Here is a 61,457-nt window from a genome sequence, read left to right as displayed (position 1 = left end):
ATACATAATATATATATACATGACATGAAACACAAACGCTTCATGTCCATAATACAAGCCATATGTGACAAATATGTCCCAGTGTGCAGGGCCAGCACACAAAAACCTGGTTTACAATGCGGGTGACTAGGCCATAGCCCACATAACCAGCTGTTTTAAGCATCTCAGCAGTGATTCCTGATGGGCGTGGGGCTTTACCTGGTTTCATACCCCTAATTGCCTTAACTACAAGGGAGCTGTCTATTCGGATAGCTGGTCCCTCTGCTGGGTCACCTTATCGTTTCACGCTTCTCCCATAGATTAGGCAAAATTTAGGTATTTATAGCTACTAATAACTATTTCTCTCCCAAGGAAGGAAGAATGGCTGCCGGCCGATTCTTGGCGGGCCACGCCCCCCCCCTCGTTCCTCTTCAATTGTCTTATATCTCTTTCGATTGCCATTCGGCCCCCTTCTCCGCAACCCTATATGCATATAAACCAGCGACTGTTTTTAACGGCCTCACTTGAATTCAAACTGTTATCCGACTCCCTACGAAAAATACGAAATACGAAATACGAAAAATGAATCCAAGCTAAGCAATCTATATTTAATTTCAACCCGTGTACCTACTTAACTATCTGCAACTGATCTGATCTTTTAGTTAGCCCTGTTTTATCTCTATTAGTATTATTGTTATGACTTGTGAAATTTAGCCTCACGCCTTGTGTCTTTTTATATGTACATATAATTCTATAGTTCATCTTAATTATATATAGTTGTCTCATGTCTTGTGTTAAATATATATTTAATCTTAAAGCTTGCCCCTAATTTTATTTTAGCGATCAGTCTCACGCCTCGTAGATATAGAATAAACGTATTTATAATTTATAGCTCCTTATCGTTCACGCTTCTCCCATAGATTAGGCAAAATTTAGGTATTTATAGCTACTAATAACTATTTCTCTCCTAAGAAGGGAATGGCTGCCGGCCGATTCTTGGCGGGCCACGCCCCCCCCCTCGTTCCTCTTCAATTGTCTTATATCTCTTTTGATCGCCATTCGGCCCCCTTCTCCGCCACCCTATATGCATATAAACCAGCGACTGTTTTTAACGGCATCACTTGAATTCAAACTGTTATCCGACTCCCTACGAAAAATACGAGATACGAAAAATGAATCCAAGCTAAGCAATCTATATTTAATTTCAACCCGTGTACCTACTTAACTATCTGCAACTGATCTGATCTTTTAGTTAGCCCTGTTTTATCTCTATTAGTATTATTGTTATGACTTGTGAAATTTAGCCTCACGCCTTGTGTCTTTTTATATGTACATATAATTCTATAGTTCATCTTAATTATATATCGTTGTCTCATGTCTTGTGTTAAATATATATTTAATCTTAAAGCTTGCCCCTAATTTTATTTTATTGATCAGTCTCACGCCTCGTAGATATAGAATAAACGTATTATAATTTATAGCTCTTTATCGTTCACGCTTCTCCCATAGATTAGGCAAAATTTAGGTATTTATAGCTACTAATAACTATTTCTCTCCTAAGAAGGGAATGGCTGCGCCCGTTCGCCCGGTTTTCGCGCCGCACCACCTCCCACCCCCCCCACCACCGGTACAGGAAGTCCTAAATTTTCTCATCCTTGTCTCCCTTATACACTTCAAAGTCTTACCCCACCCCCACCTCCTTCCATAAAAGGTAGTGGTCAGTCATTGCAAGATATGTTTAGTGTTGTGTACGAGGTTTGAACTTAAGTCTATTGTTTGTCTATGAATACTGCCAAACGCGAGTTTTCTTTTCAGGTCCACGACGCTATTAAGGACCAATACCACTTCCACCCCCACCCACAGCCTCAGGGTTGGCACCCTCAACGTTGGCACACTGAAAGGCAGATCTGGCGAGATAGTTGAATTGCTTGAACGGAGGTGGGTTGATATATGCTGCATTCAAGAAGTGAGGTGGAGAGGAGGTTCTGCTAGGTTCCTCACAGGCAAAGGACAGAGGTACAAGATTTTCTGGGCTGGGAATACTGACGGAGTCGGGGGTGTGGGCATGCTTATCGCCGAAAAATGGGTAGATAAGGTAATCGAGGTGTAGTCGAGTAAGTGACAGAATAATTAAGATTAGATTAGTGCCCCACCATAGTTTAGCAACTATTATATCGGCCTATGCCCTCAGCCAGGGCTACCTGATGGACAGACAGAAAGACTGTTTCTATGACACCCTACTGCAGACCACATCATTGACGAACGACAGGGACCTTCTCTTTGTGGCTGGTGACTTCAATGGGCATGTTGGACGATGTGCTGGGGGCTTCCATGGCGTGCATGGAGGCTACGGTTATGGTTCCCGCAACGAGGAGGGAACCAGGCTGCTGGAGAGTTCTGCGATGCGAATAGTCTTATGATTTGCAACACTAACTTCAGGAAACCGACAAGCCACCTGGTCACCTACCGATCGGGCCGGCATACTAGCCAAATCGACTACATCCTTGCCAGAAAAAGGGAAAGATGGCTGCTTATAAATGCCAAAACCTTCCCAGGTGAAGAATGCACCCCACAACATAGACTGGTAGTTAGTGACTTTAGGATCAGACTAAGAGGGCGACTAGAAGACGAACACATGGAGAAGAAGGGTCTGGAAGCTTAAAGACCCTGCGAATGGACAGAGATTTAGAGATATGTTATTTGAAGCCTTAGACGAAATGGAAGGGAGTATAGCTACGCATGGGGTAGAAGACAACTGGACGCTTCTGAGGGACAACCTGCTGAAAGCCGCTGACCAGATCTGTGGCTGGTGCAAAGTCCCCTTAAGACCCAAAATAACGTGGTGGTGGAACAATATTGTTGACAGGGCTATTAGACAAAAGAAACAGGCTTGGAAGGCCTGGAAGAACGGTGGTAGCAGGGAAGTGTATCAGTCTGCCAGAAGGGAAGCCAGGAGACAGGTCTATCTAGCCAGAGGGGAGGCAGATAAGGAAAAATTTGCCAATGTCCTGCGTCGTGAGGATGAAAGACTTGAGGTATTTCGTGTTGCAAGACAGTGACAGGTGTGAGAGAGAATCGTGACGTGGTAGGAGAGAAATGTGTTCGCAAGGATGACGGTTCACTTGCGCTTAATGAGGATGCAAAGAGAGAGGCTTGGAGACGCCACTATGATAGGTTGCTGAATGAAGAAAATGAATGGGATAAAGAGAGTCTGCCGAATGTCGACCCAACAGAGGGACCAGCAATCCGAGTTAACAGTTCCTTAGTAGATAAGGCAATTAGAAGCATGAAAACAGGGAAAGCCCCAGGCCCATCAGGAATTACTGCAGAGATGCTCAAAATATCTGGTGGTGTCGGCTATAGCTTAGTCACCGTATAGTTAACCAGGTGATACACGAGGGGTCATACCCAATGACTGGTGTAGCAGCATAATAGTCAACTGCTACAAAGGTAAAGGCGACGCCCTAGAGACAAATAACTACAGGGGCATCAAGCTGCTGGATCAGGTAATGAAGGTTACGGAGAGGGTTATAGCCCCACTAATTAGAGAGAGAGTTAGCTTAGATGATATGCAGTTTGGGTTCGTGCCAGGGAAAAGTACTACTGATGCTATATTCCTGGTAAGACAGCTGCAGGAGAAATACCTAGCCAAAGATAAGCCCTTGTACCTGGCTTTTGTTGACTTGGAGAAAGCCTTTGACAGGGTCCCCCGATCCCTTATCTGGTGGTCAATGAGAAACTAGGGATAGAAGAATGGTTGGTGAGAGCTGTGCAAGCTATGTACAGAGACGCTGCTAGTAAGGTGAGGGTTGGCAACGAGTACAGTGAAGAATTCCGGGTAGAGGTTGGGTGTCCACCAAGGTTCAGTCCTCAGTCCCCCCCTATTTATCATAGTCCTCCAGGCAATAACGGAGGAATTCAAGACAGGTTGCCCCTGGGAGCTCCTCTATGCTGATGACCTTGCTCTAATTGCTGAGTCACTATCAGAACTGGAGGAGAAGTTTCAGGTGTGGAAACAAGGATTAGAATCGAAGGGCCTTAGAATCAACCTAGCCAAACCAAAGTCCTAATAAGTAGGAAGGTAGATCAATCACAAACGCCTTCAGGTAGATGGCCCTGCTCGATCTGTAAAAAAGGTGTAGGTAAAACTCTATAAGATGCACCAAGTGTAAGCTATGGACACATAAGAGGTGCAGCAATGTCAAAGGAAGGCTAACTAGGAAAATAGTTTTTGTCTGTGGCAAATTCTCAGGAGCAATAAACACTGGAAATGTGCAGAGACCAACTTCTGCCACGTTCCAGGGAGACAAACTAGAAGTAGTTGATAGCTTCCGCTACCTAGGAGACCAAGTCAGTAGCGGGGTGGGGGTGTGCTGAAAGTGTAACTGCTAGAGTAAGAATAGCCTGGGCAAAGTTTAGAGAGCTCTTACCCCTGCTGGTGACAAAAGGCCTCTCGCTCAGAGTAAAAGGCAGACTGTATGATGCATGTGTACGTACAGCCATGCTACATGGTAGTGAAACATGGGCCGTGACTGCTGAGGATATGCGTAAGCTCGCAAGAAATGAAGCCAGTATGCTCCGATGGATGTGTAATGTCAGTGTTCATAATCGTCAGAGTGTAAGTTCCTTGAGAGAAAAGTTGAACCTAAGAAGCGTCAGTTGTGGTGTGCAAGAGAGACGGCTGCGCTGTATGGTCATGTGACGAGAAAGGCTGAAGATAGTTGTGTGCAAAAGTGCTACACCCTAGCAGTTGAGGGAACCTGTGAAGAGGTAGACCCAGGAAAACCTGGGACGAGGTGGTGAAGCACGACCTTCGAACTTTAGGTCTCACTAAGGAAATGTCTAGAGACCGAGACCTATGGAAGTATGCTGTGCGTGAGAAGACCCGGCAAGACTAGTCAGGCCATAACCCGTGGCCCCTACCTGGGACGTAGTCAGTCCTCCTGTGCATACCTTCCTTCTTGTGACACTTATGAAGACCTGTTGAGGCAAGTGAAAATCAAATCAAAACAAATCAAAATAGATGAACGTCAGTGGAATTGTACTCTTTGTGGTACCAGTGCCGGTGGCACACAAGAAAACCACCCAAACGTGGCCGTAGCCAGTACCGCATCGACTGGCCTCCGTGCTGTGGGCACAACAAACACCATCCGATCATGGCCGTTCGCCAGCCTCATCTGGCACCTGTGTCGGTGGCACATAAAGACACCATCTGAAGACCCGGCGACGTAGTCAGTCCACCTGTGCATACCTTCCCTCTTATGACACTTGTGAAGACCTGTTGAGGCAAGTGTGTGACACTTGTGAAGACCTGTTGAGGCAGAGGCAAGTGTGTGTGACACTTGTGGAGACCTGTTGAGGCAAGTGTGTGACCTTGTGAAGACCTGTTGAGGCAAGTGAAAATAAATCAAACCAAATCAAAATAGATGAACATCAATGGAATTTGTATCTTTGTGGTTCCAGTACCGGTGGCACACAAGAAAACCATCCGAACGTGGCCATAGCCAGTACCGCATCGACTGGCCTCCGTGCTGTGGGCACAACAAACACCATCTGATCGTGGCCGTTCGCCAGCCTCATCTGGCACCTGTGTCGGTGGCACATAAAAACACCATCCGAAGACCCGGCGACGTAGTCAGTCCACCTGTGCATACCTTCCCTCTTATGACACTTGTGAAGACCTGTTGAGGCAAGTGTGTGACACTTGTGAAGACCTGTTGAGGCAGAGGCAAGTGTGTGACACTTTGTGAAGACCTGTTGAGGCAGAGGCAAGTGTGTGACACTTGTGGAGACCTGTTGAAGCAAGTGTGTGAGTGAAAACCTGTTGAGGCAGAGGCAAGTGTGTGACACTTGTGGAGACCTGTTGAGGCAAGTGTGTGACACGTGTGACACTTGTGAAGACCTGTTGAGGCAAGTGAAAATCAAACCAAATCAAAATAGATGAACATCAATGGAATTTGTATCTTTGTGGTTCCAGTACCGGTGGCACACAAGAAAACCATCCGATCGTGGCCGTTCGCCAGCCTCATCTGGCACCTGTGTCGGTGGCACATAAAAACACCATCCGAAGACCCGGCGACGTAGTCAGTCCACCTGTGCATACCTTCCTACTTATGACACTTGTGAAGACCTGTTGAGGCAAGTGTGTGACACTTGTGTAGACCTGTTGAGGCAAGTGAAAATCAAAAAAAAATCAAAATCAAAATCAAATCAAATCAAATCAAACCAAATCAAAATAGATGAACATCAATGGAATTTGTATCTTTGTGATACCAGTATGGTGGCACACAAGAAAACCATCCGAACATGGCCGTAGCCAGTACCGCATCGACTGGCCTCTGTGATGTGGGCACATAACAAACACCATCCGATCGTGGCCGTCCGCCAGCCTCATCTGGCACCTGTGTCAGTGGCACATAAAAACACCAACCGAAGACCCGGCAAGACTAGTCAGGCCATAACCCATGGCCCCTACTTGGGACGTAGTCAGTCCACCTGTGCATACCTTCCTTCCTTCTTGTGACACTTGTGAAGACCTGTTGAGGCAAGTGAAAATCAAATCAAATCAAATCAAAATAGATGAACATCAATGGAATTTGTATCTTGTGGTTACAGTGCCGGTGGCACACAAAAAAACCATCCGAACGTGGCCGTAGCCAGTACCGCATCGACTGGCCTCCGTGCTGTGGGCACGCAACAAACACCATCCGATCGTGGCCGTTCGCCAGCCTCATCTGGCACCTGTGTCGGTGGCACATAAAAACACCATCCGAAGACCCGGCAAGACTAGTCAGGCCATAACCCGTGGCCCCTACCTGGGACGTAGTCAGTCCACCTGTGCATACCTTCCTTCTTGTGACACTTGTGAAAACCTGTTGAGGCAAGTGAAAATCAAATCAAATCAAATCAAATCAAAATAGATGAACATCAATGGAATTTGTATCTTGTGGTACCAGTGCCGGTGGCACACAAGAAAATCCTCCGAACGTGGCCGTAGCCAGTACCGCATAGACTGGCCTCCGTGCTTTGGGGACGTAACAAACACCATCCGATCGTGGCCGTCTGCCAGCCTCGTCTGGCACCTGTGTCGGTGGCACATAAAAACACCATCCGAGCGTGGCCGTTCGCCAGCCTCGTCTGGCACCTGTGTCGGTGGCACATAAAATCACCCACTACACTCTCGGAGTGGTTGGCGTTAGGAAGGGCATCCAGCTGTAGAAACACTGCCAGATCTGACTGGCCTGGTGCAGCCTTCGGGCTCCCCAGACCCCAGTTGAACCGTCCAACCCATGCTAGCATGGAAAACGGACGCTAAATGATGATGATGATGATGATGATGTATATATATCCTTAAAAATGTTTTAGCCCGATGGCTGTGGCTATGCTGGGGCACCACCGTTGAATGAGCTACACTAATATGTGAATCCACCTCTGATACGTGGCACTTGGTCAACAAGGGAGTTCAATGCCGCTGCCCGCATCTGTGTCTCCTGCCGAGAGGTAGTTTCATCTGGGACCCTCGACAAGAAGAGATCCAGTTTAGTTTTAAAGAAACCCACATCCACACCATGCAAGTCTCTCAGTCATTTAGGGAGGATGTTGAAGAGCTGTGGTCCTCTGAAACCCAAGCTGTTGCAGTATCTGGTCCTGTACTTTGATGGTGATGTTGGAATATATGATGACGAGGGTCCTAGCTGATACTAAGCCACACGTCCAAGGCATGTGGCTTAGTGGTTAGGGCATTCTGCTCACGATTGTAAGGTCATGAGTTCGATTCTCAGCAACGCATTGTGTCCTAGAGCAAGACACTTTACTTCACGTTGCTCCAGTCCACTCAGCTGGCAAAAATGAGTTGTACCTGTATTTCAAAGGTTCAGCCTTGATACACTCTGTGTCACGCTGAATCTTCCTGAGAACTACATTAGGGGTATACGTGTCTGTGGATTGCTCAGTCACTTGCATGTTAATTTCATGAGCAGGCTGTTCCGTTGATCGTATCAGCTGGGACCCTCATCATCATACCTGACAGAGTGCTCCTTTTATACATATATATACACACATATATACATATATATATACATGCATATATATATACATACATAAAAACACCATCCAAGCGTGGCCGTTCGCCAGTGTCGTCTGGCACCTGTGTCGGTGGCACATAAAAAGCACCCACTACACTCACGGAGTGGTTGGCGTTAGGAAGGGCATCCAGCTGTAGAAACACCGTCAGATCTGACTGGCCTGGTGCAGCCTTCGGGCTTCCCAGACTCCAGTTGAACCGTCCAACCCATGCTAGCATGGAAAGCGGACGTTAAACGATGATGATGATATACATATAAGTATACATACATACACATATACGGCACCATGATTGACAGCTAAATCCACAAGTTTTTTTTATTCCCTCTCTCTGATTAGTACCTCACGTTCCTTTCTGATGAAGAGCGTAGGCTTGAAACATAAAAGACTTTCTAACCTTCCCAAGCATCAAGCTAATACCTGTCTTCATCTTTTGTTTTTCTATAAATTTCAACTATATATATACACACACACACACATACATATACATATATATATATAGTACTCAAATACCAGTGGTAGAGTAATATGCTTTATTTAAAGCAGCAGAAAATTCAACAAAACCTGTTACTCTGAGTTTCCCGTTTCCGTTCGTCGGACAGTTTTTGCTACGAACGGAAACGGGAAACTCAGAGTAACAGGTTTTGTTGAATTTTCTGCTGCTTTAAATAAAGTATATATATATATATATATAGGTACAGGCATGACTGTCTGATAAAAAGCTTGCTTCCCAACCACAAGGTTCCGGGTTCAGTCCCACTGTATGGCACCTATGGAAAGTGTCTTCTACTACAGCCTCAGGTTGACCAAAGCCTTGTGAGTGGATTTGGTAAACAGAAACCAAAAGAAACTCATTGTATATTTATGAGTGAGTATTTGTCCCTGCTTAACAACTGGTGCTGGTGTGTTTACATTCCTGTACATTAGCAGTTTGGTGAAAGAGATTAATAGAATAAGTACCAGTCTTTAAAAAACAAGTACTGGGTTTGATTCATTTGACTGAAAATTCTCCAAGGAGGTACCCCAGCATGGCTGCAGTCTAATGCACACCCATAATGTTTTGCAGTCGCTAAGATTATGTATAAGATAACAAAAGAGTTATACAAAAAAAAAATAGCAGCAGTTACAATTTTGATAACTATGTTGAGAATACTTTTTGTTCTATTTTTAGATGAGGAGACTACAAATTGTTACAGAATAGGCCAAAATTTATGATTAAAATGCAATAATTGGTAAAAATGAACTTTGATGAAAAAAAGAAACATGCATAATTAAAGAAGATTTGGTGATTGCTTTTAATTCATGATTTTGTACAGACAAAAAAATATCTATATTTCAGTGTATATACATATAGGTTTTGTAGATGGAAAGTTGTATCATTGGTTTTTCAAATAATTATCTACCCAGTTTCGTCAATGAAACAGGAAATCCAGTAGATGTTTTGTTAGCTATTATGTTTTGAGTTAAAAATCATTTTTTTTGTACAGTAGAGTATTGCCTCAATTTTTGGTAATAACAAAATGGTAACTGATTTGTTAAGGAGCTTGAAACTTGTATATCAGTCCTATTTTAAATTTTAAGATAATCAGTTATTAATGACTAATAGATACATACTTAAATGAACACTTCATGTAAAGTTGAAGTTTTATGAGTTGACAGCAATTATATGGATACTGGCTAAAACCTCTGCATGTGCTGAACAGTTTCATGGAGATAACAGAACAAAAAGAAGAAAATGAGGAATAAAATAAGAATTAAGTGAATACTGACAGTTAAGTAGAAACCTGATGAAACATAATTTTGAAGAACTGCATGTGTAATTTCACCAATATTTAGAAAATATCTTAACCTAGAAAAGGTAATTATTCATTACTGCTCAAATCATTTAAAGAATTGCATATCTTATTGCTTCCATTGTTTAATAAGGCTCTCATAAAAATTTCTAGTTAGCCTCAATAATTAGCATACAATATGTCTGGTTAATACAAATCACTAAACTAAGAGGATATAATTATAACATAATTACTATCAGTAATCTTTCAGGAATTAATTACTTCACCAGTAAGATTTCTTTTACATTAAACTTTTCATATATTTCTTATATAACCTACCTTTTAGACAACCTACTGTACATTCCATGTCTTGTCCATTAAATCATACCTTATTTGTTGTTCACAACTTTTTTCTTATTTTTAAGTGAACAAGATTAATATTTGGCAATCCCCTACCAAATATTCAAGATTACTCTCAGCAAATTATACATACTAAAACCAATCCCCAAAGAGCTGATAGTTTAATCCTAGGGAAGCATAAGTTTTTAGGGTTACCTTCCTAGCTACAAAATAACATAGCACTCGGGGCTTGAAGTTGATGAAATAAGTGTAGTTAAGGCAGTTAATCACTTTAAAAACAAGTAGTATTTTCTGTCAGAAATATAGGGAAAACTGTGATAAAATTCATGAGTTCAATGTAGTAGAATAATTTTCTAACATATTTGCAACAAAAATGATTTTATAATGGAATCTGATGATTCTAGCTAAAAAAGAACAAAATATATAGAATACCAACCACAATGTTATTGTTATTAATGATGATGATGATGATGATTAATAACAACACCAAAAGGCAGGAACAAAATATCTTATAACATAATATAAAAAATTATCTGTGCCTAATATACTATCTATTGCAAGAGGTTATAATAATAATAGACTTATACAGACAAAAAGTTTGAGAGAAAAACTTTAATCACCGATTATCTATCCCACTGATAAGAGTATTAACCTGAATCTTCAGTTCCCTCAGCTGTATAAAACTCATTCAAGATATCCAAACCAAGAGCAATATTGCTTTTACTAGATGTTTCAAAAGGAAGTCCAGGGCCTAGTACATCAACATTTGATATTTTTGGAGGTGTTTCAGGCTCACCATTCTCTAAGAAAACATCAGGAAAAGCAAACTTACAATCAGTTACATCAAACATGTTACTTATCATTGACTGATTGTCAATAGATGGAAGTGAATCTGCAGTCACTCTTCCAGTAGCACTAGTACCACAAGGACCTATGCTAAATAAAGTAGAACTCTCATTTGTCAACTGTGTGTTATAGCTAGAGGACGGTATAGAAGGTTTTGTAGGTCTGTTCAGAAACATGTATGGATCAAATGTTTCTAAAGTTTTTGAAGGTGACTCAATTTCAAGCTGGCGTTGTGACTCAAACGACTTCTTTGGTGATTCAAATTTTACATCACTGTCAGAATCATCATTTTCAGAATCAAAGATTGGAATGTTCTCTATAGATGAAGGAATAGTTGCCATTGGAGATAAATCCTTACCCATTGTGTATTTAATATCATGAAGGACTACTGTAGGCATGAACATTTTGGGTAGTGTTTCTGCCTTTTTAGCAGCTGCTTCTAGTAATGAGCTATCAGCAGTTTCAGTTTCAGAGATTTCTGTAAAGTTTGAACCAGAAGATGAAGTAGTTGCAACTGATGAAGATGAGAGACCTGATGTGGTATAGCTTGCTGTTGATGTTGCTGGTGTCAGGCTTATCACAGGTACACCTTCTGATGTGCGTGATGTAACTTTTACAATGATTTTTTCTTGATCTACCTTATCTACTTTTAAAAGTTTCACATCATTTTGTTTTGATTGAGATTTTCGGGATGTACGTAGATGGCGAGAAGGAATATTTTGCACTGGCTTTTTCAAAAGAACCACTTTTTTAATACTTTTTACATTCCTGTCATTAGAAGAATATGTCTTAGATGTGTGATTGATAGAGTTAGCTTGACTCCTAATAACTGAATCTAAGTTAAGAATTGACATGTTATTCAGCAATGATGTGTTGTCAATAGACAATGTGTTTGGTGTAGTAAATAAAGTTTTACTCTCACAAGGTGGATTGCAAACCAGAGTTACTGGTATCACAGATGATGTGGAACATGGCAGTGAGACACTAGGTGAGAGACAGGGTACTTCAGCAGTAAGGGGCGGAGGTGAGTCATTGTTGCTTAAATCCTCATTAGGAATTAGACAGCTTTGTCTTCCTTCTGCTTCTAGAACTGGTGGAGAAATGGTATCATTACTCTCTGAAGACTGAGAACACTGCTGAGGAAGGGAATTGTTAGAGTCATTTTCTGATGAGATACTCAGTTGACTTGTCTCTCCTTCATCATCAGACTGGCTATGTGATAAATATGCTTGGGCCACAAAAGACTGTGCTTTCCAGCTGTTATTACTTATATCGTTGTTGCTATCATCACTATCAACATTTTTATCATCATGTTGCAATGGAGCTCTTTTCACAGGGTGCAAAACACCATCTGAATTTTCCATAAGTCTGATAGCATAATTGTGTTCAGATTCTCGAATTAATACACCATGGGTTGGGGGTTGACACTCAGATTGTAGATTAGAAGGGAGAGGAATATCCCATATATTAGCTAAAGAACTGCTCATAGAAGTTGGTAAAGGAATCAAAGAAATATTTTGCTCAACTGTACTGGAATCAACTGTTCTCATATCAGACCTAGTACTATTGCTTAACAATGTTACCAAACTGTCTTTGTTTTCCATAAAATTGCTTTTTGCATCTGATTTTGAAGAGACAGCAGAATGATCAGATTTTATTTCCCCCGTGTTGATTGCAGAGAGGTTTGAAGGTGCTGTCTCCATAGCAGAATATTTTCTTGGCAGTTCAAAGTTATCAGACAACTGGAGTTTGCTAGGAACAGATGACAATTCAGAATGTAAAGCAGAGATGCTATAACAACTTTTAGAGTTTATCTCATCAAATAAGGTAGAAGTACTGCTTGCTAAAGGGTCAGAGACATTATTACTGCATATTTTTGGGAAGTTTTCTTTGTTTACAAGCAGAGATGTCTCTTGGATAACAGGGGGACTGCCATTGCTTGGATTTCCTTCAAGAGTGACAGAAGAATGCAAGGTGATGTTTTCTTTATCAGTCTGATATAAACTAGCATCATTAGTCTCTGTAATCTGGAAAACAGATGGAGGAGAATGGTGTATTTTTCCCATAGAAACCTGAGAAGTAGAATCAACCCCTAGGAGCCTCTTATCAAGATCTCTTGTGAAGAACTTGGCACCAGTGGATACTGGCAACTGTATTGTACCTTTATGTTGGCTCAACAAAGTTCTTGCTCCATTTTTGCTTTCAGAAATAACCTTAGTTTCACTCTCTTTATCTGATTCATGCACATTACTTGATTTTTGGTCAACTGCTAGAGAAATACACAAATCAGAGCTATCGGTACCCTCAAAAACATTACTGGAATTCCTACAAGTACTTTCAGGTGGGGAAGGTGGAAAAGGTGTTGTTGCTAAAACACCGATCGGGAGAAGACAGCTACCAGACACTTGGGAAACAGAGACAGGCATTGTTGTAGACATGTGTGAATCTGGTAAGAATTCCTGAGACTTTTTATTTTCACTATCATCAATAGATTCTTGTAGAATGGAAGTATCAGCTGATTGTCTACAAGTGCTTAGATTAGATATTTTAATGTTAGTTTTTTCTTCATCAATCTCTATATCTGAAGCAACTGGGTCACTACCATGATTGTTTGAACATGTCAAGAAATCATCAAGAGATAATTGGCTTTCAACTTCTTTAGTTGACCACATTTTTTTGTCAGAACTTACTTTAGCTGATTGGGCTTTATTTGGACCAGGCATTTTACTTGTAGACATCCAAGGTGATAACACAGGATACTGAAGTGGCTTTATGCCTGTTTTACCAGTAAGTTTAATTGTAATCTTTGACCTTTGAACGGTTGGTTTTGCTTGATCCAAAATCTTGTCTTTAACAAAACTCTCTGCTATAACTGTTACTTTTGTGTCATTTATTTTCTCTTCACAAATCGGAGATACTCCAGCCTTTTTATCACTGTTATTTTCAAAGTTTTCTTTCTGAATTTCTTCAAACATTTCAGGAGATGTTTCAGAGTCAGTCTTTGTATCTTTTATCAAATCTTTTAACAAGACCTTTGTCACTTTATTCTCTTCTAAAATTTTTTCTTTAGAATCAAATTGAATTTGCTTACAGTTATTCTTCTTTTCTTCATTATCACTGTCTTTATTGTTTTCCTTTCTTTGTCTTTGGTCAGAGGTGAAAAACTGAAGATTTGCTTGATCATGTCTTGACTTGTCTTCAAAAGTATGTTGCTGAAAAATAGAACACAAAAATTATAACAATGTACTAAATAAAGTGTCTCCTTAGTTATGTAGCATAATACTGCTAAAAAAAGAAAAAATGTTTAAATACATAATTTATAGACACAACACCAATTACTTTCTCCTTTCTAATGTATATTTTTATAAATGCATTCAATTTTCTGAGTATAAAATACTGACAGTGAAATATAGAGGTTCTAATTAAATCACTTATTTTCATATAAAATATCTTCAACAGCAATTTTCATTTATCAGCATTTTAAATTATCATGTCATTAATTTGGAAAACTTTTTTCAATTAAACACTCACAGAATGCAGTATTAGAGAACACCATCAGTTATTTCAGAAGTTTTATTACATAAAAAAATGGGTATCAGAATTGCTCTCAAACAAGATGGATGGATATATTGCACTTGGCTGTAAATGAATGCACATATATAGTGTAGAGCATTAAAACTCCCCAATTTTCTAAATATCTTGGTATTTCTGAACATGCTTCAAGATGAACATCCCATCATATATTAAAATATTGCTCTTACTTTAAACATCTCATATGTGACAGGAACATACACCTCCTCCATTACTTTGAATATTATCCCCTTTTTCCTCACACACATACACACACACATGCTCAGAGCATCAGCACAATTCAGCTCAACTTGAGGTCCATATAATCAATTTATACTCTTGAGACTGCTAGTCTAATGACAAACCAGTAAAAAGAAAAAAGACTATATCATATACATATCAAATATATATGTCAGTGAGGAATTTTGTATAGAGGTATGGTATGTACATATGCATATGATTTATTTAAATGTATATTATTTATGTAGGAGTGAATGGTAGAAAAATTTTTTCCAGAATTGCAACAGGTTTGATTTCACTACGTAGCATCATGAGTGATTGTATTTGTCATGACCTCAATTTAATCCAAGTATTGTGAATTAAATTGTGTACACAGAGAAACTGTTTAGAGATCTGTCACAGATTATACTTGTAATTCAAAGATATGATCTTTCACACATACTGATTGTGATTGAGAATTATGTTAAGAGTACACATATCTGTGCAATATGTGGTCATTTCACATGTCAATTCAAAGACGAGGTCACTCAGTTGTCAAACAACTGAAAACTCTCACTGTCAAGATTGATGAAGATTCCATTTTATATGTAAATGTGTGTGTTTGTATGCAGGTGTGTGCATATGCACGCACATATGCATGTGTGTATACACATACATGTACACACATATAGGATGTTCAGGCTTAAATTTGAAATTTTTCTTGTTTCCTTTTTCCAGGAATAGCTTGGTGTATTGGTGAACAGTTGACAGTGTTGGAAAGCATTGAAATTAAAATTGTAGTTGAGAAAAAGTCAGCTGACATAGAAGACTAGAAGCCATCTTGATATTGGAAAAGTGTTATCTGTATGATGATGATTCACATTGAGTATCAAAACACCAGCATCAAGACTGCTGCTCAATGCTCTATCAACACTATAAAGGTTCTAAGACAAAATATTTAGCTCTGTTCAACTTTGATGACATAGCTCATAAGCAACAAGTGACCAACTGCTGTACTTTGATTTATTAATGAGGCTGGTCATATTGTTTTTGCAGTTTGAAAAAAACACTTCCATAAACACTGATGATATGTATATGAGATATAGTGATAGTCATGTGTGTGTGTGTGAGTGCATATATATATCATCATCATCATTTAACACCCATTGTCCATGCTTGCATGGGTTAGAAAGTTTGACAAGGCTGGCACGCTGGAAGGCTGCCTCCCCTTCCTAACATCAACCACTCTGAGAGTGTAATGACTGCTTTTACGTGCCACCAGCACAGATGCCATTTGTGTCACACCAGTATCTGCCACAACTGTGATTTTGCTTGGCTTGATGGGTCTTCTTCTCAAGCACAACATAGTGCCAACGGCCTTGGGTATTGCCTCTGTGAGGCCCAACACTTGAAAGGAACTCGGCCACTTTGCCTCCATGGGGCCCAATGCTCAAAAGGAACTCAGCCACTTTGCCTCTGTGAGGCCTGCTCGAAAGGATCTCCACCACCTCACTTCCATGAGGCCCAACATTCAAAAGGAACACTTTGCATCTGTGAGGTTCAACTATCAAAGTTTGATTCTTTACAGGATCTTCCAGATTTATATTGGTTATATATCTTTCCTACTTTTCTTCCAGAAAGTAAAGTCTAAGCCTCTTGAATTTTGCAGCTAATTTGTTGCATTGAAGCTGTCTTCGTCGTATAGCTTCACCGGACTACTTTGAATTCTATTAATTTCACACTGTGTGGTGACTATAGTTGGGAACAATGTCAAGATAGCTTAAGACAAATGTCTTCCAGAGAGACCATCGTGGTTTCTTGCTCTCTTGTTCTGAAAGTTCTAAGAATCCAACCACTTAGCTGCCTGCATTTCATTGCCAACTAAGTAATATCCACACAGGTCACACACTGATTGTGATTCTGGAACTGCAATCGCTCAAGGTTCAGTTTATTTTGTTTGCATTGCATTTAATTTTGTCTGTTGATAGAGTAGGGCTTGGAACTTTCCAGCATTAAACTGCATATTATTGTTGTCGCCCCGTTTGTAAATTGCATTTAACTCCTGTTGCAAGTGCATGCCATCTTCAGTTACCTGTGAAACTTTTGTGTCATCTGCATAGCCTGAGAAGGTGGCTCTGTGTTGATGAGGGCCACTATGAATAGTAGTGGCACCAAGACAGAGCCCTGTGGGTCACCACTCATTATTTGCATTTACTTGTAGGTGACCCCGTTGTTACTACTAATTGATTTCTATCTTTCAAAAAGTCATGTAGACATTCTCCTAGTTTACCAACCATGCAGAAGTCACACAATTTGTGACATATAATACCATGATCGACTTTATAGAAAGCCTTCAGAAAGTCAAGATATATCACATTCACATCTAAGTATCTGAGTGGTTAAGCTGCTGTTTCAAGACCCAGTCATAGTGTTGCAAGAGCTGTGTCAGATGGCTTCTTCCTGATTAGAAACCATGCTGTGTGACAGTCATCAAGTTATTTTCTTCTAAGAATATGATTAGTTTCCTTCAGACTACCTTTCCATGACTTTGCGAGGTTTAAGATCGGCTTCTATCTATCTATCTATCCGTTCAGTCGAAGTCGACTCTCGGTTACTCGATGGATCAGTGTCCTCCAGCCAGTTCTATCCTGGGCCGCTATGTCCATTCCGGTATCACTCTTGATGGTGTCAAGCCAGCAGGTTCTTGGTCAGCCTCTTCCTCTCTTGCCACTGACCATTCCGAGCATGATGTCCTTCTCCAGGGATTTTCTCTGCATAATATGACCAAAAATAGGCTTATAGATTTTTAAATCAGCTCTGTGGCATCTTTTATGAATAGGCCATATTATTGTTTCCTTCAACTTGCCTGAAAGCTTGCTACTTGCAAGGAAACTCTGGAAGGAAGATTGCAGTAGTTTTTCTAGGGCTCACTTGCACAATTTTAGAAGGATTGCTGGGAAACCAAGAGGGCCAGCAATTGAGTTCAAGTTTATTTTATCTATGGCCAGTATTACATCTTTTATATCAATGTAAGCAATTGTTACTGTCTCCCTTTTAACATTTGTAGTGGTAAAGAACTCTACATGTTTTCTGACTTGCATGTACTGTAAGGATGGGTGAATTGTTCATTTGTTGTTTCGCTTATCTTCATTAGGCTTACTGCGAGGGAGCCATTGTTTTTGGAGGGGTGACTCTACCCGGCAATGTGCTTTGACAGTTTCTTTGGCAAACTTAAAGGCAGCTTTAGGATTTGATTTTATATTTTCTATAACTCAGGCTTCTTTGTCTGTTCTCTCTCTTTTTCATGGGAGTATTTCAAATTTTTCTCAAAATAATGTTTTTAGGTAGGTTTTTTTTACTTCCGTTGAGTTCTCTGTTTAGAAAGTTAGCAATCTTTGCATGCCATCTCATTAGAAATTACCTCTTCTTGGAAATTTTGTTCTTATGTAGTGGCCAATCTCTCCTGGACAAACTTGTAGCATATGGCTTGCATTATGGACATGAATTCTTTAAGTTTTATGTCAATATCCAGTGCAGAGAGACATTGAAGTCAATCCTGTTTGAAGCTCTCTATCTCAATCAGTTCCCAGTTTACTTTATAGAACTGCTGATTGGATTGATTTCCATAGGCTGCATGTCTGCGGATTCCTTTGGTCTATACATGGTCAGCTCATCTGAGATTAGCATCAGTGTCACTTTCACATTATGGATAAAATCCAAATTGTTTATGAAGCAGATATCAAGTATAATATTTGCCCTGGGTGGTAGGAGTACTACATGCTCCACGTACAATGTGCTGGTGAGGCTGAGCAAGGATTCCACCTGTTTTTGTCAGCACTACAACATTCTTGGGAGGAAAAAGCCCTTGGACCATTGCACATTGGGTAGGTTGAAGACTATGAGAAGTACACTGATTAGAACTTCTATTTTAGTAAGGCAGCTTTCAAATATGCCTGTGTGATTTGGAGCAATAAATAATATATATAATGATAACGATCTGTCATATGTACAATTAGCATGATGCACACTGAGTTTGAGTATGACAAAAGGATCTGTGGTGTGAGGTCTTCACAGATGTATATTGCATCACCACCATGGTTCCCATCTTTTCTATCAGTTTGCAATGCACACATACACACATCATATTCATCATTGAACATCTGCCATCCATGCTGGCACGGGTGGGATGGTCTGACAGGAGCTGGTCAGGCAGGAGCCTGCACCAGACTTCTGTGTCTGATTTGGCAGGGTTTTTATGGTTGGATACCCTTCCTAAAGCCAACCACCCAGCAGAGTGGACCGAGTACTTTTTGCATGGCACAAGTACAGGCGAAGTCAGCTTTGGCAAGGCTTTTACAGCTGGATGCCCTTCCAAAAAAAAGCCAACCACTTTACAGTGTGGACTGATGCTTTTTATGTGAAATCAGAACTGGCAGGGTTACTAAGTAACTTACAAGACAAAGATCCTTTGAGAGGGGAGGAGGCGGTCTTGTGTCAAATGATGTAAGGCTGTAGTGAGACAGAGAGGCAGAAACTAATCAGGAATGAGGACAGAAACAAGTGTGTTGCTGTAAAGGAGATAGATGTTACTCAGCTTGAGGAAAGAGCAGAAGGAGATAGTGGGAGACAGCATGAGAGCAGGAGAGAGATGGTGGCAGAGTGCTGGGCATACCCACAAGTGACAGGACTCAGAATATGAATAAAAGAAGAGAGAGATGGTAGCAAGTGCCAGGGCATAACCTTGAGGTATGGAGATAATAATATAAGTGGCAGGATATTGCCAAGAAAGCATGAGTAGAGAGTGGGGGAGGATGCACTGAGTGGTGAAAACCTGGGTGTATAGATGGGGTGGATGTCTACTGGATAGCAATGATAAAGTAAACAGGGCCACGAGGACAAGATTGGAGAATGAGAGGTAAGCATGGTGTGTGTGAAAGAAGAGATATAGTTTGGTTTGTTGGAGCAGGGTGTGTGAAAATTCTTCTTGTTACATATGGGTGGAACACAAACACTTGTGGAACCCACAGCACTTCTAGAACTCAGTGCACTGACATGGGTGGATCTTCTCAAGAACCTCATGTCATTAGACAGTTCAGTCCATTGCCATTTCTCCTGTGAGATCCAACATCCTGAGATCAGTCCTCACCACTTCATCCCATGTCTTTTTGGGTCTCCCTCTTCCACAGGTACCATCCACTTTCAGTGATCGGTACTTCTTTATGCAGCTGTCTTCATACATATGCACCAGATGTCCAAACCAACATAGTCCGCTCTTTTACATGCTGCATTTGATTTCACTTATGCCCAACTTTTCTCTCAACACATTTGCACTTTGTCGTACATGCACACTGATGTTGCACATCCAATGAGGCATACTGCCTTCATTTCTCTACAGTCTATGCATGTTTTCTGCATTCAGAGCCCATGTTTCACTACCATGGAGTATAGCTATTCATACACAAGCATCATATAATCTACCCTTCACTCTGAGAGAAAGTCTTTTTGTTGCCAACAGAGGTTGGCAACTCTCTGAACTTCCTCCATCCTACTTTTATTCTGGAAACAATACTTTCAGAGCATCCTTCACCATTGCTAATTTGATCCATTATTAATTTGGTCACCTATGTAACAGAAACTATCTACAACCTCAAAAGAACCTCCTGGGTATTTGAGAGAGGCTAAGTCCCATGTGCTCTTCGTGCTTATTGTTCCTACACATCTGCCTTATACAAAGACAACTATATCCATTAATCTACTTGTGTTTCCACTGCACCTCTTATGTGTTCATAGCTTACACTGGGTGCAGCAAATGGAATTACTTCCAACTCCTTTCCTACATATTGCACAGGGCCACATACCTGACGGAAAGTCTTATCTTCTTTCTAGTTAACAACTTTGGTCTTTGCTAGGTTAACTTTAAGGCCCTTTGATTCCAGGTTTTGCTTCCATAGCTGGAATTTCTTTTCCAACTGTTTCAGATTCTGCAATAAGAGTGAGCTCATCAGCATACAATAATTCCCATAGGTATCCATTTTAGAATTCCCCTGTTATGGCTTGGAGGATGATATTAATAAGAGTGAGCTGAGAACTGAACCTTGGTGAACCCCAACTTCTACGCTAAATTCATCACTGTATTTGTGGTGAATCTCACCTTACAGCACCACTGTACATGGTTTGTATAGCTCTAACAAGCTACTCCTCTGTCCCTAACTTCCTTAGAGATCACCACATAACAGGGTTGGGGACGCAGTTAAAAGCTTTCTCTAGGTTGATGAAAACTAAATACAATGGCTTATTTTTGGCCAAATACTTTTCCTGCAGCTGTCTCACTAGGAAGATGGCATCTGTGGTACTCCTCCCAGGTACAAAACCAAACTGCATCTCATCTAGTTAAATTCTATTTCCTAATCAATTGAGCTATAACCCTCTCAGTAACTTTCATGACCTGGTCTAACAGTTTGATATCTCTGTAATTGTTTCTATCAAAGCCTGTGCAAGAAGATTTTTTTTAAAGTGAGGAAAGGCTGTGCGCTGTGCACTGAGTCGATCCCACTCACTAAGCAACAGCAGCCATAATCCGAAAAGAAGAACAAGTCAACATCATCGGTAACCACTGAGCTGCAGGTTTTATGTCGGAGTTATCCCAGTTACCTGAGTTACCTTCTCTTAGAAGGATGCCCTAACAAAGGCTAGGAGTCCTTCACTCCCAATGGTTTAACCGCGCGATCGAGTATTCAGTCCGATTATTTCTATGTGCCCGCACATGATACAGCCTTAAGACATTTATTGGATGGCCGTTGACTCTCAAGAGTTCCTCCGCCCTTTGACAGGATTTGTTTTTCATCCCGCAGGGTGTCCAATAAACACCCTCCTCACCAAGCAAGCTTGGTGGGGTTGCCAGTTTAGTCGCCAACGACCCAACCATGCAACAGGTTGTACTGGGTTACATGTTACCAGTAGCACTCGAAAGTGACCTGACCATAACATAGGTCAAAGGTGCATTGCTCAGTGATTAGAGCGTCAAGCTTACAATCAGGAGGTTGTGAGTTCGATTTCTGGACCGGGCTGCCTGTTGTGTTCTTGAGCAAGACACTTTATTTCACGTTGCTCCAGTTCACTCAGCTGTAGAAATGAGTCGCGACATCACTGGTGCCATGCTGTATCGGCCTTTGCCTTTCCCTTGAACAACATCAGTGGTGTGGAGAGGGAAATCTGGTATGCATGGGCGACTTCTGGCCTTCAATAAACAACCTTGCACGAACTTGTACCTCGGAGGGTAACTTTCTAGGTGAAACAAACAAACATACACACACACACACACATATATACAAGGTGCAGTGAATAAACTGCCTAAATTACACAAAAATGAAAATAACACCATCTCATTTTAACAGATATATTTACCAAAATTACATAAAAATATCTTGAAATACAAAAGAGTAAATTTATTCAGTAAAATCACTACTGACTTCAACCACAGTCTCCTGGTGAATGCTGCCATAATCCTTACCTTCAGTTCATCTTTGGTGTTACAAGGAGTTTTGTTGGTCTCTCCCTCAATTATGCCCCACATACAATAATGAAGATGGTTGCAGCCTGGGGTGTTAGGTAGATAGATGTTAGGAGTGATGTGGTTGCAGAAATTGTCTGACAGCCATGACTGGGTTCTCCTGCTTGTGTGGCATGGTGCAGAGTCCTGTTGCCAAACATAGGGTCTTCCAGCAGCCACCCACTTCACCCAGGACAGCACTACCTCCTCCGGGCACTTGATGTAGGCTTCTGTGTTGAATCTGAGGCCATGTGGGAAGATAAATAGATGCATAACATCGCTATCACTAGTGATCACTCCAAACACCATGATGTTGACTGGATGTTTGATTTTTTATCACTCTTGGTACATGCACTGTCCAAGAGTGATAAAAATTTACTGTTTTGTATTTCAAGATATTTTTATGATACAGCCTTAAGACATTTATTGGATGGCCGTTGACTCTCAAGAGTTCCTCCGCCCTTTGACAGGATTTGTTTTTCATCCCGCAGGGTGTCCAATAAACACCCTCCTCACCAAGCAAGCTTGGTGGGGTTGCCAGTTTAGTCGCCAACGACCCAACCATGCAACAGGTTGTACTGGGTTACATGTTACCAGTAGCACTCGAAAGTGACCTGACCATAACATAGGTCAAAGGTGCATTGCTCAGTGATTAGAGCGTCAAGCTTACAATCAGGAGGTTGTGAGTTCGATTTCTGGACCGGGCTGCGTGTTGTGTTCTTGAGCAAGACACTTTATTTCACGTTGCTCCAGTTCACTCAGCTGTAGAAATGAGTCGCGACATCACTGGTGCCATGCTGTATCGGCCTTTGCCTTTCCCTTGAACAACATCAGTGGTGTGGAGAGGGAAATCTGGTATGCATGGGCGACTTCTGGCCTTCAATAAACAACCTTGCACGAACTTGTACCTCGGAGGGTAACTTTCTAGGTGAAACAAACAAACATACACACACACACACACATATATATACAAGGTGCAGTGAATAAACTGCCTAAATTACACAAAAATGAAAATAACACCATCTCATTTTAACAGATATATTTACCAAAATTACATAAAAATATCTTGAAATACAAAAGAGTAAATTTATTCAGTAAAATCACTACTGACTTCAACCACAGTCTCCTGGTGAATGCTGCCATAATCCTTACCTTCAGTTCATCTTTGGTGTTACAAGGAGTTTTGTTGGTCTCTCCCTCAATTATGCCCCACATACAATAATGAAGATGGTTGCAGCCTGGGGTGTTAGGTAGATAGATGTTAGGAGTGATGTGGTTGCAGAAATTGTCTGACAGCCATGACTGGGTTCTCCTGCTTGTGTGGCATGGTGCAGAGTCCTGTTGCCAAACATAGGGTCTTCCAGCAGCCACCCACTTCACCCAGGACAGCACTACCTCCTCCGGGCACTTGATGTAGGCTTCTGTGTTGAATCTGAGGCCATGTGGGAAGATAAATAGATGCATAACATCGCTATCACTAGTGATCACTCCAAACACCATGATGTTGACTGGATGTTTGATTTTTTATCACTCTTGGTACATGCACTGTCCTCAGATTGACACTCAAATACTCTGAAATGTTCACATTGGAACTTTCGGCATGACTGCCAAACAGTACAGCATATTGTTTCCAAATTTCTGACAGAGTGAATTTTGTCACAGATGGCAACTGACCCTACTATACTGTGTAGTCAACAAAATCAGAAACAATGCACATGTGCAAAATTGAAAATATAAACTGGTGATAACTTACCCATTGCACCCTAAATATATATATATATATATCATCATCATCATTATCATTATCATTTAATGTCCATTTTCCATACTGATATGGGTTGGACAGCTTGACAGCAACTGGTAAGACCAGGAACTGCACCAGGTTCCATTGTCTGTTTTGGTTTGTTTCTACATCTGGATGCCCTTCCTAACTCCACCTACACCAATGCTTTTTATTACACCTTGGTTTCAGGATGACAATTCCGTTGTGGTGGGTGGGTCTTCTTGAGTACAGCAATGTGCCACATATCTTAGTCCTTTGTCATCTCCTTCATAAGACTCAGCTTTTTGAGAACAGCCTTCAGCACTTTGCCCCATGTCTTCCTGGGTCTCCCTCTTCTACAACTTCCCTCAACTTCAAGTGATCAGCACTTTATGCAACTGTCCTTATCCAGCTGTATCACATGACCAAACTAGCACACTGCATATAATTCCTCTTATGCCCAACTATGCCTCTTATGCTCTGTCACTCATGTACACTGCACATTGCACACCCAAGGAGTATATCAGCTTTGTTGTTCTAGTTTTTGTCTGCCCTCTGAATCCAGGGCCTATGTCTCACTAACATGTAGCATTGCAGTTTGCATACATGCATCATACAATTTTCTTTTCACTCAGAGAGAATCTTATTGTAGCAATTACATTTTCTGTACAACTTCCTCCACTGTTAATTAGGTCCCCTAAGTAGCAGAAACTAACTACAACTTCCCAATATCCACTGGCACATTTGAGGAAATCAGTTTCCTGTGTATCCGTGGTCTTTATGGCTCCTGTACGTCTTCCTACTATTCCACTGCACCTCTTGTGTGTCCATAGCTTGCACTGGCTACACTGAATGGAATTTCTACCTACACCTTCCCTACATATTGAACAGGGCCATTTACCAGAAGAGTGAAGGGTCCTGTCCGATTTCTTGCTTACTTTAGTTTTTGCTAAATTAACCTTGGTTCCAGGTTCTGTTTCCAAACTTGGAATTCTTTTTCTAGTTCTGTTACACAGATTCTGCCATGAGGGCAAGGGGCTTCCAGTATTAAATTAAGGCAGTGAGCTGGCAGAATCATTAGCACGCCGGGCGAAATGCTTTGCAGTATTTCGTCCGCCGCTACGTTCTGGGTTCAAATTCCGCCGATGTTGACTTTGCCTTTCATCCTTTCGGGGTCGATAAATTAAGTACCAGTTACGCACTGGGTCGATGTAATCGACTTAATCCATTTGTCTGTCCTTGTTTGTCCTCTCTGTGTTTAGTCCCTTGTGGGTAGTAAAGAAATAAGTATTAAATTCCGCTGTTATGGCCTGGTATTGTACATCTGTGAGGATGTCACACCACTAAACCTATTGTCACATTTGAACCTGGTCTGTGACACACACATAGGGCACTTAAAGCAACTTGATTTGGTAATAAGCACATTATATCACCCACCCAATGCCTCAAATCATGATGGTAAATTTGAGGAAAGCTTTATATATAAGAGAAATACCAGATCAATGCATTAATGTACTTCTGATGAGTGACTTCAACTTCCTGAACATCAGATGGTCAGAAGGTGACATAATCTCGAGAATGACATACACAAAGAGTGCAATCAAGCAGAATCTCTGGCTGATCTCATGAAAATGATGTTCATGAAGCAAACCATTCTCTCTCCAACCAGAAACAAAAACATCTTAGACCTCTGCTTCACCAACAATGTGGAACTTATCCACAATGAGAAGATATCACCAACAATTTTCTCAGACCACATCATAACAGAACTGAAAATGTATTAACCTGTGGCACAATGATTTGCCCCTAGAATTGTTTCCCTTATCATTGCTTTTTTTCTTTTTCTTTTTTTGAGGGAGCAAAACAAATATGAATACCTACTGCTTTGAAATGCATTATATTCTACAAGTATGTTTTGTCAATGAAAAAAAAAAACAACAAACAAATGTGCTGACATACTTTTATCATATCTTGATCACTGTTTATGGAGTTCTGGGGTACAGTCTACCTTGTAATCCATCAGAATGTTGTACCTCTGGAAGCAGGGGTATGGAAAGAGTACTACATCACATTTTCTGCACATGAACTGGGTCTGGTGGTGCTTCTCTCAGTTTGAAAAATAGCACAATCTGGACTAAAAGGCCAGCCAGGTTTCAGACACTTGAGGTTAATAACAAGGCGGTGTTCTTATATTACCAGCCTTTCTAGGGTAGGGGCTTCTGATTGTTTACCTCTTCTGTGAGGCACACCTGACTTGGCAGCCTTCCAGTAGAGAATGCACATTTCTCAGCCTGAACTTTCTAACACTAACCTGGCAAACATATTTCGAAAAGGTAAAATTAAACTTTCTTCCATCACTTCATACATCTGTGCAGCATTATGTAATACATCATCTGCTTGCCCACTCTGTCTATCTGCCCCATGTATTGAGACTAGGACTGCACAGCACACAGTTTGTACACAGTCCTGCTATGATCTTCATGATGCTTTGAATAAACTTCTTTTCTGAAGATCTTGGCAGAGAGAGTAGTCATCAGAAGATTCACTGTCCTTTTATTATACCTGAAAGTGTACAAAATGTGTCCATCTCTATGTCTGATGGGGAACTTGCCTGCTCGAGGTCTTGCTGTATTGATTTCTTCAAGCATACCTTGGTGGTTTACATGTAATGTGCCACATGTTCCTGTTCTGTGTTGGGCTAGTGAGGAAAAAAGTTGTAAATGACATATCCCTTATTTTACACATTCTCTGAGAGGGAAGAAACCATTTTATGTGCAACACAACTGCTCTTGGTGCCTGGCTCAAGTGCAACTTCCACGTCAGCCAGCCTCCAAGCTTTTAGGCCCAACTTGGTTGGTTTTGCTGGCATGTAGATTAGTAGGCCTGTTCTTCCTTTGAAAAGAATCATACTTACATCCACTGGAAGTTCTTTTCCAGGATAAAAGCATTTCTGCCAAAGTGGCACAAGCTTTTTAAAAAGCAGTCAGATCTCATGCTCAAGGTGGTTCCTTGGTTTCATTTTGGAGTTGCCCAGAAGTTGGAAAATGGACAGGATTCTCATAAATTTGTCTCTTGCCATGATCTTAATAAAGTCATCTGTTGACCAGTATAAATCAAATGATGAGTGTTTAGTAAACCCAATCACAGAAGTGAAATTGCTACAAATGCTTTCATTTCTTCGAAGATGGTGCATTTCGATTTGTTGCTGCACAAGTGAGCACCAGTATTTGTCCCTCTCTTTTCCTTCACCTGACTAGCATATGTATTTGTTTTATTGACAAAGTAATAATTTTGTCATTAAGGAATAGACAAAAAAGTTGCCTCAGAAATGCCATCAGGTACCTCCTCAGAGCTGAGCCAATATGTTTTTTAAAATCAGCCAGCCATGGATGGTACATCATTCTCGCTGTCATTATAAACACTACCATCATCCTCATCATCACCTCCAACCACTTCATCATTAATATCTGCCTTAGTGACTCCTTCAAAATCATCATCTGAATCAAAAAAGATTTCTCCCAGAAAAGCTTCATTAAATGCAAAAAAATTTTAAAAACTACAATCAATTTAAAAGCTTGTGTACCTTGTGGTGAATGAATAACAATGAAAATGGTGTTGGAAAATAGAAATTGAGCCTTGTTCTGAATTGAAAATAGGCCATTTTCAGCTAAAAAATACCAGAAATAAACCTTGCAAAGTGTTTCTTTTAAGCACTCCTCACAAGGTGACACAATGTGTCTGCTGCTACAAGGGAGAAAACTCATGAGCAACAAATTGTGACACCAGTGTGTTAAAGATGTATTCCACACAGATGGCGCCCAAACCCTATCCAGTCCAAACTTCTACAAGGCTGACTGGAAACCAATTGAAAAGTCAGATACTCCAACAAAATTGGCTGAAAAGTCTCTCTATGCAAGACATCGATATAAAACTTAAGAATTCATGTCAATAATGCAAGCCATATGTACTACATTTGTCCCAGAGAAGAGAGCCAATATTCATACAAAAATATTCTGAGACAGGAGTTCTAATGAAATGGTCAGATACCAATTGATCCAAACAGAATTGACATTCATGGTAATGCCTCCTGTGTGATAAGTAAATCGAAAGATTGCTTAGGATAATAAACACATATGTAATTTCAAAAACAGTCTTGTGTGTCCTTTTGGAATTCTTCAGAGAGATTCTCCATCTGAAGAATTTCTAATAGGGAATATCTTACGTGTTCCTCCTACATGTAAAATTTAGTAATTCATATTAGCAAGTGAAATGTATAATAGTGATTAAATAATACCCATAATATTATCCAACCGCGTGCGTGCGTGTGTGTGTGTGTGTTTCTGTATGTCATTCAGCATAGTCAACAATGCAACACTGCTTCAAATGCACACATGCACTTGCTTCACTATGTCTGTCAACATAGAGATGACATAATACAAACTTTAACAAAAGACTTTCACTATAATGGCAAGTTGTTGTTGAGAGAAATTCAGCGAGTGAGAGAGAGAGAGAGAGAGAAAGAGAGAGTGTATGAAAGATAGAAAACGTGTTTATATACACATATTAACTTATATATGAATAAACACATATATATATCTATATATGTATAAACATTACATACATACGTACATATTTCATCATACACTCAGACAGACATGAACATTTTACATCAACATAAAATGTGACAATGATGAAAGCTGAAAATAACATAAAAAAAAGACAAATTTTGTTTCATACACAATGGATACAACGAGCATATTTTTTTCTTGTTTGTATAAACGGACACACATACAAATACTGTCTCTTACACATAGACACAAGCATAGGTAAATATGCAACAATGTATTTATTATGTATACTTAAAATTATCATCATCATCATCATCGTTTAACGTCCGCTTTCCATGCTAGCATGGGTTGAAGGGTTCAACTGGGGTCTGGGAAGCCCGAAGGCTGCACCAGGCCAGTCAGATCTGGCAGTGCTTCTACAGCTGGATGCCCTTCCTAACGCCAACTACTCCGTAGACAAATCACAAATGCCTTCAGGTAGATGGCACACTCCGGGTGCTTTTTATGTGCCACCGACACAGGTGCCAGACAAGGCTGGCGAATGGCCACGCTCAGATAGTGCTTTTTACATGCCACCGGCATGGAGGCCAGGCGAGGCTGGCAACGGCCACGATCGGATGGTGTTTGTTACGTGCCACCAGCATGGAGGCCAGTTGATGCGGTGCTGGCTACGGCCACGTTCGGATGGTTCTCGTTATGTGTCACCGGCACTGGTACCACAACTACAAATTCCATTGATGTTGATCGATTTCGATTTTGATTTGATTTTTTGATTTTTTTGATTTTCACTTGCTTCAACAGGTCTTCACAAGTAGAGTTATGTGTCCCAAGAAGGAAGGTATGCATAGGTGGACTGACTACGTCCCAGGTAGGGGCCACGGGTTATGGCCTCACTTGTCCTACCAGGTCTTCTCATGCACAGCATACTTCCAAAGGTCTCGGTCTCTGGTCATTTCCTCAGTGAGACCTAAAGAGCAAAGGTTGTGCTTCACCACCTCGTCCCAGGTTTTCCTGGGTTTACCTCTTCCACAGGTTCCCTCAACCGCTAGGGATTGGCACTTTTTCACACAACTATCTTCATCCATTCTTACCACGTGTCCATACCAGCGTAGACGTCTCTCTTGCACACCACAACTGATGCTTCTTAGGTCCAACTTTTCTCTCAAGGCACTTACACTCTGTCGGGTATGAACACTGACATTACACATCCATCGGAGCATACTGGCTTCATTTCTTGCAAGCTTACACATATCCTCAGCTCTCTGAACTTTGCCCAGGCTATTCTTACTCTAGCAGTTACACTTTTGGCACAACCGCACCCGCTACTGACTTGATCACCTAGGTAACGGAAACTATCAACTATTTTTAGTTTTTCTCCCTGGAATGTGGCGGAAGATGGTCTCTGCGCATTTTCAGTGTTTATTGCACCAGAGCATCTGCCACATACAAAAACTATATTCCTAGTTAGCTTTCCTTTGACATTGCTGCACCTTATAGAGTTCCTACCTACACCTTTTCTACAGATCAAGCAGGGCCATCTACCTGAAGGCGTTTGTGATTTGTCTACCTTCCTACTTATTAGGACTTTGGTTTTAGATAGGTTGACTCTAAGGCCCTTCGATTCTAATCCTTTCTTCCACGCCTGAAACTTCTCCTCCAGTTCTGATAGTGACTCAGCAATTAGAGCAAGGTCATCAGCATAGAGGAGCTCCCAGGGGCATCCTGTCTTGAATTCCTCCGTTATTGCCTGGAGGACTATGATAAATAGGAGGGGACTGAGGACTGAACCTTGGTGGACCCCAACTTCTACCCGGAATTCTTCACTGTACTCGTTACCAACCCTCACCTTACTAACAGCGTCCCTGTACATGGCTCGCACAGCTCTCACTAACCATTCATCTATCCCTTGTTATGTTAAATTTGAAAGATTCACACGGATACAAAGAAACAGGAAAGATGAGAGATGAGAAAGGAAAAGAAAGAAAAGGAAGAAAGGGGGGGAGTGTAAAATAGCAGAAGATGAAGTGGGGCAATGGGCCACATATCCCAGAACAAGTGGGGTGCTCAGCTGTACCCTGCAGTAATGACTGTGATGGCATTGCTGTAGAGAATGGCCAGTGACACTTGCTGCAGTAGCCACTCCACCTTTCAGGGCTTATTTCTCTGATGGCTGCCGTTATCCCTATTTTGCAGGGGAAATCAGAAATACAGCATCCTAGAACACCTGACTTCTCGACAGTGACCAGCAAAGACTAACAGCTGCTAGCCAGACACCTATTTTTATTGACTTTTCTCTCTTTTACATTACAGGAAGCAACACCAAGGTTTACAGTAGATGCTACAAGGTTGGAGCCAGTGAACATGCCACTGCATATCAAGTCCCAGACTAGAGATCTGCCTCCTTTGAATGGAAACAGGGTTATCCTATTGGGGCACTTACTATCCTCATGGTCAAGTTGAGGCTAGCTCAAGTTGAGATGGAAAACCAGCCATGTCAAGACCCCTTCTGATTGTGTCACTCAGAGCAGCATGTCAGGGCAATCAGCCCACACTAAGACTGCAGGATAAAGGTTGCAAGCCAAGTTTGTATGGCTTGAACACCCAGAGACCTAGATATTGGGCCACCCTGATATGGGTGCACTCTAGAAGAGTGATAGAAAAGTTCTGATAGATGAGGAGGGCACTGAATTGAGCCATGCACCACTATTTGGTTGTGAGGGAGAACGGAGACAGGCAAGGCAGTGCTGGTCTAGTGAAGTCTATACTCAGCCCAGTTGTGTTGGGCATCCATATCTGAAGTAGTAATTAAAATTGTTTTTCAATGTACAATGTGATTAAAGGAGTATTTTATCAAAAAAATATTAAGTCTAACGATAATAGTGATAATAATAAGCAAAACAATAACAACCACAATGGAAATTACAATAAAAATAATATTATATAATTTGAATTTTATGTACAATTTCAGAAGAAAGGGAGAGGAGACAAAGGAATTACCATGTCACCTCTATTAATTATACAACAGTAGAATCAATGGCATGCAGAGACAATACAGACAAAGTAAATGTTTTATGAAGTTACTGCTACTTTGTCAGCTCATCAATTTTATTGTTAGAAGTAATAGAAGTAGCAACTAGATTGACACACTTATACTAGTAACAATACTATTAAGTTAATCTTATATCAATTATATTAACTAGCAGAGATACCCAGCCTTGCTCAGGATTAAAGTTGCATAGATTTTCATTGCTTCACTTGTTTCAGTGATGTGCCTGAGGCTATGCTGGAGCACCGCCATTGGTCAAAGAAATCAACCACAGAATTTATTCTTTGTAAGCCTAGTACTCATTCAGTCAGTGTCTTTTACCAAACCGCTATGTTACTGGAATGTAAACACAGCAACATCAGTTCTCAAGCAATGGTGGGAGTAGAAGCACGAGACACATGCACACACATACACAAATATATGACAGTCTTCTTTCAGTTTCCAAATACGAAATCCACTCACAAGGTTTTAGTCGCCCTGAGGCTATAATAAGCATATATATATATATATATATGTATGTATATATGCTTTCAGTATGAATAGTTTTATTATACGGTGCCATTTTAAAATATGGCACGGTATAATAAAACTATTCGCACCGAAAACATATATATATAGTACAAAGTAAGATAGGGGTTATGAGGGTAACCCACTATGGGATATCAGTTATCCAATATACTGCTGGTGAAGTGCCCAAATACTAAATACATAAATGCTTATAATTGCAATGCAATTAATTCATTTATTGTATTGGATGGGTGAAGGTAAAATATTTTACCGTAAATTCATAATACAAAGAAGGAAATGGAGAAACAAATTCATTTCGATCATCAACTTACAGATATTACAATTTCATATTATTTATTAATTATATAAATAGAAACATGAAAATCGAACAAAACAATATACATCAATATGCAAATTAATAATACAATAAAAATAATACAAATAAACTGCTCCTTACAGCTGTTTCAGCCTATGGTCAAGAGGCAATCCACCTTAAATTGCTCATAAATGCCATTATAGTATAGTCTTAGGCATTACTTTGATACTTTGATAGGTTTCGGCCATTATTGGCCCAGGCCATGTCTAACTTAATAGCACCACCTGGTAAAGATTATATTTATCTGTTTAAATAACCAAAGGCCTCATCAGAGGATATACATAATTACAAAGTTAAAATAATATAATAATAATAATAATATTCAATAATAAATCTCAGAGCGAGTTATAAACAGTAGCTACAACACATTGTGACGTATATTTGCCATTTAAATATAGGGCACAGAAAGTGTGTCTATAGCCAGCTGGAGAGGGTGTCCTCCTGGGGCTACAAACTACAGTAGCATCCACCCTTAGGGGTTAGCCATATTTAAATGGCAAATATACGTCACAATAATAATATTGATATATAAGAAAAACCTGCTTCCCATACTATCCTATAAGAACAGGAAGATAAATGGTAAAACAGATACTCAAAATACCCATATATATATACACACATATATATATATATACATACATAAACACATATATACATATAAAATATACAAATATAGATACGTATACACACACATGCAAAATGTACATATTAATCACGTGTGCGAAAAACATGAAGAAGAACATTGAACAGTATATCACATTACTTTGGATTGTCATGCTTCTTATAGATCAGTAAGTGCATCCTAACGTAATATATTACCATTTTTAACAAGACCAACAGTAGTGTTATTTTAACACTAAGCAACGTAACAAAATTCATGAAGCAAGGTACCAAGTATAAAAGTTCACACTTGCACTTTATATATATATCATCATCATCATCATCATCATCATCATCATCATCATTTAGCGTCCGCTTTCCATGCTAGCATGGGTTGGACAGTTCAACTGGGGTCTGTGAAGCCAGAAGGCTGCATCAGGCCCAGTCTGATCTGGCAGTGTTTCTACGGCTGGATGCCCTTCCTAACGCCAACCACTCCGTGAGTGTAGTGGGTGCTTTTTACGTGCCACCCGCACAGGTGCCAGACGGAGCTGGCAAACGGCCACGGACGGATAGTGCTTTTTACGTGCCACCGGCACGGGGGCCAAGCGAGGATTGCAACGGCCACAATCAGATAGTGTTTGCTACGTGCCACCGGCACGGGGGCAAGACGAGGCTGGCAACGGCCACAATCGGATGGTGCTTTTTACGTTACACTGGCACGGCGGCCAGGTGAGGCTGGCATCGGCCACAAACGGATGGTGCTATGTGCCACCAGCACGGGGGCCAGGCGAGGCTGGCAACGGACATGAACGGATGGTGCTTTTACGTGCCATCGGCACGGAGGCCAGTCGGGGCGTTATGTATATTGTTATGTATATATATATATCGTTAATGGTAAATGTTTTTGAATTTCACTCTCTCCATGAATTTATCCCTCTTTGTGTCTCTAGCACTAAGCTTCCTTATTTGGGAGCCTTTTATTATATTTCTATATGAATAATATTTTTCTATATGAATAATATTTTGTCTAATGACTAATTCGTCTTTTGTGCTAGGCCACTGGTAATATTAATCTATGTTATTACCCTTTTTGATTATGTTCACATATTACTTGATAAATTTGTTCGTAAAATTTTTTACCGGCATGCCCTATGTCGCCGGGTATATTTTGCGTCTGCGCAGAGATTTGAAAAGTTAAGATATACAAATTGTTAGATCGACACGGGCTCTAACGCTCTGTGCATGTAGATTTAGGAAGGCGTCCCGCTGACGAACCTTGCCTTGGCAAACATATTCTGTCTGTTTTGCTAGAAAGAGGTTGAAACTGATCAGTCCGGGATATATTGTTAATGGTAAATGTTTTTGAATTTCAGCACAAACAAGATATTTGTGTATGAATATATTATACAAACAGAATCTGAATAGTACTTAGCGCATCCGCCAACACGCAAAGGCTAAATCCAAGTATCCAGAACATTCAGTTCGAATTACAAATCCAGGTAAGGTCCATTCCACAAATTATAAGCCCCGTTATATGTATATTAGATTTCACAGTGTTTACATTCCTATCGTATGGATATTAAAGTATATATCTGCAAAATCTAATAAATTTAGTTTTTTTTTTTTAAATAGTAGCAACTAAGCTCTGTGTCCCAGTTAAGTTAAGTCCAAGGCTAGCGTTGAAGTACGGATATTAAATCATCATCATCATCGTTTAACGTCCGCTTTCCATGCTAGCATGGGTTGGACAGTTCAACTGGGGTCTGGCAAGCCCGAAGGCTGCACCAGGCCAGTCAGATCTGGCAGTGTTTCTACAGCTGGATGCCCTTCCTAACGCCAACCACTCCGAGAGTGTAGTGGGTGATTTTATGTGCCACCGACACAGGTGCCAGATGAGGCTGGCAGACGGTCACGCTTGAATGGTGTTTTTTATGTGCCACCGGCACTGGTACCACAAGGATACAAATTCCCTTGATGTTCATCTATTTGATTTGATTTGACTTTCACTTGCCTCAACAGGTCTTCACAAGTATCACAAGCAGGAAGGTATGCACAGGTGGACTGACTACGTCCCAGGTAGGGGCCATGGGTTATAGCTTCACTAGTCTTGCCGGGTCTTCTCACGCACAGCATACTTCCATAGGTCTCGGTCTCTAGTCATTTCCATGGTGAGACCTAACGTTCAAAGGTCGTGCTTCACCACCTCGTCCCAGGTTTTCCTGGGTCTACCTCTTCCACGGGTTCCCTCAACTGCTAGGGATTGGCACTTTCTCACACACCTATCTTCATCCATTCTCACCACATGACCATACCAGCGCAATCGTCTCTCTTGCACACAACAACTGATGCTTCTTAGGTACAACATTTCTCTCAAGGAACTAACGCTCTGTCGAGTAAGTACACTGACATTACACATCCATCGGAGCATACTGGCTTCATTCCTCATGAGCTTACGCATGTCCTCAGCAGTCACGGCCCATGTTTCACTGCCATGTAGCATGGCAGTTCGTACACATGCATCATACAGTCTGCCCTTTACTCTGAGCGAGAGGCCTTTAGTCGCCAGCAGAGGTAAGAGCTCCCTAAACTTTGCCCAGGCTATTCTTATTCTAGCAGTTACACTCTCAGCGCACCCACCCCCACTACTGACTTGGTCACCAAGATAACGGAAGCTATCAACTACTTCTAATTTTTCCCCTTGCAAAGTGACGGAAGTTGTTTTCTGCAGATCTTCGGAGGTCAATGCTCCCGAGCATCTGCCACATACAAAAACTATCTTCCCAGTTAGCCTACCTTTGACATTGCTGCACCTCTTATGAGTCCATAGCTTACACTGGGTACATCTTATAGAGTTTCTACCTACACCTTTTCTACAGATCGAGCAGGGCCATCTTCCTGAGGACATTTCTAGATTGTCTACCTTTCTACTTATTAGTACTTTGGTTTTAGCTAGGTTGACTCTAAGGCCCCTCGATTCTAAACCCTCCTTCCACATCTGGAACTTCTCCTCCAGTTCTGATAGTGACTCAGCAATTAGAGCGAGGTCGTCAGCATAGAGGAGCTCCCAGGGGCAACCCGTCTTGAATACCTCCACAATTGCCTGGAGGACTATGATAAACAGGAGGGGGCGGAGTACTGAACCCTGGTGGACCCCAACCTCTACTTTGAATTTCTCTGTGTACATATTGCCAACCCTAACCTTACTTACGGCATCTCTGTACATGGCTTGCACAGCCCTCACCAGCCATTCATCTATTCCTAGTTTCCTCATTGACCACCAGATGAGGGATCGGGGGACCCTATCAAAGGCTTTCTCCATGTCAACGAAAGCCAGGTACAGGGGCTTATCTTTGGCTAGGTATTTCTCCTGCAGCTGCCTTACCAGGAATATAGCATCAGTGGTGCTTTTCCCTGGCACGAACCCAAACTGCATCTCATCTAAACTAACTCTCTCTCTAATTAGTTGGGCTATGACCCTCTCCGTAACCTTCATTACCTGATCCAACAGCTTGATACCTCTGTAATTATTTGTATCTAGGGCATCACCTTTACCTTTGTAGCAGTTGACTAGTATGCTGCTACACCAGTCATTGGGTATGACTCCTTCGTGTATCACCTGGTTGACTATACGGGTGACTAGGTTATAGCCGACACTGCCAGATATTTTGAGCATCTCTGCAGTAATTCCTGATGGGCCTGGGGCTTTCCCTGTCTTCATGCTTCTAATTGCCTTAGCCACCACGGAACTATCAACTCAGATAGCTGGTCCCTCTGTTGGGTCAACATTCGGCAGACTCTCTTTATCCCATTCATTTTCTTTATTCAGCAACCTTTCATAGTGGCATCTCCAAACCTCTCTCTTTGCATCCTCATTTAGCGCAAGTGAACCATCATCCATGCGAACACACTTCTCTCCTACCACATCACGATTCTCTCTCACACACTGTCTTGCAACACGAAATACCTCAAGTCTTTCATCCTCACGGTGCAGAACATTGGCAAATTTTTTCTTATCCGCTTCCCCTCTGGCTAAATAAACCTGTCTCCTAGCTTCCCTTCTGGCTGTCTGATACAATTCCCTGCTACCACTGTTCTTCCAGTCCTTCCAAGCCTGTCTCTTTTGTCTAATAGCCCTGTCAACCACAGTGTTCCACCACCATGTTACTCTGGGTCGAGATGGTACTTTGCTCTATCCACAGATCTGGTCAGTGGCTGTCAGCAGATTGTCCCGTAGAAATCTCCAGTTGTCTTCCACATTAAGTGAAGCTATACCCCCTTCTATTTCGTCAAAGGCGTCGAGTAGTATGTCTCTAAATCTCTGTCCATTTGCAGGATCTTTAAGCTTCCAGACCCTTCTCCTCCAAGCTGGTCTTCTTCTGGGCAACCATTTAGCTCTGATCCTGACTACTAATCTATGTTGAGAAGTACATTCTTCGCCTGGAAAGGTTTTGGCATTTATAATCAGCCCTCTTTCCCTTTTTCTGGCAAGGATGTAGTCAATCTGGCTGGTGTGTCTGCCAGAACGGTAGGTGACTAGGTGAGAGGTGGGTTTCCTGAAGTTGGTATTGCAGACCATAAGGTCATTTGCATCGCAGAACTCCAGCAGCCTGGTTCCCTCCTCATTTCGAGAGCCAAAACCGTAGCCTCCATGGACGCCATGGAAGCCCCCGACATGCCGTCCGACATGTCCATTGAAATCACCTGCCACGAAGAGAAGGTCACTGTCATTTGTCAACGAGGTAGTCCGCAATAGGGTGTCATAGAATTGGTCTTTTTGTCCTTCTGGTAGTCCTGGTTGAGGGGCATATGCCGAGATGATGGTAGCTGTCCTGTGGTGAAGGACTAATCTAATTTTAATTACTCTGTCACTTACTCTGACTACCTCGATTACCTTACCCTATATATTAAATATATAACGATATTTAAAATTATAATGGGGGTTAGGGAGCAGTCATTAAAGATATTTAACCTATGCATATTAAATATTAGAAATATTAAGGTTCAGGGAGCATTCACTTAAACCGTTGATCTATTTCCAATTGGCTAATTCCTTTAATCGTAACTGTTAGGCCTGTTTCAAAACAATATGGGTTCAGAAAGTTAATTGAACAGATCACAGTAGTTTATCAATACTGAATAAAATGTTGAATAAAAAGTAACCAAAATAAAAATTAAAATAATAATTATATCTATTACCTTATTAACATATACGGAAATGCATTTATACATACATACACATGAAAGTATAATAAAGCCAAAAATCGAACAATTTATAACGCAAACTTGCATACGTTTGTATGGTTACATGCTAATTAAACAAAAAAACAATTATATATCTATTATCTTATTAACACATACAAATTATATACATATATTGAACGCCAGCTTACATATCATTATGCATTAAGTAAATAAACATCAAAGTTCATCGAATTATTTTTCACCTATGACCCGCGTTTATACATACATGCACATATAAGCAAATTCTGCACCTATATACATAGCCTGAGTATCTGTTTTACCATTTATGTTCCTGTTCTTATAGGATAGTGTGGGAAGCAGGTTTTCTAATATATCAATATTATTATTATTATATTATTTTAACTTTGTAATTATGTATATCCTCTGAGGCCTTTGGTTATTTAAACAGATAAATATAATCTTAATGCCTAAGACTATACTATAATGGCATATATGAGCAATTTAAGGTGGATTGCCTCTTGACCATAGGCTGAAACAGCTGTAAGGAGCAGTTTATTTGTATTATTTTTATTGTATTATTAATTTGCATATTGATGTATATTGTTTTGTTCGATTTTAATGTTCCTATTTATATAATTAATAAATAATATGAAATTGTAATATCTGTAAGTTGATGATCGAAATGAATTTGTTCCTCCATTTTCTTATTTGTATGTATATATATATATATATATATATATATATATATATATATATATATATGTATGTATATATGCTTATTATAGCCTCAGGGTGACCAAAACCTTGTGAGTGGATTTCATACTCAGAAACTGAAAAAAGACTGTCGTACATTTGTGTATGTGTGTGCATGTGTCTCGTGCTTGTACTCCTACCATTGCTTGAGAACTGATGTTGCTGTGTTTACATTCTGCAAATAATAATAATGGTATTTTTATATAAGCTTAAAGCTTATGCCATTCACCATGCAATGACTAAGGAAAATAGTCTAATAATGGAGCATATAAGCCCTCGACAGAAAAAAGAAAGCTTTCCCATCCACGTGGGATGCGAACCCACATCCCTTTGTTAACATGACTAAGTGTGTCACCTTTACACGCAGATGGGAAAGCCTTCTTTTTTCTGTCGAGGGCTTATATGCCCCATTATTAGACTATTTTCCTTAGTCATTGCACAGTGAATGCCATAAACTTTAAGCTTATATAAAAATACCCTTATTATTATTTACAGCATCGTATAACAAAACCATTTACACTGAAAGCATACGTGTATATATATATATCATACACACACATCTCTCTCTCTCTCTCTCTCTCTATATATATATATATATATGAGCAAAATGCCCCCCGTCCAATGGACGGTGCTGAGTTGTCAAATATTTAAAACAAATTTTCTCAAAATAACTTGTCCGACCGTCCCATAGGCCTTCCCTTTGAGAAACACTGATTTAACCTAAATTTGAGACACCAGCAAAAGAAGAAATAAAGATAGACTTTTTTTCTATTCCAAAGAAAAACGATTTTATTCAGACAAATATGCAACCGAAGAGTTTAAAGTACCAGTAATGATAAGGCTGTTGACTGGGAGAACACAAACATGGTTTAAACAGTAATCTTGGCAGGAAAGAAACGTGCCTTTAAGCAGTACAAACACAACAAAAAATGGAAAGTGCAGTTATGTACAGGTTGACGGAGGAAAAGCAGGACAAATACGGCTTTATCAATCGCATTCTCACCTCGAATCAAATTTTGTAATTTTTTCAAGACTTATACATGCCCTGATACAGTTGGTATCTATATATCAAATCTAACCGCAATCGGATGGAGGATGCCTGAGATCCAAGAAGTCACACACACAGACAGACAGAATGGATTTTATATAAGAGATATATACATACATACATATCCAAATAAATATATATATATATATCAGGTGAGATGCCCAGTAATTCCCGGGAAAGTGGGCTTATCCCTTGGTTCCATTCTCATAACTGTTTCACTAATCCAGTAACAACAATACAAAGTATGTAGCCCTTAAAATGGTTTTTGTGTATTTATGGAGAATACCGAACTGTCTTACAAAGGAATTCCCAATAAGTTATGAATACCCAAATTGTGAAGTCAGTTATGTAAGAATTCAAATAAAGTAGCCCCAAAAAGGGCTTTAATATGTTCCTAGAGTATATAGAACATAGAAGGAAATACCAATAAGGTATGTATACGAAAATCGCGAAACATGTTATGTAATAACAGGCTAATCAGATATGAAATAATAACAATTCAAAGTAATTAATTGTGAAAAAAGCTTTTGTGCGTTCTCAGAGGATATTATCCTCAGCAGCACTAGTGTTGGTATATTTGTGAATAAGTCACTAACCAAAATAAGTGAATCTATTGTTTAGGAGAATACTATGAACTTGTTTAAGCCTTGTATTGGATAAATTGAGAAAATAACTAAAATAGTTCAAATACTAAGAAATAAGTATACTCAATTTCATTTTTACCAAATATTTTACATAGGGTATGGGTTATTTCCCTTGGAAACTTTTAAATAATTTACAAAAGAGGGAATAGGTTATTTCCCTTGGAAGTTTAAAAATATATAAGGGCCCACTGTTTAACCACGCCCAAATGTTATTCCTCCTGCCATTTACCTGGACATTCTTCAAAATCAATTTATGCTTAAAACCTCTCCAGACACATAAGCAATGTGCATGTGAAGCTTGAGAAAAATCGGCCAAGCCATTTTGCCACAAAATACCAATATATACACACACAGACATTTTCAGTTTTAATATGTAAGAAATTATATGTAATTAACTTATGTTAAATGCTTCTTTTTAAAGGGATTATTATATTAACATATAATTGTTTTCTTTTTAAAAAGCTTCAACTGAAATGCATTTTTAAGAGAAACAAATTGTTTAAAAAATGTGTGCTTTTGTGTGCATATAAATATAAATATATTTACATACATACACAAAGACACATAAGCATACACATATACTTTTGCACATTCATATATATACTCTTTTACTTGTTTCAGTCATTTGACTGTGGCTATGCTCGAACACCACCTTTAGTCGAGCACTTTTATTCTTTGTAAGCCTAGTACTTATTCTATCGGTCACTTTTGCCGAACTGCTAAGTTACATAAACACATCAGCATCGGTTGTCAAGCGATGTGGGGGGGGGGGGCAAACAGACACACAAACATATACACACACACACACACACACATATATATATATACACACACACACACACACATATATATATATATAGATATATATATATACATATGTATGACGGGCTTCTTTCAGTTTCCATCTACCAAATCCACTCACAAGGCTTTGGTCGGCCCGAGGCTATAGTAGAAGACACTTACCCAAGGTGCCACGCAATGGGACTGAACCCGGAATCATGTGGTTTGTAAGCAAGCTACTTACCACACAACCACTCCTACGCCTATATATACACACATACACACACACACACACACACAAATTAACATTTATATATGAAAATGAGGGGATACCCAAAAGAACTGGAATTTGCAATATTATTATATTCATTTAGTTTTACATGTTTACACTTTTACTGCCTTCAAAGAATTGTCCATTTGAAATAATGTATTGGCCCAGGCACGTTTTCCACTGTTTGTAGCAGTCCTGGAAAACTTGTGAAGTGATGTCTTTATATGCCTCCATCGTTTTTTTTCTACACCTATTCCATATCTGCAAAAGGTTTTCCTTTAAGAACTTTTTTCATTTGGGGGACCAGAGGAACAAATTATGTGTGGACAATTCCTTTTGCACGGATGAAACAAATCAGCATCATCTTGACATTGGACTTCACTTGTGCTTTTCTGGGGTGTGGTGACATCAAATGATTCCATTGATTGTTGCAGGAATAAAGAATTGTGCCCTTGCATGTCCAAGACCATCATATATGAAGCTACCGTAAACTCTATAACCACTAAAGACACCGTTTCGACGAAGAAATACGTGGGCCTTACAGAGGGTAATTTCAAGGCCAGGTTCAATAACCACACTTTGAGCTTTAGGCACTGGAACAAAAGAAAAGCGACACAATTATCTAATCATATTTGGTCTTTAAGAGATAAAGGTGTCGATTATAACATACAATGGAAGATTTTGGCCAGATGTAAGCCATATACTAACGGCAGCGGAAGGTGCGGTCTATGCGACATGGAGAGATGGCTTATCTGGAAAAGCAGCTTAGACCCTACTACATGTCTAAATACAAGGACAGAGCTTTTCGGATCATGCCCACATGTGACTAAATTTCTGTTACGTTTTTGGTCCCCTAAAGAAAACAGATAGAACATGCTTTCTATGTTATGTCCCAAGAAGAATTTATATATTTATATATTTTTATATATTTTTTATGTATTTTTATATAATTTTTACATAATTTTTATGACGAAAAATGCAAGCGATGTATAAGTACGCAGGCAAGCAGAGTTATAACAGAGTAATTTCCCTTTATTTAACGGTATTTTTTCATAACGTTTTCAAATAGCCAGATAACCGAAGAGATGGTGTTGTGGATTTCCACTTCGGCATCTGAAACTCAGAGTTTTATCTTGACTACCGAGTAATGTAATATATTGTATAGATAAATTTCCTCTATTTACATAATATTGAGGTCTCTTTCTTTCTTTTGTTATCTTACCGTTTTATCAATATATATATTTATAGATATATCTGTTTGCTGATACATAAGTTTATATATTTATGCGTATATATGTGACTATGTATGTGAGACTATGTGCATATATAAACATATATTTAAGTGTATATGTATGTGCATAAGTGTATGTATATGTCTGTGTATATAGAAATATATATTTTGTGTGAGTGTATATGTATGTATGTATATATATATATATATATGTGTGTGTGGTGTGTGTGTGTGTATACATATATATACATACCCACACACATATACACATCCATTTAATTTGTTTTCGATGAATGCTTAAGAATGCACTCTTAAAAGCTTCTATGCTTCTCATTTTCAGTCTCCACCTGTTAGTCTCATCTTCCAGTGTAATCTGATGAAATGGTTATACAGGTGGACCTCCTTTCAGCTTAGGATAAATATAATAATAACAATAATGACTCGTGGATAGGAATTTATAGGCTTTATTAATGTATCTTGACATATGTTTGGGCATTCCACATGTTCGTTATTAATGCAGGTTCCAAATAACTGCATGGGACTGAATGTTATATATAAATGCGAACTGCAAGCAGGTGCACAAAAATGACAGAGACCTATAATATGGAATAATGTTATTTCAAACTTGTATAGACATCTTAGATTGTAATTATCATGTATACCAGTTTAAATATATGTAAACTAATGTAAGTTTAATGCTATTTCACTGAAATATACTTTGGACAACCAAAAGAGTATAAACAAACAATATAAATTTATAAAAGATGTACTGCAAATTAGAAATTACAACATTATCTCGTGAAGTTAGAATCATAATTGATATGACAAATGTATCACAAATAATGATCAATGTTTGTACAAGAAATAGATTCACAGAGTGAATTAAGAACTTTTTAAGGATCATGAAGGCACATCCAATCAACAACACTAATACAAATATATATACAAAAAATAGACTACTTGAAAATAATAGGTGAATTAGAAAGAATAGCCAAACCATAGAACCATTGATAAATTAGGAACAAGGAGTATGAGTAAGCAGTACACCCTGATAGCAGCCCAGCAGGCATTAATTGATGTATATAAATAAAACTTAGAATGTGAGCACAATAACATAATATTTATGGAAAGCATATCTCTTTACTGTCAAACTAATGATAAATGACTTCAGGTGGTAAAGTAGAAATCAGGACAGACAAAAGATCATTATCTTAAAACATAAATTTAATCTAAAATGTGGTGCATTCTTTAGAAGAGAAAGTATTATAGACATTATAATATCGTTAATTACACTGCCTTTAACATGAATGTTATCCTCTCTATTATCTTCATATATTGTTCCTAACTGATAAAGTTAAAATGAACCTTTGTTTTATTTTTTTCCATGTTTGTTCTAACATAAGAAACACCCATGCTGTGAGGAGGATGTCTGAGCCCTTTGATCAAACCTGGTGTATTTTTTACATTTTCTTTGGTTTGCAGAGACGTTTCACAAGTAACACCCCAAAATATAATGAAACGTTTTGCTTGAAGTAAAATGGCCAAAGTCTTGAAGTCTATACACGAGACAAGCAAAAGCATTAATGTAATGCCTGACAAAGATTACACATTGTGATGGAGGAAAACTAAAGATTCATAGATATTATGAATAAATCTTAAATAATATCTTATGAATATGAGAAGATCCTTACTAATGAACATGTGGAATGCAGAAACATATGTTATGATACATTAATAAAGCCTACAAATTTCCATCTGCCACCAGATGGAGTACTTTTTTTGTTGATCTTACCATCACAGAACAGTACATTATGTGTAAAGAACACTACAGCTGTGTACAGAAGCACTGATCTCTAACTGTAGAGGGAACCTGTGGAAGGGGTAGACCCAGGAAGACATGGGAGGAAGTGGTGAAGCACGATCTTTGAACGTTGGGTCTCACAGAGGCAATGACTAGTGACTGAGACCTTTGGCAATATGCCTTGCTGGAGAAGACTCATCAAGCCAAGTACATTATGTGTAAAGAACACTACAGCTGTGTAAAGTGCTGATCTCTAACTGTGGAGAGTCATTTACACTATCAAAATGATCATCGTCGCTGTCATTTAATGTCCGTTGTCCATGCTCGCTTGGGTTGGGCAGTTTGACCAAGGCTGGTAAGCTGACAGGCTGCACCAGACAATCCAGTCTAATTTGGCATGGTTTTTTACAGCTGGATGACCTTCCTAATGCCAACCACTCTGAGAGTGTAATGGGTGCTTTTAAGTGTCACCAGCATGGGTGCCAGTTGCGTTACACCAGTATCTGCCACAACCATGATTCCACCCAGCTTGATGGGTCTTCTACTCAAGCATAGCATATTGCCAAAGGTCTCAGTCATTTGTCATTGCTTCGGTGAAGTCCAACACTTGAACAGTGCTTTTTACATGTTGGTTACATGACACAGGTGCTAATTACACAATAACAGCATTGGCCATACTGCCTCTGTAAGGCCCAACATTTGAAAGGTGCCTTTTACATGCCACAAGCACGGGTGCCAGCTGTATGACACCAGCATTGGCCATGACTGTGATTTCACTTGGTTTGACAGGTCTTCTCAAGCAAGGCATATTGCCAAAGGTCTCAGTCACTAGTCATTGCCTCTGTGAGACTCAACATTCGAAGATCATGTTTCACCAATTCCTCCAGAGTGAGAGATCAGCACTTTTTTTACATACAGTGGCGGCCAAAATGTTCAGAACGGCATTGTTTTCGTCAGAAAAGTAGATATAATTTTTTATCAAAGTTGTTTTATATTCTATAATTTTCACAGACAATAAATACGATATTATTTGTTATTGCCTGAGATTTTGGTGTAATTTGAGGGGATAATACAAAAGTTATGGATGATTTAGTGATTTACTGCAAAACCCATGGCGGCCAAAATGATCAGAACGGTTGCTTTTACTCCGTGTTTTAGTATATTTTACTGGCGAACTCTAATGTTTTGAATTTGTTTACGTGACGGTTCGTTTACTAAACATTAGTAAGAATATTTGCAGTGTACTGTGTTAATATAATGCCACTTACTCCGTTACCAATTCGTCAGCAGATTATTAAGCTTCGAAGGAAGGATAATTTAAGTATTGGATCTATTGCAAAGATTGTTAACAAGTCAAAAAGTGTTGTTCACGGTATTCTTAAGGTCTACGATGATTGTGGTTCGTGTGAAGCAAGACAGTCTACAGGTAGGCCAAGAAAAACGACCAAGAGAGAAGATCGTGCTATGGTAAAGTTGGTTAAAAAGGACAGATTTAAAACTGCTGCTGTTGTTTCTCGGGAAATGAGCATTGTACTGAAGAAAACTTTATCTCGAAAAACTGTGTGTCGTCGTTTAGTTGAACATGACCTACAAGCAAGAGCACCTGCAGTGAAGCCACTGATCAGCTCCAAGAATAAAAAGTGTCGTCTTACCTTTGCAACCGAACATGTGTTGTGGTCTCAAGAAAAATGGCAAACGGTGCATTTCAGTGACGAATCTAAGTTTATATTATTTGGCTCAGATAGGAAAAAGTACGTTCGTCAAAAAGGAGGTGAAAAATTGTCGCCTAAATGCCTTAAGACTAGTGTTAAATTCAGTGGAGGAAGTGTCATGGTTTGGGGGATGATATCTGGAGATGGTGTGGGCCCTTTGGTGCGATTACATGGAAAGGTAAATGCAGGAGTTTATAAACAACTTGTAAAAGATCATGTCTTGCCTGTGCTGAGAAATTCAACTAAGTGACCACCCATATTCATGCAGGACAATGCCCCATGTCACAAGGCTAAAGTGGTCATGAACTTCCTTAAGGTTGAAAAGGTTATTGTTATGGATTGGCCTGCTCAAAGCCCAGATCTCAATCCTATTGAAAATGTATGGAATATTCTAGGAGAACGTTTGAAAGCCAGAAATTCTAAAACAACTGAGCAATTATGGAATGCCCTTCAGGAAGAATGGAATAAGATCACCCAGCAAGAAATTGAAAATTTAATTTCCTCATGCAGTCGAAGATGTCAGAGTGTGATTGAAGCTAAAGGGCTTCACACTAAATATTAAATAATTCCAGTATTCTCTGTCATTTTCGATTATTTTGTTATTTTTTCAACCGTTCTGATCATTTTGGCTGCCATGGGTTTTGCAGTAAATCAGTAAATCATCCATAACTTTTGTATTATTCTCTCAAATTACACCAAAATCTCAGACAATAACAATTAATATTGTATTTATTGTCTGTGAAAATTATAGAATATAAAACAACTTTGATAAAAACTTATACTTACTTTTCTGACAAAAACAATGCCGTTCTGAACATTTTGGCTGCAACTGTAGCTGCAGTGTTCTTTACACATAATGTACTGTTCCATGATGGTAAGATCAACAAAAAAAAAGTACTCCATCTGGCGGGAGATGAATAGCATTTAATAGACACAATACATGTTTTTATGTGCTACTAATAGCTTCTTGTTCTGAAAACATGCCAAATAATGAATTATAACAAATGTAACATCTCCACACAGTCATGAGACACATACCACATTGTATAATGAACTAAAAGCTGAATGAGAGAAGAAACGTGAAAAGTCAAGAAATCGAGTAGGGTCATACACCTGAAGGGATTTGTGATTTGTTTGCATTCCTACTTACTAAGACTTTGGTTTTTGCTAGGTTAACTCTAAAGCCTTTCAATTCTAGACCTTGCTTGCACACCTGAGACTTCCCTAGTTCTGGTAGTGATTCAGCCAAAAGAATAACGTCAACAGCAAAGAGGAACTCCTGGGGGCAACTTGTCTTGAATTCCTCCATTATTGCCTGGAGGACTATGATGAATAAGAGGAGGCTAAGGACTGATCATTGGTAAACCCCTACTTCTACCCAGAATTCTTCACTATACTTGTTGCCAACCCTCACCTTACTGACAGCATCCCTGTATATGGCTTGTACAGCTCTCACCAACTACTTGTCTATCCTTAGTTTCTGCACTGACCACCAGATAAGGGATTGGAGGAACCTGTGAAAGGCTTTCTCCATGTCAACAAAAGCTAAGTACAAAGGTTTATCTATGGCTAGGTATTTCTTCTGCAGCTGCCTTACCAGAAATATAGCATTAGTGGTGCTTCTCCCTGGCACAAAATCGAACTGCATCTTATCTAAACTAACTCTCTCCCTAATTAGTTTGGCTATGACCCTCTCCATAACTTTCGTCACCTGATCCAACAATTTGATACCTCAGTAATTATTTCTATCTAAGGTGTCACCTTTACCTTTGTAGCAGTTGACTATGGTGCTGCTACACCAGTCACTGGGTATGACTACTTCATGTATCACCTGATTAATTATACAGTTGAATAGATCATAGCCTACACCACCAGATATTTTAAGCATAAGTGATTCCTGATGAGCCAGGGGTTTTCCTTGTCTTCATATCCTTAATTGCTTTATCTATCAAGGTACTGTCAATTCGGATAGCTGGTCCCTCAGTTGGATCAACATCTGGGAAACTCTTTCTACCATTTATTCTCTTCATTTAGCAGCCTTTCATAGTGGTGTTTCCAAGTCTCTTTCTTTGCAACATCATTAAATGCATGTGGACACATTTTTCTATGACATTACAATTTTCTCTCACACTGTCTTGCAATTTGAAACATTTCAAGTATCTGGCCCTAACAACGCACAACACTGCTTCTCTTCTAACTAAGTATACCTGTCTCTTAGCTTCCTTCTGGCTATCTGATACAGTACTCTGTACCACCACACTTCAAGTCCTTCTTTTCTCTGATGGCCCTGTCAAGTACATTGTTCCACCACCATGCTGCCTTTGTCAAGAGACTTTGCACCAGCCACAGATCTGGTCAATAGCCCTCAATAGGTTGTCTCATAGGACCCTCCAGTTGTCCCTTCTTTTCCACACTAGTCATCTTCTGGGCAGCCATTTAGCCCTGATCCTGAAGTTGCTAACAACTAACCTATGTTGGGAGTTGCATTCTTCACCTGGTAAAGTTTGGGTGTTTATAAGCAGCCATCTTTCCTGGCAAGAATGTAGTCAATCTGACTTGTGTACCCACTGGACTGGTAAGTGAACAAATGACTGGCAGGTTTCCTGAAGTAAGTATTACAGATCATAAGATCATTTGCATCACAGAACTCCAGCAGCCTCATTCCCTCTTCACTATGGGAACCAAATCTGATGCCGTCATGCACACCATGGAAGCTCCCTGAATGTTATCCAACAAGCACATTGAAGTCGCCAACCAAAAAGAGAAGGTCCCTGTCATTTGTCGATGAGGTAGTTTGCAAGAGGATGTCATAAAAATCAGTCTTTCTGTTCGTCAGGTATACCTGGCTGAGGGGCATAGGCCGAGATAATGGTTGCTATTCCATGTTGAAGCACTAGTATTCTATCACAGACTCTGACTACCTCGATTACCTTATCAACCCATTTCTCAGCAAAGAGTATACCTATGCCTCCAATCCCATCACTGTTCCCTACCCAGAAAATCTTATACCTATGTTCTTTGCCAGTGAGGAACCTAGCAGAATCTCTTCTCCACCTTCTTAGATGCAACACAAATTTATACACCTCCTTTCAAGCATCTCAACAATCTCACTAGACCTACCTTTCAATGTGCCAACATTAAGTGTGTCCACTCTGAGGGTGTGAAAGGTGTGAGCTGGCAAGACAAAGAGATGGGGGAAGGTATTTTGCATCTGAAAAGAAAGCTCACATGTGCGTTTGGGAGACATTGTAAAAATACAAATAAGTTTCAACCTGTATACACCTCACCATCATTTTATTTGCTTCACAGTCACTAGGTTTACCAGGAGATAGACACTACATAGGGATGAAAGGGAAGGGGAAGAGCGTTCCATATAGAGGAGAAAGACTTCTAATAGAGGTTAGAGGAGAAAGACCTCTGGTACAAGTGGTGGGTGCGGGTTGGGAGGGCACACTACGAATGACGAAACACTAAGGATGCCCTGTTCCTTAGCTAAAGGTGATGTAACATATCCACAAACAAAGCAAAAGCTGCTGATTAACAATCAGCATGGGAAAGCAAGGATACAGACATAGTATGGGCAAATGAAAATATAGGGGGTAACAAAACTGAGAGAAGGAGAGAGGGAAGGAAAGAGAGAATGAGAGAGAGAGAGAGAGAGAGAGAGAGAGGTGAAATTTTTGAGAATTAGGGCTACAGTAGAGGAAACAATAGAACATTTGGATAAGATAGCAAGTAACAAAACAAATGAAGATCTGGAATTTTCGAGGGAATTTCTATGAGAATATAATCTGGTTTTGAAGGAATTTTTCATAGCACCTATGTAGGTTTTATATGCACCTGTATTGTCCATTTGAACTTGAGCCCTATAAACAATTCCTTTCACTAAACAATTTCCTTCTAAGTGACAGAAGCTTTAGTCTTTGAAGTTGCATTTAGGTTTGTTATTCATTTCAGCACTGTTGACATTACTAATTGTTTTTGCTTTGTTGGTTGATTGATTCTGAATTTGAGGGCTTTTCAACAGAAAATATGGAGATAAGTAGAAAAAGAATGAGTGAAGTACAAAAGCATGTGATATTTGAGAATGAATTGGATATTTCTCTATCCGAAACTGAAAGCAATTCTGAAACTAAAAGTGGTGATAGTGACAGTGAGGACAATTTTACACCAGAATGGAGTACAAAGTTAAAAAATAATATTTTTATTAACAATGTTTCTGAGGAGACAGGGTCTACTCCTAGTCTTTCTCAGGAAGCGAAACTGTTAGATATTTTTATTTTCTTATTTTTTCCAGTAAGCTTGTTTGAAGCCATCACTGCAGAAACAAACCATTACGCAGAATATAAACAAAATTGGAAAAAAGATAGCTTGTGGTTTCCCACAACCATAGAAGAAATACAGGCATTTTTTGCCATAAATATTATTATGGGTGTAAGACCCAGGGTTACAAATAACAGGAGCAATCAGGAACCTTTTGGAGATAAGTACAATTCCAGTATTATGTCACAAACACGATTCGTGAAATTGAACCAGTATTTACATGTAAGAGACACTAGCAGTACCCCAGTATATGGAGAACCAAACTTTGATCGCTAATTTAAAACTAGCATTAAAGACCCGTCGTTGCCAGGTCATAGTGCTAGAGCATGTATATATGTGTATATATATGTGTACATATTACATGTACATCTATATATATACATCTACACATAAAATACAAAATTATATTTTGATATCGCTAGTGATAACAATACTCAAAATATATAACAGACTGGAACTGTTAGCCCGTCTCTTGTAATTTCGATCAATTGTATCTTGTCCTCCCTCTTGTATAGAAGTGTGGCTACAATCCAGCCTACCTCTACTTCGTGGGGCGAGGGGGGGGGGGGGTTCTGCATTAAAAATTTTTTTCCGGGACGTCCTACGTCCAAGATATAAAATAAAAATAAAATATTTCCACTTTGCAAGTTTGAGTCGAGTACTCCCTTGCACGCTCCATTGACTCGAACTTTGCTTCTATTGTGGCGAATTTACCGCCTCTGATTAGATATCTTTCATAGTCGCACCAAGACACTTTTCGAAGGTGCTTTCCTCCATGTGTTCAAATCTTCTTTTTTCTCTACATTGTATACTTTATAGACAATAGTCTTTTCTTTAATTTATGTGGTGTGATGGTGAAGGAGTGTGACGGAATGGGGGAGAGCGGAAGTGGGGCTTGCAGGTCCTGCAGGGCGCATGCGCCGACGGAAGCGGAAGTGACAGACAGAACGCACGTGTGGCATCGACCAGTTGCACCAGACACAACGAAGACGCGACACAAGCTAGTTGGCTAAAGGCGATCCGAGTTCATCTCCGACCAGGTAAGACCCAATTACATTTCCATTCCTTCCTTGTTCTGTTGTACGCTTTTCATCATTCATACTACAAGCTATTTCGGCAAATAATCACTGGGACCGGCAAATAATCACTCGGTTTTGTAAAAATAAAAATAGAAAATTATGCAGAGTGCTATGGTTTCACGCGAGCCTATAACACCGTTTTGCGGCGACACCGATGTGGTCGCTTGGTTGAAGAGGGTAAAGTTGGTGGCGAAGCTCCACGGTATAGCTGACCTGGCTAGTTTTATGCCGTTGTATTTGGATGGCCCGGCCTTGGCGTTATATTTAGAGATGGAGGAGACGGACCAACTCAGCGAAGATAAAGTGGAGATCTGACTTATGGAGCCCTTCGCGGAAGGAATATTTGAAGCGTACGCTCGGCTGGGTAGAATGAGATGGACCGGACAACAGGTGGACGTGTTCGCCGGTGAGCTTAGAAGGTTGGCTAAACTGGCGGGATATGAGGGAGAGTCGCTAGAACGGACGGTTAGGTTAGTGTTCGTGACCGGCTTTCCTGACATCATGTCGGTCGAGCTACAGAAGCTCCCGAACGTGCGTTCGATGCCGATGGCCGATATCATATCGCGGGCATGTGCACTGGTTTCGTGCAGCAGGTTGACGTCGGTAGCAGCGACTGTAACGTCGAAAAGTGGCCCAGCTAGGAGCAACGGAGAGGGGCTGAGGAAAGAACGCGTGCGATCGTTCAAAGGACAGTGTTTCCGGTGCCAAGGCCCACACATGGTCCGCGACTGCGCGTCGCCCAAGCGAGAGGTGGTTTGCTACCGGTGTCGAGAGCCAGGGCATGTAGCCAGCGAGTGTCTGCGGGGAAACGGACCGCGGGAGACTACTGCACCGGTAGTTATCCCTTTGGATTAGTAGCGGCGCGTTTATCATCGTTACCTGTGGTCGACATTCTGGTGAAGGGGAAGATGTCGCGAGCCCTGGTGGACGCGGGCTGTACGACGACTCTGATGACCACAGAAGTGGCAGAGACGTGGAGTGGAGGAAGCAGTGTTAGGGCAGTTGACGGAAGAGAAGTGCACTGCGAAGGGGTTACCGATGCGCAGATTGTGGTGCAGGGACTACAGCTGATGTTGCGAGAAATTGTGGTTGGTCACTTGGTGGACGAGATCGACGTGGTGATGGGGATGGATGCAATTACCCGTTTGGGAGGTGTCACCGTCAACGAGGCTGGCGTAACGTTTGGGTTAGCGGGGAAGCCGTGTAGGGCGAGCTTGCGCACCGACAACAACCGTGAGGAAAAGGATGCGGCGCACACCATTGAAGACCAGGATTTTCGGGCTGTCTTTGATGGCGAGAGGTGGACAGTGGAGTGGCACTGGAAGGGAGAGCCCCCGATGTTAAAGAATAAAGTGGGCTGCTATCAGCATACTCTAAAAGGAGATGCCAGAAGTGAGTTCGAGGGGGAGGTGGAGTGGTGGATTAAGGAGGGCATACTGATCCCCAGGGAAAAAGAAGAGAGCGGAGTCCTGCCACTGATGGCGGTGATACAGCCCACAAAGCGTAAGGTCAGGCCAGTGCTCGACTTCCGAGAACTGAATGACCACGTGTCGTGTCATACAGGCGGCGAGGCCACGGATGTCTGCGGAGACACCTTGCGAGAGTGGAGGCAGATGACGGGGGCCTCCACGATTGTCGATTTAAAGTCGGCATACCTTCAGGTGCATGTGGCTGAGAAAATATGGAAGTACCAGCTCGTCAGGTATAGGGGCCGGACGTACTGTCTGACCAGGTTGGGATTCGGGCTGAATTCAGCGCCGAAGATTATGGCAACAATTCTCAAGGCCATCCTGGGGAAGGTGGACAGAGTAAAAAGGGCCACCAATTCATACATCGACGACATTCTGGTGGATGAAACCGTGATACCAGCAACGAAGGTCATAGGCCCCTGAAGAGTTTTGGACTGATCGCCAAGCCGCCAGAGGCTATGGAGGGAGGTGCTGCACTGGGCCTCAAGCTATGGAGAGACAAGGCCGGCGCCTTGGTGTTCCGGCGAGGGAATGAGGTCCCTGAACTGGGCGCCAGCATGAGTAGACGGGAACTGTTCTCTGTGTGTGGGAAGCTGGTGGGACACTACCCGATTGCAGGCTGGCTCCGGACAGCATGTAGCTTCATCAAGAGATGAGCCGAAGGAGTGAAGTGGAATGATAAAGTGGGGGAGAGGACAATCGACATGATGCAGGAAGTCTTGGTCAGAGTAGGAGCAGAGGACCCGGTGAGGGGCAGCTGGTATAATCCCAAATCAAAGAGCGGGATCGTATGGTGTGACGCCAGTAGCATCGCAATAGGGGTCGTCTTGGAAGTGGGAGGTGTCACGGTGGAAGATGCGGCCTGGCTCAGGAAGATGGATGACTGCAATCATATCAACGTGGGGGAGTTGGAAGCCGTGCTGAAGGGGGTGAACCTAGCCTTGAAGTGGGGGTTGCACACCATAGAAATCAGGACTGATTCAGCCACTGTACTTGGTTGGGCGACAGCAGTCATCACCGATGAGCGGAGGGTGCGGACCAAAGGGGTTGCAGAGATGCTGGTAAAGCGTCGATTAGGAATACTGTGTGAACTAACCACTGAGTTCAATCTGAAGCTGAGCGTGATCTTTGTGCCTTCCGAGAAGAACAGGGCAGACGTCCTGGTTGCAGGTGCCAGAGGATGCGAAGCAGGATGTAGCTGCAGTATGCCGTCTGAGCGACTCGGAGTTGCGGAGACTGCATACCATGCATCACATGGGTGTGGACAGGACATTGTTCCTAGACAGAAAAGTTGACTCTGATGTAACAAGACGGAGCGTGCAGAGAGTGATTAGCAGTTGTGACAGGTGCCAGTCCATTGACCCTGCTCCGGTCGTGCATGAAGCGGGAAGTATTCCAGTGGACCAGGACTGGAGACGACTGGCGGTGGACATAACACACTACCGGCAGGGGACATACCTCTCAATGGTTGACTGCGGACCGGGGCGGTTCGCCATATGGAGGGAGATAAAGTCGGGAACCGCAGAAGAAATTGTGAAAGTGTTGAATGAGATATTCCTGGAACGAGGCCCCGTGGATGAACTGCTTCTGGACAATGGCACTGCGTTTCGCTCGCATGTGCTGAGAGAAATGCTTGATGAGTGGAAGGTCAACCGCTTCTTCAGGGCGGCATACCGGCCAAGTGGAAACGGGGTGGTGGAAAGGCATCATCGTACCATCAAGGCCATGGCAGAGAGGGGTCACATTTCACCAGTCGAGGCCGTGTTTTGGTACAATATGTCGCCCAGATCAGGACAGGCTGAGGAGTCGGTGCCACACAGGGCAATATTCAGGTACGAGTGGAGGCATCCGTGTACTACATCAATGCGACCCGGGGCAGAGGAAGAGCACGCCTTCGTGCAGGTCGGGGAGGAAGTCTGGGTAAAACCCCCAAACGCACGGTGTGCATCGCAATGGGGAAAGGGGACAATAACCTCTGTAAATTCAAAGAATAACATCTCGGTCAATGGTATGCCACGCCACGTTTTGGACATTCGGAGGATTGTCCATGCCCCAGAGGATGGGACAAGCAGCAATGGGCAAGATGAAAACAACAGACAGGATGACGAGGTCGGCAGCAACACACCAGAAACAAGTCCTAGGGTCATACTGCGACCACAGAGGGAGCGGCACCCTCCTCCCTGGTTGGCTGATTATGAAACCAGTTTCAGGTACGGGAGCGAGTGAGGAAGCCGGTTCAGTGATCTATAGATCAGGAGGGCGTGTGGTGTGATGGTGAAGGAGTGTGACGGAATGGGGGAGAGCGGAAGTGGGGCTTGCAGGTCTTGCAGGTCTTGCAGGGCGCATGCGCCGACGGAAGCGGAAGTGACAGACAGAACGCACGTGCGGCATCGAACAGTTGCACCAGACACGACGAAGACGCGACACGAGCTAGTTGGCTAAAGGCGATCCGAGTTCATCTCCGACCAGGTAAGACCCAATTACATTTCCATTCCTTCCTTGTTCTGTTGTACTCTTTTCACCATTCATACTACAATTTAATTTTTTATTATCCATCTGGACTATTCCATTTCTGCACGCTAATTTTATTTTTAATTTATTCCCATTCATGTGAAACCACTTATTCAAGTTCAAGTCATTGATGCAATTTTATACCAATTGCTATTTTTACTTTTGTTATGTTACCATTATATTATACTTTAGTTTGATTTTAATTATTACTTACTACATATAATTTAATTGTTATTATTATTTTTATTGTTAAAGTGAAAGTATCTGATATAAAATAGAGAAATGTTTTTGTTTCACTTTTAACACGTAATACTGAAATAGTGGAGAAGATATGATATTGCTATGGGCTCGCTCTAGGCAAGAAGTTGAACTTTTTTTTGCCCATGAAACTTCATGGACCCTAAGTAAGGCATGTGTAAAATTTGAATGAAATTGGTTGTGTAGTTCTCAAGTTTTAGGGAAACACACAGACACACATTCTCAGTTTTATATATATAAAGATAAGACCCCCTCATTAACAGCATTCGAAATGCATACAAAACACTTTACAACTCTCACAGATACTTATCTGTCGATAAGGGCATGGTGGGGTATAAAGGAAGGGCGCACTTCTGATAGTATATACCCAGAAAGCCCACGAAGTGAGGGATCAAAATTTGGAAAATTTGCTGAGGGTTTAGTTTTTATACTGAGAAAAGAGACAATTATGTTAGTCAGCATGGCCTAGGGTAAGATGTGGTCTGGAATTTATCATTTCCATACCATAAAGAGGGCTATTACTATTTTTTGCCCAATTTTTTTAGTTCAGTCAAACTTGTGGTGGATTTAGAAGCTGAGACAATGTATAAGTGTGCTACAGTAATTGCTAGTAGTAAAGGGCTGCTGTTGGATATAAAAAAAAAGGTGAAATAATCCAACAACAGAAAGGAAATCTGCAAGGGACCACATACAGAGATAAGAGGCAGATAAATGTTCCATCTAACAGGTACATGGTGGGGTGTAGATCAGCTGAACCAAATGAGTTATTATCCAGTTGGTAGACCGGGTAATAAATGGTGGCAATACCTGGTTTGGTATATAATAAACATTAGCTTTGTAAATGCATTTATATTATACTAGCAGCATAGCCCGGCGTTTCCCGGGTATGTAAGAGCTCCTAGTAGGCAACGACTAATCCCAATCTAGTCCTTTCTCTCTAAGGAACGGAGGCGCATGTGTAGGTTGCAATGTATTCTCTTCACTCGAATACTTCTGTGTATACGATGTTCCTAGCTGTCTCTAGCTGTCGAGTTGTGTCCCCTAGACAGAAAATGTGTTGCACATAAAAAGCTTAGATTCTCCACCCCATGTCGAATTTATCGATTATTTTTCAGAACTGGGAGAACTTTTCAAAATTTTCGCTGCGTTAGTTTTGAATTATGACATTGGGCTATGTGTGTGTCAAGTTTCATCAGAATCGGTTGAAAGCCGTGGTCAGGGTGAGGGTACAACCTGACAGACACACAGACAGACAAACTGCCGTTTATATAGAGAGAGATACCAAATCAGGAGGGGCTCGCATGCAATGCGGCCACCTGCAGTTCTGAGTAGATGTAGCAATGCAGTTGAGGGCAGGTTATTCCCCCAGAAACATAACTGTAGGAAGGAAAAACAAAACCTGCCAGAGAGATATCCCTCTGAGTTCAGCCGATCTCCATAAATTAGAAAAAATTGGGGGTCACAAAAGGCAGTACTGTGAATGTCTACATCAGCAAAGGAAAACCCCCAGCAGTCGGCCAGTTGAAACTTCTTTCCAATGTGCATTCTGCAAGGTTGCAGTATGTAGAGTGGGATGTTTTACAAGTTTCCATGATAAAAATATTGTGTAAATATTATATATATGTATGAATAAATTGTATAAATATTATTCAAATTTACTTCATTTTTACTTGTTATTTACTTGTAATTTTAATTTGCCTGTGAGGTGAGTGACAAGTTTTGATTTAATTTCTATTTATATATGTTCTTGTGTATTCATGTACGTGTGTGAGTATATTTCATTTAATTGATGTATTTAATTTTCTAGTTTTCTTCAAAAATAAATTCCATTATTTCATTTTATTTCACCTTTACCTGTTCTTATGTGCATTAAATTTAACTGATAAACTAGTGATGTGCACAATTCTTTTATATTAAAAATTTTGTTCCATACCCAGATGGTGATATTTAAACAAAATTTATATATTTTGCCCAATTTACCTGTAATTAGAGTTGCTTTGAGACAAAAGTTATGCAATAGAAGTGATTAACAAAATTTTCTTCAGTTGCATTCCAAAAGTCACATTAATATGTTGATAAGTAAAAAAGTTAAAGTTATTTAATAAAACTAGTCTAAATTCAGGATTATTTTAGAATTTAATTGAAACTCATGAGGAGTGTATTTTGGTCAGAAATATAGTAACAAAAAGATTTGTAGTATGGCACAGCAATTCGAAATGCTGTCTTGTCCAAATATACTGATTATATGCACCTTCCTATATTGCTGACTATATTCTTAAAAAATTACAGGTGGGTGACTGAACCTTTCAAATGTATGTCCAGAAATGAAAATCAACCATTTGTCCATTGTCCAAGTATCTTTAAAGATATCCAAAGTTCTTATTATTATCACTATTCATTAATTTATGCTCTCTTTTTTAAATACTGAAATGATTTTTGTTGCCTTATCAAACACATATATTTAGACTTGCAAGGGTTCAACAAAACCCACTGATTTATATTCGCATTACGTAAAATAATGTATTTTGCATTTTAATTTTGTAATTTTAATTTCATTTTGATTCAACTTCTTTTAAACTTTAATAAGCTACACATTTCTTCTCCCAATTACAAGCTTCTTTCATTAATAAATGTATTAATCCTTTATTTGCTTGTATATATTCAACATGTCAGACTCATAAAAGTGAATATATAAATGTGTATGTGTATGTATGTATGTATATATAAATATATATATATATATATATTATATATATATATATATATATATATAATATATATATATATATAGATATATGTGCTCACCTAATTCTGTATTTGTATACAAATATGAAGGTGTATGTATGTGTTAATATGTGTATGTACGAATATGTATATGTGTGTGCATGTATATGTGTGTATATGTATATATATATATATACATATATATAACTCTATAAGATGCACCAAGTGTAAGCTATGGACACATAAGAGGTGCAGCAATGTCAAAGGAAGGCTAACTAGGAAGATGGTTTTTGTATGTGGCAGATGCTCGGGAGCATTAACCTCTGAAAATCTGCAGAAAACAACTTCCGTCACTTTCCAGGGGGAAAAACTAGAAGTAGTTGATAGCTTCCGTTATCTTGGTGACAAAGTCAATAGTGGGGGTGGGTGTGCTGAAAGTGTAACGGCTAGAGTAAGAATAGCCTGGGCAAAGTTTAGGGAGCTCTTACCACTGCTGGTGACTAAAGGCCTCTCGCTCAGTGTAAAAGGCAGACTGTATGATGCATGTGTACGAACAGCCATGCTACATGGCAGTGAAACATGGGCCGTGACTGCTGAGGACATGCGTAAGCTCGCGAGAAATGAAGCCAGTATGCTCCGATGGATGTGTAATGTCAGTGTGCATGCTCGACAGAACGTTAGTACCCTGAGAGAAATGTTGGACCTAAGGAGCATCAGTTGTGGTGTCCAAGAGAGATGATTGCGCTGGTATGGTCATGTGGCGAGAATGGATGAAGATAGGTGTGTGAAAAAGTGCCAATCCCTAGCAGTGGAGGGAACCCGTGGAAGAGGTAGACCCAGGAAAACTTGGGGCGAGGTGGTGAAGCACGACCTTCGAACTTTAGGTCTCACTGAGGAAATGACCAGCGACCGAGACCTTTGTGTGAAAAGACTAGGCAGGACAAGTGAGTCCAGCCCACTAATGCATGCCTTTCCTCCCTTGGACACACAAAGACCTGTTGAGGCAAGCGAAGTCGATATCGAACCTCATCCGACGACAGGCACCTGTTGGGGCAAGAGAAATCGGAATCGAAATTGAACCAATCCTATGACTGGCACCCGGCAGATGCCAGGACCCCTGGACTGGAGATACGTAAAAAGCACTATCCAAATTGTGGCCGATGCCAGCGCCGCCTGGACTGGCTTCCGTGTCGGTGGCACGTAAAAAGCACCATCCGATTCGTGGCCAAAGCCAGTGCCGCCTCGACTGGCTTCCGTGCAGGTGGCAGGTAAAATGCACCAATCCAACCATGGCCGATGCCAGCCTCGCTTGGCACCAGCGCAGGTGGCACATAAAAAGCACCCACTACACTCATGGAGTGGTTGGCATACAAACATTGCCAGATAAGACTAGAACCTGGTGCAGCCTTCTGGCTTCCCAGATCCCCGGTCGAACCGTCCAACCCATGCTAGCATGGAGAACGGACGTTAAACGATGATGATGATATGTATATATAAATATATATATATATGTATATATAAATTATATTATATATATATATGTATATAAATATATATATATATATGTATATATAAATATATATATATATATGTATATATAACTATATATATATATATTGTATATATAAATATATATATATTTCTTATCTATCTAACTCTTTTTAACTAATTTCTATATCTATCTAATTTTTTAACTAATTTATCCCTTACCCATCTCGCCTCTCGTGTATTCATCAACCATGTGTATTCGCGCCTTCTTCCTCGGACAATCTTTATTTAAAAAAAAAAAACGCAGCCCCAAACTTCTGCTCTTTCATTCATTCATTCATCTAACAGATAAGTTGAATGCTTATTTATTATTTCACTTCCCCATCAATCATACATGCTTTCTTATCTATCTAACTATTTTTAACTAATTTCTATATCTATCTAATTATTTTAACTAATTTATCCATTACCCATCTCGCCTCTCGTGTATTCATCAACCATCGTGTATTCGCGCCTTCTTCCTCCGGATAATCTTTATTTAAAAAAAAAAAAAAACGCAGCCCCAAACTTCTGCTCTTTCATTCATTCATTCATCTAACAGATAAGTTGAATGCTTATTTATTATTTCACTTCCCCATCAATCATACATGCTCTTATCTATCTAACTATTTTTAAAACTAATTTCTATATCTATCTAATTATTTTAACTAATTTATCCATTACCCATCTCGCCTCTCGTGTATTCATCAACCATCGTGTATTCGCGCCTTCTTCCTCCGGATAATCTTTATTTAAAAAAAAAAAACGCAGCCCCAAACTTCTGCTCTTTCATTCATTCATCCATTTAACAGATAAGTTGAATGCTTATTTATTATTTCACTTCCCCATCAATCATACATGCTTTCCTATCTATCTAACTATTTT

The 61,457-nt window shown here is 40.4% G+C and overlaps 1 protein-coding gene across 3 annotated transcripts; it reads right to left on the bottom strand.

The window, feature by feature from the left end:
• Window positions 1–9,332: 9,332 nt before the first annotated feature.
• On the bottom strand, window positions 9,333–47,545 carry LOC115217644. 3 transcript variants are annotated; one of them, XM_029787395.2, is made up of 2 exons: window positions 47,468–47,545; window positions 9,333–14,251 (listed from the first exon to the last, which is right to left on the bottom strand). In XM_029787395.2, exons 1-2 carry the CDS (start codon window positions 47,534–47,536, stop codon window positions 10,841–10,843), a joined length of 3,480 nt encoding a protein of 1,159 aa, XP_029643255.2. In that variant the 5' UTR covers window positions 47,537–47,545; the 3' UTR covers window positions 9,333–10,840. The 3 variants fall into 3 exon arrangements, with proteins under 3 accessions (XP_029643255.2, XP_036363389.1, XP_036363390.1); XM_036507496.1 differs by lacking the exon at window positions 47,468–47,545 and adding an exon at window positions 27,130–27,357 and having other exon boundaries at window positions 9,333–14,255; XM_036507497.1 differs by lacking the exon at window positions 47,468–47,545 and adding an exon at window positions 23,530–23,671.
• Window positions 47,546–61,457: the final 13,912 nt, after the last annotated feature.

Source organism: Octopus sinensis, linkage group LG11 (genome assembly GCF_006345805.1).
Source record: "Octopus sinensis linkage group LG11, ASM634580v1, whole genome shotgun sequence".
Lineage (NCBI taxonomy): Eukaryota > Metazoa > Mollusca > Cephalopoda > Octopoda > Octopodidae > Octopus > Octopus sinensis.
This window is presented reverse-complemented; position numbering and strand designations above follow the sequence as displayed.

Bases quoted from the DNA above. Each gene is read 5' to 3' on its own strand.
- LOC115217644 (XM_036507496.1), bottom strand. From the start codon at position 27,332: ATGCACCATCTTCGAAGAAATGAAAGCATTTGTAGCAATTTCACTTCT. The intron at 14,256-27,129 runs GATCTGACTGCT...GTGTTCTATTTT, and splicing joins AGGAACCACCTTGAGCATGA to TCAGCAACATACTTTTGAAG.